Below are 72,089 nucleotides of genomic sequence, written 5' to 3' on the forward strand. Positions count from 1 at the left end.
CTTCTACAAGCTTCAAATCACACAAGATCACTCAAAAATGGCTCACACACTCACACAATTCTTTAGGGTTTCGTGGATTAGGGTTTGGGACTTGGAGGCAGGGAATGAGGCCATAAGGTGGGGATTAAGATGCTTAAATAGGGTGCAAAACCCTGAAATTAGGGTTTCACTCTGGCAGACCTACTCGCCGAGTTGACGACTCTCTACTCGTCGAGTAGATTACTTAAAACCCCGCGGCCAATCTCGTTCCTACTCGACGAGTCTGGGGCTTCCAAATCGTCGAGTAGCTCTATAAAAATGAATAAATTATAATTAAATGCGTACCACGAATCAGGCGTTACACCGCATGTGCAGACCTATGTTGGATCGGTTTGTGATTGTGATTATTGATGATATCCTGATATATTCCAAGACTCGGGAGCAACATGAGTAGCATCTGAGAGAGGTATTGGAGACTTTGAGGAGGGAGAAGTTGAATGCGAAGTTCTCCAAGTGTGAGTTCTGGTCGCGCGAGGTGCAGTTTATGGGGCACTTTGTCAACCAAGTTAAGGCGGTGATGAGGTGGGAGGTTCCGAGGTATCAATCCGAGATTTAGATTTTCCTTAGATTGGTTGGTTACTATCAGAGATTCATTAAGGATTTCTCTAAGATAGTGGTTCCTTTGACCCGATTGACAAAGAAGACCATCACCTTTCGTTGGGGGCCTGAGCAGCAGGAAACTTTTCAGACTCTAAGCCAGAGATTGTGTGAGGCACCAATTCTGACCCTGCATGAGGGTGTTTAGGATTTTGTGGTATACTGTGATGCGTCGATCACAGTTTTGGGTGTAGTATTGATGCAACAAGGTCATGTGATCGCTTATGCTTTGAGGTAGTTGAAGCCTCATGAGACAAACTACCCTATGTATGATGTGTAGTTGGGGGTTGTGGTTTTCGCCGTCAAGATTTGGCGTCATTACTTGTATGGGGTCCATTGTACTATCTACACGAATCATAAGAGTCTGAGGTATCTGATGGATCATCTGAATCTGAATACGAGGCCGCATAGGTGGTTGGATGTGGTGAAGAATTATAACTGTGAGATCCTTTATCACCCATGGAAGTCCAATGTGGTAGTCAATGCTCTCAACCGCAAGACGGCTATCGCCCCGATCAAGGATGTATGATTGAGGATGACCGTGATTACCCCACTCTTAGAGAAGATTTGAAAGGCTCAGGTTGAAGCTATGAAGGAGGAACACTGAAAGAGTGAGCACATAGTGGTTCGGGTGGCTTCTTTTGATTATGATAGCCGAGGATTGTTGACCATTCATCGGAGATCCTAGGTTCCATACTGCAGGGGCGTGTGGCAGATCTGGATGGAAGAACCACACAAGTCGAGGTTTTCTATTCATCCAGGTGCAACAAAGATGTACAGAGATCTCCGATCTGACTATTGGTGGCCCTACATGAAGCGGTACGTGGCCTGGTTTGTGGAGAGGTGCTTGACCTGCAGGAAAGTAAAGGGTCAAACATCAGCGACCTCACGGAAAAATGGAGCCGTTGGGTGTTTCCGTTTTTAAATGGGAAGAGATTACAATGGATTTTATCACGAAGTTGCCACGGATGGCACGAGGAGTGGATTCGATATGCGCATCATGGATCGATTGACCAAGAGCGTGCACTTCATCCCGATTCAGGAGAGTATCTATGCGAAGAAGCTATCAGACATCTACATGATGGGTTTTGAGCATTCTAACACTCTTAAGTGTACATGCAACCCTAGAAAACCTTGGATCTATGTTTGTCTAAAATACATGCAAAATACTTTTTCCAAGGTTCATAATCCTATCTAGCATACATGGGGAACTTTAAACATAAAAGATGGCTAGAATTACATACTTTGTAGTTGCTTTGATTCCTTGAAAACCTTGAGAGCCTAGCACCCCAAGTGTGATGCCTCAAATGTTTCACACAACACCAAATGCTCTTGGAATAAACTTTGAGAGAATGTAGAACACTTATAACTCGGCTTGCCCTCTTGTCTCACTAGTGTAGCCGATTTTGGTTGCTAGAGGTATGCTTATATAGTATGTTGCATTAGGGTTACACCATGTAAACCCTAATGTAACATGGCTCTTAATTTCCATGACCCATGAGTTTGTAACTCCCATGGAGCATCCTATGGACCTTAGCCCAACTAGATAATCCATGGAGCATCTAGCCCACTATACAAGTATGGATGATTTACACAATCAACCCATATATTTAATTAGTCTCCTTTTTGATCACTTAATTAATTTTAGATTAATTCTTGATCAATACTAATTAAATAATATTATTAATATATTAGAACTTAAAATATATTAATAACCCATAAGTGTTATTTCTCTCATTTTAGTCTATCCAATTGCGTGATGCCATGCAACCCAAATGGACCATGCTGGGTCGGGTCAAGTACATACTAGAAATAGTTATGGACTTAGACACCTTATCCAACACTACATTCGGGAGGTTGTAGCACGACATGGGGTGCTGGTTTCGATTGTTTCAGATAGGGATGTTCGGTTTACTTCCAGGTTCTGGAAGAGATTTCATGAGGAGTTAGGTACTCATATGCATTTCAACACGACTTTCCATTCGCAGACTAATGTTCAGAGTGATCGGACTATTTCAGACTTTGGAGGACATGCTTCGGGCATGCGTCCTGGATTTTGGTGGGAGTTGGGATATGTATCTCCCTTTGGCAGAGTTTTCGTATAACAACAATTATTACGCTAGCATTTATCGAACTCCTTTCGAGATGCTCTATGGTAGGAAGTGTAGGACCCCGATATGTTGGGGTGAGGTCGTTCAGCGGGTTATGGGGAGTACAGAGGTGGTACTCAAGATGACATAATTGATTCAGCAGGTTCGCGACAGATTTCCAATAGCACAAAGTCGACAGAATAGCTATATCGATAGGCGCCGGTCAGACTTAGAGTTCCAAGTTAGGGACATGGTACTCCTGAAGGTGTCACCTTGGAAAGCTGTCATCCGATCTAGGAAACGGGGTAAGCCGGGCCCTAGGTGTAACATCCCAAAATTAAAGGTCAAAAATTTCGTTTTTAGTTTAAAAATTCATAAACCAACAAGAAACATCTGTAATAATATCCCATGTCAAAACCAAAGTGTCAATAATCAAAACAAGTTATTGTAAAATAATATCAGAGTGTAATCCCAAATATCTCATGTGCGGAAATCGTAGTGTGATGCGCTGCGATCGAGCCGGCTCATTTCCTTTGAAAACGAAGTACCTGAAACCAAAACTGAAAACCGTAAGCATGAAGCTTAGTGAGTTCCCCCATCATACCACATACCATACAAATCATGTACTGCCAAGCATATCTGGGTGCCCGGCCTACCCTGTCAGGCATATCTGGGTGCCCGACCTACCCTGTCAAGCATATCTGGGTGCTCGACCTACCCTGCTGAGCATACCGGGGTGCTCAACCTAGCCCACAGTCAGGCATACCGGGGTGCCCGACCTACCCCATGTCAGGCATATCTGGGTGCCCGACCTACCCTCCGGTGTATCTCAACCAGTTACGAGGACTATTTCACCCCTACCACTACCACATAATAACATAACATAACATAAACATAATGTCAGGCATACCGGGGTGTCCGACCTACTCCTTTGGTCCTTTCGACCTGATACGAGGACTATTCCCCCTACTACCACTATCACATAATATCATACAATACTAGCACATAAAACATAATAGATAGTGGTATACCAGACAATTATCACAAAGACAATCATCTAACAAACAACTCCTACTAGTGGGTCGACATTGTGGCCTTAGACCCACTTCTACTGGAAGGTAAATCACCTCGCACTGCTGAAGTCCCGCAGACGAAAACCCGGTCTGCTGGATGACAGATTCCCGAACTGTCAACATCAAAACAATACCCAACTAATAATTGGGTTCCAACACATAACCATAAGTCCATGATTAGGGGTAAAAGACTAATTTACCCCCATCTTAGCTTGATTCAAGCTCAAGACCCAATCCAAAGGCCCAAACGTCAAACTTATAAATCAAAGCCCAACATATGGCCCAATTTTCCAAATTGGGCCCAAAACTCTTCATGGTATTACCCTAAGGCCCAACCATTTATTCTAGTCCAAACATGTGGCGTTACAATGGTCCAATATCTCATAATCATCAAGGCCCGGTTATGGCCCATATATGGCCTAATTTTCCAATTTGGGCCCAAACCCTCACATGGGCCTTACCCTAAAGCCCATCAAATTATTCTAGTCCATATGATTGTTCTTGAATGGACCATCAATAGCCCAATACAAAGGCCTAACTTAAGGCCCAAGTAAGATTAGGGTTTCACATAGAATGACAATTAGGGTTAAGTGTTTCTCACTTAACCCATTAAGGACTTAATCCATTAAGTCCATCAATCTACTAGGTCAATCATATAGTGTGGCTAGGCTTAATACATAATCCTAATCCGGTCATCCAAAATGCAGGTCCGGACAACCCATAACCCAAATAATCCAAAATTAGGGTTTTCTAACCCTAATTAGGGTTTCCAACCCAATAGGGAAAACATGCAAACATTCCACGGGCCCCGCCCCGCATCGGACCGAAATCCGAAAAACATGCAAACATTCCTCGGGAACTGCCCCGACATCGGACCATAATCCGGAAACATACAAATACATAAACATGCAAGAATCACAAAGACATTAATCATACTAACATTCTTCGGGTACCGTCCCGACATCGAATCGAAATCCAGAAAAACATATAAATCTACATCGGGCCTTGCCCGACATCGAACCTTAATCCGGAACATACTATCATACAAAAACGGGCCGGCCTTGGTGCCTTAGACCCGTTCCTACTAGAGGAAAACTCACCTCGTAAGCTAGCTGTGAAGTCTCTCGTGAGGAATCTCTAACGGCTGCTCTAACAACTCCCCGACTATCATTATCACAATAATCACTTAATAAAAAATTGAGAATCCTTCTAAGGGTAAAATGACCATTTTACTCCTGGTTAAAGTCAACATTCTGGTCAAAGTCAACATTCTGGGTTGACCCAACTCGCCGAGTTGCTCCATCAACTCGCCGAGTCCTAGAACCCTGAAATCGCGATCTAACTCGTCGAGTCACCCCATGACTCGCCCAGTTCCATGGCTACTCATAGTCGTGATTTGGTGAATCAACTTGTCGAGTCCCTTCACAGACTCGTCGAGTTCTACCTTAAGCTGAAACGGGACAACACGACTCAACTCGTCGAGTTCCTCTATGGACTCGAGGAGTTCCTCTGTCTGTTTGGGCCATCTTAACAGATTAATCCTCTACTCTCCATATACAAAGTCCATACTTCATCTACACACTGGAAATGCCATTTTAAGGGTAAAATTTCCAACTTTACCTGCTACTAATCCTTCTTAGTGGGTTTAGCTAAAACCCTAGTTCCTTAGGACATATGTAACATCCCCAATTTCACGGCCAGAAAAGACCGATTTTGTTTAAGCTTTGTTTAAAAATCAGAGTAACATTTTAAATAAAAGTGTTGCGAAATTTGTTCCCAAAATAAAATATGATAAAGATTTATCAAAGCATTTCCGTAGAAATGTATTTCATTAAAAACCTCAGGATGTCATGTTCGATGCAGATCAAAAACATAAACAGTGCAATATAAGCCTTACTACATTTATTCATATCTACAGGCCTATATCCGTAATCCCTCATCCAAAACATCACATCTATGCTCGAACGTCACTACCTGTAATACATGAAACTGAGTGGGTCAGGCTTGGGAGCCTGGTGAGCACATAGGGTTTTCAACCCACAATAAATAAGTTATTTAATTTCATCAACCAACAATAACCCGATTACCCATTCCCGTTATCCTCACTTTACGTCCCTAAACACCTATCATAAGGGACCTAACCTAAGGATCATCATCGGGATGGACACTACTGCTAAGGGGATTCCTCAGCAATAAATGTCCTTAAGGCAACCATGAGGGGGATGGAGTACACCAGTGAACACATCGTTCACAAACACCTACAGGTTGCGAGCCTGCTAGTGTTCCACTGGACTGTCTAGAAGAGTCTGTGGTCGTCATCCATACTCCGCTAGATGACAGAATGAACAACAACAACATCAAGGCCTCTCATCATTTTATCACACATCGTCTATTAGATCTACCCATGTTTTACCCCAACATTTTTGTAGATATAAAATACATATACAGTTTAAATCATTTAAAACATGTATAAAAATCGTTCATTCAACATAGATAGCAAGTATAAAGATAATATGCACACATAACACGTAATTTTTAATACTTCATATCTATGTGTAAGATGAAAGTGACTATGCACTCACCTGAAAAGGTGGTGATTCCGAACTCAGACAACGCTTCACTTCTTAAAAATATTTTCCTTTGACGAAACCTAGTATTATTACCACTAGATTTTAGTCTAATATTTACCGTGACTAATTATTAGTCTTATTATTATTATTATTATATAAGCGTTTAAACAATATTTTCCAACCACTATGTACAGACAGGGGTCAGACATAAAACACCGGAGGGCAGAACCATTTTGGCATATAGCACTTCTGAAATCCAACAACCCTATGTGGCCCTTTAAACCAGATTTCCCGTACCGCGAGTAGTTAAAATATATTATAACGACACTTATATAACTCATAATAATAGCCCAAATAATTATTATAAGGTCCTAATAACGTTACTATAATTAATTAAAAGCTATATTAAAAATAGCGTAGGCGTAGCTCGCTTACAGTGGGTTTTCTCGAAAACCGGGCTTCGCTTGGAGCAGCGTTCCCGAGCTGAAAAGCTCTTCTTCTCGGATCTGTCGAGCACTCCGGGGCTTTCTTCTAGCGCTAGGGGAGTTCCCTAGGGCTTAGGGGGGGGGTGGGAGGTTTAGAGAGAGAGAGAGTAGAGAGAAGAAAGAATGGGAAAGGTGTGAAGAAAATGAGGGTGGGAGAGGTTCTATTTATAGGGTGAAATATGGTTGAAATTGGTGCCACATGTCACCATCTTGTGGCAAGACTTGGGGAGAAAGCAATGGCCAAGATTGTGTTACGTCACCCATTTTCGAACAGCACACTTCCGACATCTAAAATCCGTAACTTTCACATACGAGCTTCGTTTTTGACGTTATTTATATCCACGCGTAGGTAAAAATAAGATCTACAACTTTTATTCTGACTCCGTCGGCTAATTCTCGACCGATCTTAAATTTAACAGTACGAGGAGACTATACTGTTAAAGGTCCGCGTAAAATTCATAACTTCTACATACGGACTCCGTTTTCGTCTGTCTTTTTACCGTTGAGTTCCTATTAATGAGATCTTCCATTCTTATTTAGGTCGCGTAGGCCAAAAACCGCTCTATCTAAAATTCGAGTTTCGGGTTGTGCACTGCTAAGCCAAATCTTAGAAAATTCATAACTTCCTCATACGAAGTCAGATTTGGGCGTTTTTTTTATGCACGCTCTCGGTTTAACGTATACACAACTTTGGTTTAGATTACTAAGGCCAAAAAGTCCTCTATCGTAAATTCACTATTTACTTCACACATCGTCGTGCCGGTTTTGTCGTGAAACTTCGACAGGTCATAACTTCTTCGTTATAACTTGGATTTCGGCGTTCTTTATATGTCCGGAATCCTTGTCACGACCAATACAACTTTCTTCATCGATATTGGGTTTATCTAACACTTTATTTTTGACGCTTATTTTTATCATTTATTTATCATATCATTATAAACAAGTAATAAGCACATAAATTCACATAATTCACGTATTACTCAAATAATTCATCTTTATTACTTCAAAATCGGTTACAATGGTTGACCTGACTATTACATCACTATACTAATGCTTAGCCCAGAAACACGGGCGTTACAACATAGATCTTTGTCCAAAAGCCTTATTACTCCAACCCAAACATGAAAACTGAGATCTAAGTCCTAGACACCAAATGAACACGTAAAGTCTCAGACTTTTCTTCCATGCATGGCCTTTTTGGGGCTTAAAAGGCCATAATAACGTCTATAAGCTTGCATGGGGCTTCCATGGTCATAAAGTTTGCACCTTTATGCCATGAACCCCCTTCTAGATCCCCAGATCTGGAAGGTAAGCCACTTGGGACGTCCATGCCCCAAATATCAAGATTCTTGGACCAAAACCCTCATAAAATGGAACTAAGGAGATTTAATGAACTAATAATCAAGTTAGAGACTTGATTACCAGAAAATGATGAGGATGGAAGGAAGTCTTTGTATCTACTATCTTCTCCTTGAACCTTCTAGCTCCTTCTTCTTCTTCAAGCTTCAATAACACACAAAGATTACTCAAGAATGGCTCACATACTCACAAAATGCTCTAGGGTTTCGTGGATTAGGGTTTGGGACTTGGAGGCTAGAAATGAGGCCATAAGGTGGGGATTAAGATGCTTAAATAGGGTGCAAAACCCTGAAATTAGGGTTTCACTATGGCAGACCTACTCGCCGAGTTGAGGGCTCTCAACTCGTCGATTAGATTGCTTAAAACCCCGCGTCCAATCTCGTTTCTACTCGACGAGTCTGGGGCTCCCAACTTGTCAAGTAGCTCTAAAAAATTAAAAAAGTTATAATTAAATGCGTACCAGGAGACATGCGTTACATACTCGACCATGATGCACAAAGTACAAACGCCTGATGCATAACCCAACATTACGTTGAGCATACCTCCTCTTACGCCCAACGTACTCGTCAGAATTCCAAAACCCACCTTTAGCTCTTAATGGGTTAAGACAAGATGTCTAAAACATAGATCTGGTCTCTAGACAAGGTCTTAACCAATAAATTTGCCAACTTACTCACATTCATGCCTTAATGGGACTCAACACTTAAAAAAGAACTTAATAAGGGTCTTAATACTTGCATGGACCAACAACTCCCATAAAGTTTCCATTTTTATGAACAAGGGACCTTATTGGAGCTTAGATCTAACATCCACTACTTCTGGAGTAGATCAAAAGCTCACCTTTACTTCAAGGGACTCAAAAATACCAAAGAAGCACCACAAAGTAGATCCAAACAAAATGATCATCAAGGTATAAGCTTTTTACCTTAGAAAGCTTGCAAATGGGAAGATACTCCAAGATCTACAAGCTCAATCCACTCCTCCAAGTGTTCCTTTTCTTCTTCTTCTTCTTCACCACAAACACCCACAAAGCACCTTCCAAGCACAAAATCACCAAAATGCACTTAGGGTTCAAATATAGGGTTTAAAAGGGATGGAGGCTGAAGGTATTAGGGTTTGGCAAAGAGATAATGAGCTTAAACAGGGTCCAACACCCTCATTTAGGGTTTGCATGAATCTGGAGTACGCCCAACGTACTCCAATTACGCTTAGCGTACTCCCATCAGGTGCCACGATCCAACTGATTAGTACGCCCAACGTACACCAATGTATGCCCCACGTACTAACCTTAGCACTAGTACACCCCGCGTACTCCCTATGTACACCCCGTGTACTAGGGTTAGCCTTAAACCCTACAATCTTCCGAAGGCCATAACTTCTTCGTTATAAGTCCGTTTCCGACGATCATTATATCCACGAAGAGGTAACGAGAAGCTCTACACTTCTACCAACTCATACTTGCCTTAAAACTTCCTCAACAAAAATCCAATTTCCATAAAAGCCTGAACTGACACTTTACCGAAATATCACTTGGTTCCAAAACACAAATCAAACTCTGGGATCATCCAAATTACATCACCCACACCCAAATGGGTCTAAATCTCATTCCCTCAAAGGCCCCAAGCCTGATCATACCCGATCTTCGGGTTACCGCCCCGTATTAGGAAACGATGCATAACAGGGTGTTACAAATATCACATAAAATTACATCATTAACTTAATAATTTTCTTAGATTCAAAGTTCATGAGATAAATTGATGTTTTCATGAAGCTAAGGTTTTGAACCACCTTTGAAGCTCCATGAACTCAAATTCAACTTTGAACCACCTTTTGAACCGCCATATAATTGGAATTACAACATTAGATTTATATTCAAACATGGAATCCAACTTAGAATATCAATAATAATAATCATCAATCAACCTTCGATTTTGAATTTGAAGATGGTTCTTCAAACAACATATTGCTAGAACAAGGAGAATAACTGTGTATGCTTATCTTTAACTATTTCCTTGATGATTTCAACACTAATTCTTCCAATTGTAACTGGAATTGACCATAATCATTCCTCGATTCAACAAACCTCTCTTAGAACTCTTGTTTCCTATGTAAATGGTTCCATCATAATAGGGAAACAACATTACATTTAAATTTTCAACCATGTTATATCATTTTATTTAACATATTTTGTTCAAATTTGATTTAAATGTTTCAGTTAAAGGTTAACTCTAATTTTCCCATTTTTATTCTCGTTAACCTTAATTTCTCAAATTAAGCTTCTAATAACTATTTAATATATAAAATTCATCCAAAACATACTATTAATATATATATATATATATATATATATATATATATATATATATATATATATATATATATTACATTTTTAATGTTTATTTTTCTTATTTATTTACTTTTCTTAAATTATTTCCAACATAAATAACTAAAATTTTTAGCCTTAAAAACAGATATTATAGCTCATAACTTGAAATCCTTTTCTTTAAATACTTACATCTTAACTTGCAAATTTTCATACGTATATAATATGCATATATTTTAGGGTCTTACAAGGATGGTGATGACATTCATGTTTTCTTGTTGGTGGTTTAATGTCTTTAAGCACTTAAAGTGATTGAGGTTTAGATAAGTATGAAAGAGGATTTATGATATGTTCGAATACAAGTTAGGAATGTGTGAAGTACATACTTATATAAGGTGGTTGTAACATCCCCATTTTTATCGCCCGGAAAGACCTTTTCTTTATGTTTATTTTAAAATAGAGTATTCTTTATATTGCGGAATTTGTCCCATAAAAAGTATTTATGAAGATATGTTTTTTACTGATTATTAAAAACTTTGGATGTCATAACTGATACAACAAACATAAGCATAAACATAGTTATTGCAGACCTTACTACATATTTTATACTAATGGCTTACATCTCCTCGAATCTCTCATCAAATCCAAACATCATGATCCATGTACCTTTGTATTGCTTCCTGTGATACAAGAAACTGAGTGGGCCAGGTTAGGAACCTGATGAGTATATAGGGTTTTCAACCCAACATAATATAATTAATTTGTTTAATTATCTATTTCACATCAAACATTAACCCGATTACTCATTCTCGTTTTCTTCTAAATTCATCTCCAAGGATCTATCCTAAGAATCATCACGCAACATTGAGTTAACAATATTGTTTAAGGGATTTCTTCGCAGTACATGTTAGTAAGGAGTAGAGTACATCATAAGAACACGTAGTTCATCACTTATAGGTTATGAACCTACCTGTGTCCCACGGGACTGTCTAGAATAGTCCGTGCTCATCATATATACTTTGTTAGATGACTACATCATTAGTACAATAGTATTATGAAGGTCTATTATCATCATTTTCATCACCCATCACCCTCATCATCTGTAATCTATCATCGCCCATCACCCCTCATCATCTATCATCTCTCATCACTCATAACTACCCAATATTACAAGTATATAAAATACATATACGGTAGAAATCATATAAATATCATCTTATATTATCTCATCTAACACAAAATATCTTAATTGAAGATAATAAGCACATATAACATTTAATTATCTAAATACTTCATATCTATGTGTAAGATGAAAGTAACTATGCACTCACTTGCTAAAAGTGGCGACTCAAAATTTGGGCAGCGCATCGCCTTAGTACTTAGGTTTTCCTTTGATGTGACCTAAGTATGAACATCGCTAAGTATTAGTCGAATATCCTACGTGAATAATGATAGTCTAAATTCCTCAACAATCCCAACGTCTACATCAATATTTATCAAGTAAGGATCAACCAGGTAAGATCATATCAGAGGTACGGTCCATTTGGTATACTGTGTATACTGTTTGGAAATCCCACTTTAAACGCATCACTAAATCTAGCCTAGACATCACCCCCATAAGTAGATCAATCAATAATATGACATGAAATTACTGATAAATCTTATTTATAAATTCATAACAACAACTATGAATATAAATATAAGTTACACTCTAGATAAAGTAAGTGTAGTTTAACTTACAGAGTTTCTAGCAAAAACCGGAAAATTACGCGGGCGAAAGCTCTATCTCTCAGATGCTCCAAGTCCTCGCTAAAGTAGCTAGAAATTAGAAAGTAAAGGGGCTAGGGGTACGAGAGAGTTCCAAAGGATTATGAGAGAAAGTGGTGAAGAAACGAGCTGAAAAAATGAAGTTTATATAGGGTTGGAAAGGGGGGAGTGTGACATCCCCAAAATCTCGGCCAGAAAAGACCGGTTTTATTTATGCTTTTAAAAATATTTTCAGAGTAAATCTTTTTCTTTTATTCAAAAGAGTTGCAGAATTTGTCCCAAAACAAAATATGATAAAATAAAGTTTATCAAAGCATTTTACCAAAGATGCATAATCATTTTATAACAATATTCGGGATGTCATGTTCCGATAAACAGACCAAAAGCATAAACAAATATTACAAGCAATACAACAGTTGAATTCATATAAAGGCTCATAAACAAAACAACTTGATGATTCATCCATCTTATGCCCTTGCGCCACTTCCTGTAATACAAATAAACTGAGTGGGTCAGGCTTGGGAGCCTGGTGAGCATATAGGGTTTTCAACCCGCAATAAATAATTATATTTAATTTTTACCGACCAACAATAACCCGATTACCCATTCCCGTTATCCTCACTTTACGTCCCTAAAATAACATCTATCTAAAGGGACCTAATCTAGGAAAGTTCATCGGGACGGACATTACTGCTAAGGGGTTTCCTCAACAATAGATGTCCTAAAGGCAACCATGTGGGGGAGTAGAGTACACCGGTGAACACGTCGTTCACAACACCTACAGGTTATGAGCCTGCTAGTGTTCCACTGGACTGCCTAGAAGAGTCTGTGGTCGTCATCCATACTCCGCTAGATGACTAGATCAACAACAACATCGAGGCCTCTCATCTGTTTATCACACATCAACTATCTACCCATGTTCTACCCAACATATTAGTAGATAAAAATATATATTTTTATGCATAGTTTTAAAACCTGTAAAGCATGTTCATTTAATATATATTCCACATAACAGATAAGGCACACACATATAACACATATTTCATAGATAATATATCATATATATGAGATAGAAGAAAGTGAATATACATTCACACATATAACAACCAAATATACACATCACACATATTTTATAATAAATACTTCATAATATGCGTTAGAAGAAAGTAACTACACACTCACCTGTTCAGAAGATAACCGGACAGCACTACGACTTGTAGAAGTAGTATTCCTCGGTAGTCCTGGAAGATCTTCACAAAAAAACGAGCTTCTCGCGAGCAGAGCTTCGGCTCGAGAGTTGCACTTCTCGGGATCCTCGGGGCTTCAAAACTTGCTTCGGGGCTCGGGAATAATATCGGGGCTTCGGGATATTATTGGCACGCAAACCAAGGCAAAATTTAGAGAGAAGGAATGAATATTGGTAAGGAAAATGGCTGAACTTCGGTTTCTATTTATAGTCGCTGGAACCTCGGTTTACGCGGGGCGTACTCCATGACTACGCTGGGCGTAGTCCGTACGCGGGGCGTACTCGCGAATTACGCTGGGCGTAAGCGCGCAGTACTCGAATAGTTGCCGGCTCCTTTTCCTTTTCTCCGGTGTAAAGTAGATTCCTCCGGTCGGTTGTAAAGAACGAATAATAAATAAATAGATAATTAAAAATAAATATTAATTATTTTAAAAACTTTGGAAATTTATATCTTCTTCATATGAACTCCGTTTTCGACGTTCTTTATATCCACACGTAGGCGGGAACGTAATCTACAACTTTCGTTTAGACTCCGTCGGCTAATTTTGATTTTATTTTAATTGTTTATTTTTAGTAGGCCGGGACAGGAAAACTCCGTTAGAAATTTATAACTTCTTCATCCGACGTCCGTTTTCGTCTGTCTTTTTACCGTTGCACTACTAATGACGAGATCTTCAATTCTCATTTAGATTGTTTTGGCTAAAAACCGCTCGATCTCAAATCGAGTATTTGGGCTGCATACCGCTAAGCTGAAACTTAGAAAAATCATAACTTCCTCATACGAAGTCAGATTTGGGCGTTCTTTTTATGGGCGCTCTCGGTTTAACGTTTTCTACGACTTTCGTTTAGATCTCTAAGGCTAAAACTCGCTTTATCGTAAATTCACTATTTACGCTTCTCGGTATCGTGTCGGTTCCGTCGTGAAACTTCGTCGGGTCATAACTTCTTCGTTATAACTCGGATTTTGGCATTCTTTATATATTCGGAAACCTCGTCACGACCACTACTACATCCTTCATAGATATCGGGTTTATCTAACATTTCATTTTGACGCTTATTTTTATTCTTTATTAATTATACATTTATAATTAAATAATAAGCACATACATTCACATAATTCACAAAATACTCAAATATTTCATCTTTATTACATCAAAAGAGTTACAATAGTTGACCTAGACTATTACATCGTCTAAAAAATGCTTAGCCCCGAAACCCGGGCGTTACAATTCTCTCCCCCTTAGGATGATTCCGTCCCGGAATCATGTGTCAGCAAACAGATGCGGATAGCGACTCATCATGTCATCCTCTGTTTCCCAAGTGAGATTCGGCCCATTCGAATGTTTCCATCGGACTAGCACTAAGTCGACCATCTTGCGTCGTAACTTCTTAATCTTACGGTCAACAATTGCCTCGGGCTCTTCGATTAGCCTCTTATTCTCATCCATTCTTAACTCCGAGATCGGAATTATGTCGGGAACTTCTCCCGTGAATTTCCTCAGATAACATACATGGAAGGTGTTATGAATACCATCGAGTTCTTCGGGCAATTCCAGCTTGTAAGCTTGGTTCCCAATCTTCTGAAGAACTTTGAACGGTCCAATAAACCTTGGACTCAGCTTTCCTCGTTTCCCGAATCGTATAAGTCCTTTCCACGGTGAGACTTTAAGCAAAACGGAATCCCCAACTTCGAAGGTCATCGGTCGTCTTTTCTTGTCAGCATAGCTCTTCTGACGATCCTGAGCTGCTAACATCCTTTCCCTGATCACCTTCAGCTTCTCAGCAGTCTCATGGACTATCTCGGGGCCCATAAACTGGTTTTCGCCAGCCTCAAGCCAACAAGAAGGCGTACGACACTTTTGTCCATACAAAGCTTGATAAGGTGCCATCTTGATGCTCGAGTGGAAACTGTTGTTGTAGGAAAATTCTACCAAAGGTAAGTGCTCATCCCAGTTACCTTGGAACTCGAGGGTACATGCTCTCAACATATCTTCAAGCGTTTGAATCGTTCTTTCACTCTGACCATCAGTCTGCGGATGGTAAGCTGTACTCAGACATAACTTCGTACCCAATTCCTCTTGTAGACTTCTCCAAAACCTTGACGTGAAACGACTATCACGATCCGATACAATTGTTAGAGGAACACCGTGAAGTCTCACAATTTCCTTCACGTAAGCATTTGCAAGCTTATCCATAGACCACCTTTCATTGGCAGCTATGAAGTGTGCACTCTTTGTGAAACGATCCACGACCACCCAAATCATGTCGTGACCGTTCTTCGTCCTGGGTAGTTTAGTCACAAAATCCATGGTGATGTCTTCCCATTTACCCATGGGTACAGGTAAGGGTTCTAAACTCCCATATGGTTTCTGATGTTGTGCCTTAACTCTTGCACAAGTTACACATTCGGCCACATATTTCGCAACGTCGAGCTTCATCGTCGGCCACCAGTAGTAGGGTTTTAGGTCCCTATACATTTTAGTGCTACCGGGATGAATCGAGTACATGGTCTTGTGAGCTTCTTCCATCAGAAGATCTCTTATTCCTCCAGTCTTAGGTACCCAAATCCGATCTTGGAATACCTTTAGTCCTTGACTGTTTGTACCAAACAATAATGTTTTTCCCAAACATTCTTCTTTTCGGTCACTCTTCTCTGAGGCTTCTTCTTGAGCTTCCCTGATACTTTCCACAATGGTCGAGACAACTTCTATTCTCAACGCTCTTGGCCTTTTTCTTTCAAGGTTGACTTTTCGACTGAGAGCATCAGCGACAACGTTTGCTTTACCGGGGTGGTAAAGTATCTCACAGTCATAGTCCTTGAGTAATTCTAGCCAGCGTCGTTGCCTCATGTTCAATTCTTTCTGATTAAAGAGATATTGGAGACTCTTATGATCGGTGAAAAGTTTGCACTTCGTGCCATAGAGGTAATGCCTCCATATTTTTAGAGCGAAAACTACCGCCGCCAACTCCAAGTCATGAGTCGGGTAGTTCTTTTCATGTTCCTTCAACTGTCGAGACGCATATGCGATCACCTTTTCTCTTTGGGTCAAAACACAACCCAACCCAACACCAGATGCATCACTATAAACAGCGAAGTCTTCAACTCCATTGGGTAGAGAAAGTATCGGTGCCTCGCATAGTTTCTTCTTTAGCTTCTCGAATGCTTCTTTATGCTTATCACTCCAAGCATAGGTAGCTCCTTTGTGGGTTAACGTTGTTAATGGACTAGCGATTGAAGAAAATCCTTGGATAAACCTTCTGTAATATCCGGCTAATCCCAAAAAGCTTCGGATCTCCGTGGGACTTTTTGGTTGTTCCCACTTCATTACCGCTTTAATCTTTGCTGGATCGACCATTATCCCTTCTTGGTTAACCACGTGACCCAAGAATTGGACTTCTCGAATCCAAAAATCACATTTGGAGAATTTAGCATACAGCTTCTCCTTCTTCAAGACTTCTAACACTTCCCGCAAGTGTCTACCATGCTCTTCTTGGCTTTTCGAGTAGATGAGAATGTCATCTATGAACACTATCACGGATTTATCGAGGAATGGTTTACAAACCATGTTCATCAGATCCATGAATGCTGCTGGAGCATTAGTTAGTCCAAACGACATAACCAAGAACTCGTAGTGTCCATATCTCGTTCTGAACGCAGTCTTCTCAATATCCTGATCTCTCACCTTCAGTTGATGATATCCTGACCTAAGATCGATCTTTGAGAAATAACTTGAACCTTGCAGTTGATCGAACAGGTCATCAATCCTTGGCAACGGATATCTATTCTTTATTGTTGCCTTGTTCAGCTCTCTATAATCAATACACATTCTCATACTTCCATCTTTCTTTTTCACGAATAACACCGGAGCTCCCCAGGGTGATGAACTAGGTCTAATGAAACCTTTGTCCAATAACTCTTGAAGTTGCATCATCAGTTCCTTCATCTCCGTCGGTGCTAATCGGTAAGGTGCTTTTGCTATTGGTGTCGTTCCTGGTAACAAGTCAATACGGAATTCTACTTGTCGATCAGGCGGTAATCCGGGAAGATCTTCGGGAAATACTTCCGGATAATCACACACGACAGGAATGCTCTGTATCACCTTCTTTTCCTTCTTAGCATCGATCACGAATGCTAAATATGATGTACATCCCTTGGTCAAACATTTTCTGGCTTTCATTAGAGAAATGATTCCAGAATTTACCCTGCGTTTGTCCCCATACACCATAAACGACTCTTTCCCAGGCGGGTTTACTTTTACAATCTTCTTTTTGCACAGTATTTCCGCATCATTGGTGCTAAGCCAATCCATTCCCAACACGATGTCGAAACCGTTAAGTTCGATAGGCAATAATTCCTCGTGAAACTTATTCCCGTTCAAATCAATTAAGATGTTTTTCATATGATGGTTAACAGGTACAAACTTGCCACTAGCAACTTCGACTAATAAGACATTATCTAGTCTATCGACAGGCAAAGCTAGCTTTCTACCAAATTCATGCGAAATAAAGGAGTAGTTGGCTCCAGAATCAAATAAAATTTGGGCAGGCAATTTGTTTACGAGAAAGGTACCTGAAGCGACACCAGCTTCTTCCTTAGCAGCTTCCAGTGTCATCTGGAAGGCTCTAGCCTTCGGCTTTGGTGGAATGTTGGGTCTTCCTGCTTCCTTCTTCTTTGGGCAGTCCCTCAAAATGTGCCCCTCCTCGTTGCACTCATAACAGACCTTCTTAGTGAATGTGCATTCATTGGCATAGTGCCCAGGCTTCCCACATTTGAAACAAGTGACCCCTCCGTCGCACTTCCCAGAGTGCTTCTTCTTGCACTTGTCACACCACTTCACTTCGCCTCCTCCACCTCCTTTCGAACTAGACTTTGAGAATTTACCCTTTTTGCTGGACCCCGAGGGTCCGTCAAACTTCCTCTTCTCACCAACCTCTGACCTTTCCAGACCTTTCTCCCTGATCTGGGTCTCAACATTTCTGGCAGCCCAGATGGCGGCTTTCAACGTGGTTGCTTGCTTAACCATTGGACCATAGTTCGCTGGTAGTCCAAAGGCAAACTTATTGACCTTTGAGAGTTCTGTTGGAACTAGGTATGGGATAAGCTTCATTTTCTCCGTGAAACTTGCAGCGTATTCAGCAACGCTCATCTTTCCCTTCTTCAAATTCTGAAACTCGTTATTGATTTCCAGTAGGTCCTGCTCTGAGCAGTATTGCAGTTTCAGTTGTTCCACAAAATCTTCCCAAGACAATTTACTCGATTCTCCCTTGGGCATAGAGTCAGCTAACAGCTTCCACCAACTCAACACGCCAGATTTCAACAACGGGATAGCAAGAGCGGTCTTCTGCCTGTTGCTGCATTCACAACTTTCAAACATTGTCTCCATTTCGGAGATCCAATCCATAATTTGCACCGGCGTCGGGCTTCCGGATAGACACGGTGGCTTAGACGCCATAAAATCCTTGTATTTACATCCTCTTCCATCATTTCCTCCATTACGATTGCCTTGTCTAACAATTTGTGGGTTGTCTTGACCAACGGTACCACTGAAGTTTCCACCTTCCGATGGCCCTCCATTCACTTCGGGCTCTTCAACTTGGATTGAAAGTTCTTCACGATTTTGTCGAAGCAGACGTCTAGTTTCTTCCATCTGATTATCCAACATCGCCTGAATCATCAATTGTACACCAGCCATCGTTACTGGCTCAGGTGCTGCAGCTACAACATGTATTTGCTCAATTACAGGTGGTCGATTCCTGTTTTCGTTTGCGTTTCCAGCTCCACTGCGGGTTCTTGCCATTTTGATCTATACCCCGAATAAGGTGAATTTAGATCTTTATTCAGGATAGACGTTTAAATCATCCTTATCTCTCCGAAACGTTTACAAGTTAGTTCTAATATCGTAGTCGTACGTTTAGAATCCTAAACACATAAGGTTTCCAGATCCGGTCGGCAACAGACCATAGATCCGAACAAATAACAGCATATAAAGCATAAATCATTTAGCACATAAAAGCATTTTAGGCACAATTCCTAAAATAAGCTAGTGCTCACACCTCACAATCATCGCTTAGCATTCTACGTTTAAGTCTAGAAATCCTACAAATTCCTAGTTCGCTTAAACTAATGCTCTGATACCAACTGTGACATCTCCAAAATCTCGGCCAGAAAAGACCGGTTTTATTTATGCTTTTAAAAATATTTTCAGAGTAAATCTTTTTCTTTTATTCAAAAGAGTTGCGGAATTTGTCCCAAAACAAAATATGATAAAATAAAGTTTATCAAAGCATTTTATCAAAGATGCATAATCATTTTATAACAATATTCGGGATGTCATGTTCCGATAAACAGACCAAAAGCATAAACAAATATTACAAGCAATACAACAGTTGAATTCATATAAAGGCTCATAAACAAAACAACTTGATGATTCATCCATCTTATGCCCTTGCGCCACTTCCTGTAATACAAATAAACTGAGTGGGTCAGGCTTGGGAGCCTGGTGAGCATATAGGGTTTTCAACCCGCAATAAATAATTATATTTAATTTTTACCGACCAACAATAACCCGATTACCCATTCCCGTTATCCTCACTTTACGTCCCTAAAATAACATCTATCTAAAGGGACCTAATCTAGGAAAGTTCATCGGGACGGACATTACTGCTAAGGGGTTTCCTCAACAATAGATGTCCTAAAGGCAACCATGTGGGGGAGTAGAGTACACCGGTGAACACGTCGTTCACAACACCTACAGGTTATGAGCCTGCTAGTGTTCCACTGGACTGCCTAGAAGAGTCTGTGGTCGTCATCCATACTCCGCTAGATGACTAGATCAACAATAACATCGAGGCCTCTCATCTGTTTATCACACATCAACTATCTACCCATGTTCTACCCAACATATTAGTAGATAAAAATATATATTTTTATGCATAGTTTTAAAACCTGTAAAGCATGTTCATTTAATATATATTCCACATAACAGATAAGGCACACACATATAACACATATTTCATAGATAATATATCATATATATGAGATAGAAGAAAGTGAATATACATTCACACATATAACAACCAAATATACACATCACACATATTTTATAATAAATACTTCATAATATGCGTTAGAAGAAAGTAACTACACACTCACCTGTTCAGAAGATAACCGGACAGCACTACGACTTGTAGAAGTAGTATTCCTCGGTAGTCCTGGAAGATCTTCACAAAAAAACGAGCTTCTCGCGAGCAGAGCTTCGGCTCGAGAGTTGCACTTCTCGGGATCCTCGGGGTTTCAAAACTTGCTTCGGGGCTCGGGAATAATATCGGGGCTTCGGGATATTATTGGCACGCAAACCAAGGCAAAATTTAGAGAGAAGGAATGAATATTGGTAAGGAAAATGGCTGAACTTCGGTTTCTATTTATAGTCGCTGGAACCTCGGTTTACGCGGGGCGTACTCCATGACTACGCTGGGCGTAGTCCGTACGCGGGGAGTACTCGCGAATTACGCTGGGCGTAAGCGCGCAGTACTCGAATAGTTGCCGGCTCCTTTTCCTTTTCTCCGGTGTAAAGTAGATTCCTCCGGTCGGTTGTAAAGAACGAATAATAAATAAATAGATAATTAAAAATAAATATTAATTATTTTAAAAACTTTGGAAATTTATATCTTCTTCATATGAACTCCGTTTTCGACGTTCTTTATATCCACGCGTAGGCGGGAACGTAATCTACAACTTTCGTTTAGACTCCGTTGGCTAATTTTGATTTTATTTTAATTGTTTATTTTTAGTAGGCCGGGACAGGAAAACTCCGTTAGAAATTTATAACTTCTTCATCCGACGTCCGTTTTCGTCTGTCTTTTTACCGTTGCACTACTAATGACGAGATCTTCAATTCTCATTTAGATTGTTTTGGCTAAAAACCGCTCGATCTCAAATCGAGTATTTGGGCTGCATACCGCTAAGCTGAAACTTAGAAAAATCATAACTTCCTCATACGAAGTCAGATTTGGGCGTTCTTTTTATAGGCGCTCTCGGTTTAACGTTTTCTACGACTTTCGTTTAGATCTCTAAGGCTAAAACTCGCTTTATCGTAAATTCACTATTTACGCTTCCCGGTATCGTGTCGGTTCCGTCGTGAAACTTCGTCGGGTCATAACTTCTTCGTTATAACTCGGATTTTGGCATTCTTTATATATTCGGAAACCTCGTCACGACCACTACCACATCCTTCATAGATATCGGGTTTATCTAACATTTCATTTTGACACTTATTTTTATTCTTTATTAATTATACATTTATAATTAAATAATAAGCACATAAATTCACATAATTCACAAAATACTCAAATATTTCATCTTTATTACATCAAAAGAGTTACAATAGTTGACATAGACTATTACATCGTCTAAAAAATGCTTAGCCCCGAAACCCGGGCGTTACAGGGAGGCACCGCGCTCCTTGTCTAGGCGCGAAACACCTCTGGTCGGGGTGTTGACGTGGCTTCATTCGGATGCTGACACATGGCAGATTTTGGGTGGGGCTGTGTCGGCTGTCTGAAGCGCGCCACGCTTCTTGTCTACGCACGTGAAACTTTTTTTTTTCAAAAAATCATATATTTTTCATACGAGCTCCGTTTTTAGTGTCCTTTATATCCACTCGACGAGTACAATAACTTTCATTTAGAATCCGTCGGCTAATTCTCACTTTATTTTTAAAGTTATATTTTTTACAGGCTTAGAATGTTAAAGTCCGTATAAACATCATAATTCTTCCATACAATATCCGTTCTCGACTGTCTTTATATTGATGGAATCATATTGACAAGATCTTCGACTCTAGTTTAGATTGTTTTTCCTAACAATCGATCGATTTGAATTTTGGTTTCCGTGTCGCACACTGTTAAGCTGAAACTTGAAAAATCATAACTTCTTCATATGAAGTCAGATTTGGATGTTCTCTATATGTCGAGTTCACTTTTACAATAACTATGACTATTGTTTAGATTACTTTAGTTAATAATCGACTTATCTCCAATTCACTATTTACGATGCGCATAACTGTGTCGGTTTAATTGCAAAACTACGAAGAAACATAACTTCTTTGTACGAATTCAGATTTAAGCATTCCTTATATGTATGTAATCCTCGTACGACGACTAATTATTACTTATTATATCTTAAATGTCTAGCCTAAATCTACGGACATTATAGTAGTTTGATCACGAAAACGATGAATAACATGGGTCGAGGGGACTATGCCCCTTGCCAGACTTGAGCGGTGTCGATGCAGGGTTTAAGGGCAATGCTTCTTCCATAACCACTAGACGATATTTTTATCAGTAATTTCATTCTCATAAATTTAGGACCAAAAAAGCCCTACACAAATGTAATGATTGACTTTCCACTGCACGTTACACTCGAAATTACATTAAATTTTATAATCTCCTATGTCAAAATAATGTCTAACAACTTTTGGCAGATACAAAAAGATTGATAAACAATTATCTTTCTCCCTTGTTCCATCTTTTTGGGTGTGATAGGAAATGTATTTCTTTTTATCTCATTGACATCACTCTCACATTAAACAACGCGTAACATGATTTCTCATACATAACAATAAAACATAAATGAGTAAGTATCCCTATCCTCGTTAGCCAAATGGACCAATTTGCTAGGTTTGCTGATAGGAGCCAAATTCGAGATTGGCAAATCTCCTTAGAAAGATAGATTGATAGACAAATCTAAAACAACTTTTTTTTGCTTAATTACCTCAAATGTGAACTTACAATTTAAAGATACAATCACCTAGTGCTAAGTTAGAATTAAGGAAACATGCATGCATAATGAAAAGTGGGTTCCTAATAAAATGCAATTACTCTTTGACTAAATAAAGAAACGTGGATACTAAGTAAAGGAGTTTGTATCAATACGTCCACCCTGAAAATGGCCTTGTTCTCAAGGCCGTTATCATATTGTTCTATGGAAATCCACGGTGGGTCGGTCTTCGATGGAAGAATGAGAAATTTTGGTGGGTTGCATTGGTGACCCGGTTGGTATTTTGCGGGACAGTTGTAGCAAAACCTTCAGCTCATCGTTTTTGCATCTCGGTGGGGCTTAACCACTTGATCGAAAGTGTTGGAGGAAATGGTGAAGGAGCGGACAATCAGGGCAGTTTCGTTTGTGGAGGTTCGATGGAACCATCAGAATGCGGAAGTTGAGCATAGAGTTTTTCTTCGACGAGCTTCACAAGTCTGTAAGCTTGATGAAGGGTGGTGGGTTTGTGGAGTACGATTTTGTTTTGAATGTCACCGCGAAGGCCGGATAAGAAGCAATTCAACAATGCTTCTGGGGTGAGCCTGGAAACACAATTGCTAGTCATCTCGAAATCGGCTTGGTAGGCAAAAACAGTGGAAGTTCGTGTAAGCTTGAAGAGTTTCGCTTGATGATTCACATACGTGGATGGGCCAAAAACACAATTCCAATGCTCGATAAAATTTTGGCTATGTAGCAAGCATTTGTTTGTGAGCCACATATTTGTACCAACTCAAAGCTTCTCCGGTAAAATAAAAAAAATGGAAGTGAGAGTTGTTATGGTGCATAGTACTCAAAATAGTTGGTCGCTTGGAACAACCAGTCAAGTGGCTTGGTACCATCAAAGTAGGGAAGATTTATTTTTGTCGGTCTTGGTTGTTGTTGTGGCGGTGGTGGCGACGACCCGGGGGGTGGTTGTTTTGTTGATTGGTGAGGAACCGGATGAGGTCGGCCATGTGCTTGGAGATGACATCCAGGCGGTTTGTAGTTGTTGTGGCGAGATGGACGAGAGCTTGGAGTTGATCTTGTATGGGGAGGGGTCCTTCGGGTTTGTTTTCTTGTTTAGGAGGCATGGTAAGAAAATGAAAGCACCAAATGATAGGAGCCAAATTCGAGATTGGCAAATCTTCTAGAAAGATAGATTAATAGACAAAACTGAAACAACTTTTCTACGTAATTACTTCAAAGATGAACTTACAATTTAAAGATGCATTCACCTAGTCCTAAACTAGAATTAAGGAAACATGCATGCATAATGAAAAGTGAGTTCCTAATAAAATGCAACTACTTTTTAACTAAATAAAAGAAACGTGGCTACTAAGTAAAGGAGTTTGTATCATTTTCCATCAACCAGAGATGGGAAAAAATAATTATAATATGAAACCGATTCGAAAATGAAACCGGTTTGAATGAAATCAAATATGTTTGAAACATATCTGACGGTTTGGACCGATTTGGCGCTCTAGCCATTGAAATCACTTTGGGAACGATTTGACATGAACCGGTCTATGAATCTAGTTTTGAAACCATTTTTTCGAGGTTTCCTAATGAAGCTATATATTATGGGGAGTCTTCAGAACACATACATTGTTTATTGCTTCTAGAGAAAATAAACAAGAAAGACAAAGTACATGGTCATAGAGACATGGTCTTAACAAAAGCATGGATGTATTCATATATTACAAGATGTTGTCATCAATGGCGGACCCAGAGAAAAATTATAGGGGTAGCACAATAGAATATACAAGCAGGTAAAAGAAACAAACAAAGAACAAACATATCAATGTACTTATGAAGCAAATCAGCAATCATCATAAAAGGCAACGAACTTTGCATGATGTGCCAATGAAGAGCAACCAACCCAAACACGACAATAGGAGCAAAACCACCATAGAAGAGTTGTGTTACAAGAGAGCAAACATCCAAGGAAACAAAGAGGCACCAGGGGCAAAAATGTCCAAACTAGCAAAAAAGAGGAGAAACCACCATAAAATAATAACATGAATCAATAGGGGCAAACTTGTCCATTCCATAAATTTAAGTTCAGTGAAGTTGCTAAAATTCACCTAAATTGTTACAGAATGACCTGGTTAAACATTAAATAGGTTTATGTAGATGTTGTCTGATCAAAACTAATAAAATAAGTTTCGTGAACAAGAGAAATAATCAAGTTGTAAAAGTTTGTGCAACTACTCTAATTTATTTCTGATCCATATTAGGCTTTCACTTGAACATTACTAGTTTTGTGTAATATGAAAGCATGGTGTATCTCATGTTTTGGAAAAAAAATAAATTAGAGAAAGAATAATCAAGTTATACAAATTTCATCATATATCCTTAGCTTAATTCTAATTTCACATATGCATCGATCTACACTTGAATCATATGAAAAAATAGATCACAAACCAATTCAAAGTAAGCAATATCTAGGAAACATTTAAGAAAAGCAATATTTGAGGATTCCAGTTGATGCAGATGTTATGTTTACATTCATCGGTTACAACATTGTTGATGGTTTTCATTGAAGAGTTTTATCAAACACTTGGTGTTCATAAAAAACAGAGACCACAGATTAAACGATCACATCCATATGAAAAATCCTTAAAACACAGTATAATCTATAAAGCTATTTAACTATTTCTACTAGAAGAAAATCAAAAATCATCATTGAATATGGTCACAATCAGAAAGCAAGGAAATCAACTACCGTGGATCTACAATTGAAAAGATGAGCAAGAAGAAGTCAGAAGTTTGAACTGTAAAATAGAGAAATCCGTGTGTGCCTTCACTACGTCTGCTCCTCTTTCTCATCTTCATTGTCCTTGGTCTTCAAGAATATGGGCTAAGGGGTAGCACAATATATTATCTAGGAATAGCGCCTCTTCTTCAATAAATTTTTTTACACTTCTAGGACAAACTTGAGGGGTAGCACGGGCTACCCCTGGCCACTAGTTGGTTCCGCCCCTGGTTGTCATGATTTTGTACCGATAAAGAAAAAAAAAGATAGTCTGGCCATGTATTTATACTGACAAATAAAATAATACACAAGACTATTGGTGGAGCTCAATTATTCTATAGGAAGCAACCTCCAAAAGTTGTTACCAAACTCTTGTACAAAGCAATCTCCAAAAATAGATGTTGAATTCTCATACTTTGGTGCACCTGAACCAACAAGAAAAGAACAATTGTACATTGATATTGTTGGTGATCTTCGTGAAGTAGCTCATGTATCGGTCCAAGTTCTCAGGTTTCTCAGACAACCAACAAACAACAAAATTCCTGCTTCATAACCTTCATTGTCTGACTTTTTGTTGTTTGTTTTTTCCAAACTGGTTTTTCTTAGTCCGATCTGATCCAATTCAACATATTTTCAATTCCTGTTTGAATTCGATCCAATTTCTGACTCAATCCGATTTTGACTTCATTGACCCAAACCGAACCAAAACCGATCCGGTTTCTTGAAAAACCCGTATTGTACACCTATACAATCAACTAATTTTTAACATTATGTTTTTTCTAAAGCTCAATCTAACAATATAACCCGTTGGTTCGGTCTCAATCTTTATAGATGAGGTTAATGGGTCGGGTTGGTTCGGATAATAAAATATTAGGATATTTTATTTTAATGAAAATTGAATTTAAAGAAAATCTAAAATCCCCTCATGTGAATGTGATGTGGCCACTAAGAGGGTGTTTGTTTTTTCTCTGCAGATCTGCGGGAGGTCTTCTGTCTGCGCGGCGCAGACCACGCGCAGACTTATAGGTTTGAAGTGCGTTTGTTTTTCTGAAGTGCGCAGACATAAAAACGTCTGCGCGAGGTCTTGACCACACAGATATGGGCCAACCTCTTCTAAAGTCTGCCAAGTTCCTTTGACCTAAAAAAACACGCGTTTCTTTTTGTTTCCGCCTCCATTCGTCCAAACCTCTCGTCTTCGTACACAGATAGCTCGACAACTCCATCTTCACTCCAGCAACCTTCGTCGACCGACCATCACCTCCGATCTGTCGCCGCACCGCCCGTCGCTACCCTCCTCTCCGGTCGCATCTCCGGTCATCGCCTCCGAACAGCAAGCTTCACTTCTCGATTGCAGCGAACAGGTATGTCGTCGCCTCCTGTCTCTTTCAATTCAATTTCAATTCAACTTCTTGTTTGATTTGTTAAGCGGATTTATCGTGAAGGGTGCGTGTGTTTTTCCTTGCACACTCCAGTATAGTTTTGTCAGCAGTGATAATGTATGCAGCAATGGATGCTGTTTCAATAATCAAATCACATCTACGAGAATCTTTATAAAATCATACTATATCTATATAAAATCAGTTGAAAAGTTAAAATTTTGGAGCATACCAGCAGATATAATGAGTGCTTGAGCAGTATAATTTAGGTTTGCTTTTGCCCAGGGGATTGTACGCACAACAATTAACTGAAAATTACAAATGTTTCAGTGGCTATAAATATAATAACATAACTTCATCAAATTCAAAGCTAAATCTGATGTTCCCTTTGTTGCAATTTATCTGATAGAAAGGATTTTAAAATGCAAAGGTTTAAGTGAAAGCATAAAAATATCAAGCTTTTTCTTGATGAAAATTCTTATTTGCTGAATATGATAGTGTATATGTTTATGATTGTTGATTTGTGGATCCTGAAAATTTGCCTAGAATGTGTTGAAATCAAGCTTTTTCTTGAAATAATGCTGTGAAATAATGATGTTAGTTGTTGAAATCAAGTTTTGTCTTGATGAAAATTCTTATTTGTTGAAATTGTTGTTTGATTGTTTTTTTTTTTTTTGCTAAAATTGCTGTTAGATTGTGCTGAATATGCTAAAAATTGTTTCAAATTGTTGAAATAAGAGGCTAAATTTTTTTTTTTGTTGAAATAGGAGGTTGAAAATACTTATTATTGTTTCAAATTGTTGTTGAATGTGCTAAAAGTTGTTGTTGAAAATCGTTAGTTGTTGATTGTTTATTGTGAATGCTATATTGGTTATTAGAAATGGGAGAGATAAACATCAATGGACCAATGAGCAATTAAAATGCTTAGTGGATACTTGTATTGAAGAAGTAGAGAGTGTTGGTAGAAAAGGATTGAGTTTGCAGAAAGATTCATGGATAAGGCTTGGAAGAGTTCTTAAGGAAAAATTTGGCATTGACTTGAGTCAAAAACAAATGAAAAATGCATATGACAATCTGAAAGCCAAATACACAAGATGGGTATATTTAAAAAACAAAACTGGTAATATATACAATTCCCAAACAAACACTTTTAACTTAACAGCCGAGGAGTGGGATGATTTTAAGAAGGTACAATCTCAAACAAACACTTTTAAACATTTACGTTTGAAGTTGCCAAATATTCTTACACTATTTTTTTGTTATATTTGGGTTTAGGGGCATCCGAAGGCTGCTTCGTTGAAAACAATGCCACTGCCTTTTCCAGATCTTTGTGCTCGTCTTTTTGATGGAAATAGTGCCACCGGTAATTTTAGGAGTTACTCAACCCAATCATCTTCAGTAGCTGGAGCATCCTCTTGTCGTCTTCCACCACTTCAGATTACCGCCACCCCTTTTCTTGCATTAGATGATGATGGTGATGACACTTCTCATCATGCTAGTGAGACTTTTCATGAGCCACCACCTTCTGCTGCTTCACCATCTGATGCTTCACCTTCTGCTGCTTCACCATCCGGTTACCCCAACAAAAGGGCTAAACCCTCAACTCCTAAAGCTCCTAGTACCTCACCGTCTGCTTCTTCACCTGATGGAACTTCTATTACTGCTGACGATTTAGCATTTGAAATGAAAAAAAGCTCTACAAAGTTTGACTAAAGGGTATACAATTCCTCAATGTTTCGAGAAATTAGAGGTGCTACAGTTAGGCCCTACAGATCCTTTACGCTTTGTTGCATATCATATTTTTAGAGGGACTATGAACATGAGAGAGATGTGGATGCATTTGCCCGATGTTCCCGAGATATTACGAGGATGGCTTGAGATGACTGGTACAAGTTTAGGAGTTTTGAAGGACGGAAAGATTGTCCGATGATTTTTATTGTGTTGAAACTATTTATTAGGTCCTTTTGCTTCTATTTGAACTATTTTGTTAAGTCTTTTTGCCTTTGTTGAAACTATTTTTTGTTATTTTGCTACTTGGAATATGTTTTATCTAATGTGTTTTTGCTACATGTAATATGTTTTATCTAATGTGTTTTTGCTACTTGAAATATGATTTATGTAACGTTTTTTTTGCTACTTGAAATATGATTAATGTAATGTTTTTTAAAGTTCTACTTTGTTGATTTTAGGTTCATAATGGATCACGATCAAAAGTTACTTCTCGTAATTCTTATGTACCTGTACATCCGTTATTTTTGGAAGAGGGGTGTGAAACGATTGCGGGATAATGATTCGGAAATGACGGGACATGAATACACATTGGAGTTATTACATCGTAATCGTTTACAATGTGTTGAAGTGTTACGCATGTCCCGCGACTCATTTGTACGACTATGTGCTCATTTTAGAGCACATTACTCATTAAAGGACAGCAAACATGTATCGGTTAAGGAAAAGATGGCTATGTTTTTGATGATGATCGGCCATAATCAACGTTACGTGATTATCAAGCGGAGATTTCAACACTCGAAGCAAACAATTCATAAATTTTTTTATGAAGTGTTGGAAAAAATGATGCTTTTCGCACAAGATGTTATAGTACCAACTTCTTTTAATCCGAATCCAAACATTCCAGGACATAATAGGAGGCTACGACGGGTTTTCAAAGGAGCGGTTGGTGCACTTGATGGCACTTTGATACATACTGTTGTCCCTGCTAAGAAACAAGACTTATATAGAAGTAGGGGAAATGGAGATTGCTACCAAAATGTATTGGCAATTTGTGACTTCAATATGATTTTTACATTTGTTGTGGCCGGGTGGGAAGGGGTAGCGCATGACTCTAGAATTTTATCAGAAGCAGTAGCTGATCCACAAGCTTCATTCCCGTTTCCACCACCAGGTAATTTTTTGTTTTTTTATAAATTTTTTTTATCTTAGTTTCAAAATTGATTAGTGTTTTGCATTTTTTACAGACAAATATTATCTTTGTGATGCCGTGTATGCACACACTCGAGGATTTATGGCTCCTTATTGTAATGTGAGGTATTGGCTTGGAGATTTTCGTAAAATACGTGCATTGACCAATAAAGAAAAATTTAACCATGGACATGCAAAACTTCGTAATGTCATTGAGCGTGCTTTTGGTGTTTTGAAAGCACGTTTCCCTATATTGAAGAGGATGGCACCATTCCCGTTTGTGACACAAAGAAACATTGCCATGACATGTTTCACGCTTCATAATTTTATAAGGAGAGAAGGACTGAGTGATGAGTATTTCGCACGATACGATGAACCCAATGTCTCGTTTCGAAATAACAATGTGACCTTTAATGATGATGAAGATGAGATTCCAACAAATGGTACTGCAGCAAACCGTGAATATATGACACGGTTACGAGATGAAATTGCTGATCAGTTGATGCACAATATAGATTGAATTGTTTTAAATGAAATTGTTATTGCAAAACCAAATTTTTACAATTGTGTGACTAATTTTAGTGCATGAATTTTATTTCCAATGTTATATGACTATTTTATTAACATTTTGGTGTTGAAAAATCTTTTTAAGTTTGTAAAATCATTTTATTTAAAATTCAGTTTATTTCAACAGCCTGCAGACGTTAAAAAAAGTTTGGTCCACCTCTTCTCTTCTGATGCAGAGGTTTGCAGATGTGATCTGCAGACGTTTTTGCTTCAGAAAAACAAACAGCACCGTTGAGAGAACATTTGTCGATGATGAATCAAATGGGCTTCCTTACTTCACTGGATTTGATTGAATGGTGCGATTTGGCGGTGGCAGGGGCAGCACATGTACAATGACTCCCCACGCTCTTTCTTCTTCATCTTAACCTTAACCTTAACCCACTCCTTCCTTTTCCTCTTCCTCTTCCTCTTCTTCTCCGTACGCTTTCTCCTCCCTTCCTCCCCGGTGGTCGCCGCTGTTGCCTACTTCGACCAGCCCTGCCTTCCCTTTTTCCCCAGCCCAGGAGCATCTGTCGACGACTTCTCCGCTTCATCCGTTCAACAGATCGTCGATCACTGCCTCTACGATACCATCAACCGCTCCAGACCTGTGAACAGCATGTCCAAATCTCGTGTCTACGCGGATGTCAACGTTGTTCGCCCTAGGGAATACTGGGATTACGAAGCACTTACTGTTCAGTGGGGGTAACCTAACTAAACCCTAGATTTTACTTTAATTGCTGTGATTTATCTCATGATTTGAATTAATAGACAAAATAATTTGATTCATGTGTAGCTACTTGGCTTAATTTGATATCGAATTCGTTTCAAATTGGGACTAGGGTTGAGATTTGCTTACAGTTACAACTTTGTTTTGCATTTTCTCAAAATCACACATGGATTAGTTTCTTTCAAAATGCATTTGCTACCGTTTTCCATATAGGCATACATGTTATTCGTTGAACATGGAGATGGACTCATTTGTTATAGGTGAACATGGTATCTTTCCCATGACTTCAATGGAGAATTCCTGATCATGTCTTGTATTGTTACATAATAAACAGCTTCACATATTTGGAATTGGAGGGCTTATGTACATTCAGGGACAGTGTCAGGGGTATAAATCAAATAGCCAAGTAACAAAGTTGAATAATGAAATGGGTAGTTCAATCATCAATGAGAACTACTTCTTGAACCCAAATACTGATACATCAACAAAGTGCCTGTTTGTTCCATTTGCTAAACTTTTGTAGACTAATTTCATACATATCACAGAAATTAGGGAATTTAGGTGATGATAGAAATTGAACTCAAATACTGATACTTTTATGTTGGTTTTCAGTGATCAGGATGACTATGAGGTTGTTCGAAAAGTCGGAAGGGGAAAATACAGTGAAGTGTTCGAGGGCATAAATGTCAACAGCAACGAGAAGTGTGTAATCAAGATTCTGAAACCCGTGAAAAAGAAGAAAGTAAGTTTTCTTTTCAATCTTCACACTCCCAAATGAAGTATTAAACTATTAACAAAGAAAGTGATAATCTTTATGTGCAACAGATAAAAAGGGAGATAAAAATACTTCAGAATCTTTGTGGAGGCCCAAATGTCATAAAACTCCTTGATATAGTGAGGGATCAACACTCAAAAACTCCAAGCTTGATATTTGAGTATGTCAACAGCACAGACTTCAAGGTTCTGTATCCAACATTAACAGACTATGATATTCGATATTACATTTATGAGCTTCTGAAGGTAACTTTATCTTTATCATGTGATTTGGTACCCAAGGGTAAAATGGTAAAAATTCTGAAGTTGGTACTAGTCTCTTATGTGGGATTGCAGGCATTGGATTATTGTCACTCACAAGGAATCATGCACAGAGATGTGAAGCCTCATAATGTGATGATTGATCATGAATTGAGAAAACTCAGATTGATTGATTGGGGGCTTGCAGAATTTTATCATCCTGGAAAAGAATACAATGTTCGTGTAGCTTCCAGGTATATAATTTATTTAATAATTTTACATTTTACATTTAATTATTTTGAAAATTTTTATTTTATGTTCATTACATAGATACTTTAAAGGGCCTGAGCTTCTGGTTGATCTGCAAGACTATGACTATTCGTTAGACATGTGGAGCCTCGGTTGCATGTTTGCTGGAATGGTATATTATACTGCTGACGTGGCATTTTTTTTAAAAATAAATCCAGCTCAACAATTTAACTTTTGATGCAGATATTTCGCAAGGAACCTTTCTTTTATGGGCATGACAATCAGGATCAGCTTGTCAAAATTGCTAGGGTAATGTTTTTTTTTTTTTTTTTTTTTTTTCTCTTTTAAATAAAAAAAAGTTAATGAAAGAATTTATTAGTAGTTTGATGATTTAAAATTTGTGAATATGTATAGGTGCTTGGGACTGATGAATTAAATGCATATTTGAACAAATATCAGTTAGAACTTGAACCTCAACTTGAAGCTCTTGTTGGAAGGTAATATTTAATCGTTACAAATTTTAAAATATATAATATTAAGATTTAATCGATATCTTATATACTAAAGTATTATCTTATTTTGTCATCAGGCATAGCAGGAAACCATGGTCAAAATTTATGAATGCAGATAATCAGCATTTAGTATCTCCAGAGGTAATTAATTTGATAATTTAATCTTATAAATTAATTATTGGTTACTAAAACTAAATATAATTTTTTTTTTATTTAAATTATTTCAGGCAATTGATTTTCTGGATAAACTCCTGCGCTATGATCATCAGGATAGGCTCACAGCAAAAGAAGCAATGGTAACGTTACTTTTATTTTTATTATATCAAGTGTTTATTTAAAAAACCTAATTTTATAAAATCAATGAGTAAATGTGACAAAGTATATATATTGTTTTATTGGAATAGGCGCACCCTTATTTCATGCAAGTGAGGGCTGCAGAAAACAGCAGGATGCGGACACAGTAAGTGTGTGTAGGTTGGGTTGAATCATGAATCAATGATTGTGTTTAAATGATTATTATTATTATTATTATTATTATGATTATGATCCTAAAAATAATAATACTGTTTTGGTTGTGTTGTTTTTTCACTAATTAATTTAAAACACATGACATGGTGATGAACTCAAGTCGTTTTTATGTATCTGTGTTTTGGCATTGTTCTTCTTATGGACATGTTGTGCTTATTTTGTTATTTTTTTTTCTTTTAGAAAATGAGGCATGAGGTTTTAATCATCAAAAACCCAAGTATTTTAAATGAATGGTTTTGATTCATGTAATCCTTATTTTGGAGCTTCTTTGTGCATTAACCTTGAAAATTGTTCATTTTGATATACTTTCTTTATGTTTATTTTACTTATGATAGATTTCCAATAAAGCTATATACGTAACAACTAAGAAAATTGGAATGGGTTTTAACCCGTTTAATCGGTACTGAAGCCTAAATGTCAACATGATATAATTTGTTCATTTATATCTGTGTAGTGCTATATAGGCTTTTTTGTTTATTTTTTTTATATAATTTTAAAGTGTTATATTTGTATTCTATTTTTTATAAACCCAATCACATAGTTATAGGTTTTGTAAGCAAGAAATTCAATGCACCTTTAATTTTGTCATGCATATTGTTGGAGCCAAAAATCATCACGTTATGCCAACATCAAAAATGAAACTCATTATCACAACATCCAAAGTGAGATTTTTTGTACTAGGAATGATCATAGTATAAATCCACGTACACAACTTGCTGACAAAAATACAACAACGAATAACAAGATCCACGAACTACCAATACTTGACCAAATTGTTCTGCTACATCTCAAGTAAAGAACAATTGATGCACATCCATAGTATGATTCTATACACATAATGTACTCTAGATCAATACCTTTATTGACGAAATTAGAATGGGTTGTAATTCGTTTAGTAAAACAAGAGTATTAATCTTTTTTGGAATAAATATAATTCCATTTAGTGCAGTCATTCCCCGCTCCCAAATAACCCTTATCAATATAAAAACTTCATAAATATCAAAATTCCAAACCTATTTCTATGTTTGATCTGAAGGCACAAATGGACGCAATAGTTGTGTCAAATCCAAGAATTGGGCACTCTCGTTCCCTTCACCAACCTTGGTTGGACCATCAACCTCCAAGTAAACATTTTTTTTGTTAATCTCAAGTAGATATAAGGCATGTTTGATTTGGGTTTGACTGGTCAGTTAGTCAACTTGGTCAACTTGTTTGATATCATCGTTTATGTAACGACCTGTAATTTTCATAAAACATTTAACATACATTTCTGGAAAATATTAGAGTATCTTACACATTTCATAAAACTAGAGTTCTAAAGTATTCGAAAACAATTTCAGAAAACATTACGGGTGTACCAATCCATATCCTAACCATAATTAAAGCAACAAGAAATAACGCATGAAACAAAAGTCCAGTCCATGTTATTGATGCCTATGTATCCACACTCTCTAGGGCTTGCTAACTGAACCTGAAATACATAAAAACAACATACACCAAACAACACGACCGAGGAGTTCTAAAATAACGTAACATACAGAAAAACAATATCTTATCTCGCATACTTCACATCTCTAACTAGTTACATAAGTGACTGTATTGATCCTCTTGAATGATCACGTATCTCTACTATTATCAGCACACAAGGAACCGGACTCTATCATCTACACAATTTACATGCAAACATCTAACAACAATCTTTCTCTGGATCCCTTGTGGGTCTCTTATCTTAGATTTCTCTTTCTCAATCTTATATTCTTATCTCTTAATTTTCAATATATATGCACATAATAACATAAAACAACAATTCATCAAATAATCTCAAGACTACACATAGAAATAGTAGATATATTTTGGGAAGCTACCGCTCGAGCTCTGGCTGATTGTACACACTGCTTCATCTAATTTTCTCCTTTGAAATTCTTGGTTTCTTTTGAAAAGTTTTTATGAAAATCCTCAGATCCTTAGTTTGAGTTTGGAATCCCAAGAGTGTTCATCCAAACCCATCAAACCAGGGCTCCGATACCAACTTGTAACATTCAAAATTTTCAACAAAAATTTTCATTTTTAATTTCATATAAAAACATTGTTCATAAAAACCATCACAAGAAAATCACAGTATTAAATACAAATCATCATCAAATTATCAGAGTGTCCTAAAATATTCGGTATCATAAACTGCAGACGAATGTGTACAACCAAGCATTCGTTTTCCCGCCATCCTCAGAAGTACCTGAAACACATTTAATCAACAACTGTAAGCACGAAGCTTAGTGAGTTCCCCAAAATACCACATACAATACAACACAAAATAAACAACTATGGATTATCAGTAACCCTGGAGACTACCGAAGTCTCCGTGGGCAAACAGCACGCCATGTGGGTTATCAGCAACCCTGGGGACTACCCGAAGTCTCAGCACATGTAAAGTAAACATATCACAATAATAACACATAGACCCAACTGGTCATCACATATATAATTCTATTCTACCACACAGGTAATAATAAGTGAGGAGACTCACCTCGCACAAATGACTGATAGAACTCACACCTGAACTGCCGGAACTGGACTTCGCCTAATAATTACACCAATTAACCCTATTAATAATTAAGGTAATTTTCATACTTCACTAATCCCAAGCCAAGTCTAATCCATAAATTGGGCAAAAGACCATTTTTCCTCTCCCAAGATCCAAGACCCTCACAAATTGCCAAAAAGGCACACTTGGTTAAAAGTTAACGAAAGTCAACGACGGCCGTACGTGCGGCGTACACATATCAACGAAAGTCAACGTCGGTTCGCAACTGGCTACGCCGGGCGTAGCCAGGATTACGCTCAACGTACGCGACCTTGATTCAAAATCCAATTTTTAATCTCTTAATTAGGGATGAGTAAAGGAACCGCGGAACCGGCCGGAACCCGATTGAACCGGTCGGGCCGGGACCGATACTATACAATTGTCAAATTTTGGAACCGGGAACCGGTAAGAACCGGTTATTGGAACCGGCCCAAAACCAGGAACCGACCCGGTAAAAAATCTTTGCTTCTGATCGATCATCCATCAAGCAAGTGCACATCATCGTTTGATCATCCTTCAATCAGAATAAGTGGACATCCTCTTTTTTGTTCATCAGGTATGTTATTTTTTGGTTCAAGCACGTACATCCTTGCATAAGAAGATGAACAACCACTAGCCTGTGTACCCTCAACAATGGCAGCAAGACAAACACAATTTTATTTGTAGCTGCAACATCTTCGGGTCGCATTATCATCAATGTTTCGTTTAGGGAAGCAATCGGGTTCTAATTTACAGCAATAACAATCAATTAAGGAGTCGTCTCTACGCTGGTATTGCATACTCTACGCTGCTTTACAGCAATAGCAATTCCAGTTTGATAAATAATCATACAAATACACAATCCTTATTTTAATAAATCAATAATAAAAAAATATAATGTTTACTTTATTCAATAACTTGTTTATATTTTGAAGTAACGTAGAGCATTATTTTTAGATTTTTAAACAATAGTAATTTACAGTTAATGAAAAAAAACATTTAAAGTTAATAACCATAAGCTAATTCTTACTTCTAGGAGACCTTCCAATTGTATTCAAATGTATAGAAGTACTAAATCGAAACCGAAACTGAAACATTTCTCAAAATACGTTGCTATTTCTCGAAGACGGGTTCCGAAATCGAAAAACCGGCAAAAACCGGATCCGGAACCGGAACCGGTAGAACCGCCGGGCCGGTTCGGTTCTTGATTTTGGTCGAAGTCGGTTCCCGGGTTCGGTCCGGGTCGGGCCGGTTCCGGCCGGTTCGGTTCCTTTGCTCATCCCTAGTCTTAATCATTAAGACATTTACTCCAACCTCATATCTGATCCTTAAAGGATGTCCTAATCCATAAAGTCTCTAACTTTATGTCTTTGCATGGCTAAAAAGAGCATAACCCCAAAACCATAACATTTCACTTCACCAAAATCTCCATAACTCATGCATGGAAGATAGTAACATTTTTATGACTCTATGCACCCTAAAATGTTTGAAAGGACAGAGCATATGCTATGGAGTGTTCCAGACTCACAAAGATCAAGGTTTTGGGACAATATGAACTTAAACCCAAGTCTAAACTAGATCTATCAAAACAAGCTTCAAGGTTTGAACTTTATACATTCAAAAGGTGAACAATGAGATGTAGATTCTGGATCCAAAGGCTAGAACGCACCACCACCTCTTGAATGATCTTCCTTCTCTATCAAGAATACTCAAGGATCACTCTCAAGCTTCAAATCTCACTCACAAGAGCTAGGGTTTTGATTTTAGGGTTTGGAGGAAATGGAGGTTGGTCGTAAGGAGGTCCAAGGGGATTAAGATGCTTAAATAGGGGACACAACCCTAAATTTTAGGGTTTTGGAAGCTGCACGAGTACGCCCGACGTACCCATATGTACGCCCATCGTACTCCACCACCTTGATCCTTATCCTGGTTTACGTCCGGCGTACAAGCAGGGCCGACTCTACCATTTGCAAAACTAAGCAAGGGCTTATGACCCCCAATTCTAAAGGGCCCCCATTTTTAAAGCTTATTTTGTTAATTATATATGTATATATACGTATTTCTTGGGTTACAAAGACAACTTGGAACTTGTCTTGGTGGTAAAAGCGTTGGTTTATCAAACTAAGGGTCTCAAGTTCGAATCTGTTTGCTTACCTTTCATTCATTTTATTTTTGAAGCTACTTAAACATATGACACATCGCTCATGGATGAAACTCAACCAACTCTCATATCTTATAGATCAAAACTTCAGAAAACTTCATGTTTATATAAATGATTAGATTAGATGCAGTAAGAAAGAGTTTAGGATGTGGTTTAAGTTATAAAACCGAAGGGCCCTAATTTTTTTGTTTGCTTAGAGCCTCCAAATTGGTTGAGCCGCCCCTGCATACAAGGCTAATACACTCGGCGTAAGGGGCTTAAATGCTAAAATTTTAAAATGCCAGGGTTCAAATGGAAATAACTGGAAACGAGTGCTACATAATTTTTATGTTATAATCATATCCATTTGATGTATTTTTTGATTGTTACAGACTCAATATATGCATCCTCTATTCTATGAACTCGCATGGTCGATAAGGATGCTTGTAAGTTCACTTTGTTTTTATTATATTGTAAGTGCACTTTGTTTCTAATTAAACCAATAAGTTTTTGAATGTTTGTGATGTATATTTAATTGATAAAGAAACAACGTTGTATTAATGAACCAGAATTTATGTTTTTTTGGTATGTATTATTATTTTAAACAGAAAGGTAAAATTTTGATTTTCACCATTCAGCACAGTCAGTCAGATGCATAATCAAACAACATGGTTCTAGTAAGAAGCAGACTCAGTTAGAGCTATGACTCAGTCATATCTGACTCAATCAGAAACTATTAAATAATCCCATAGTCTCAGAATCTATCACAAAAGGGAACTTCACAAATCCATGCATCCTTCCATACTAGAGTCGTTAAACAACAACTCTTTTACAGGATAAAAGTGAAGAATAATACCTTTATCATGAAGTTGATTAATCGTTCCAACTATCTTTTACCACATATTATTATCACTCGACTTGTCACCATCAGAACCAAAACCTCTGTAACATCCCAAAAATACAACCCAAAAATTTTCGTTTGAAAACTTTACTAAATCATCATATCAAATATTAAAAGATAAATCCATGGATCATGTGTCCCAAAATGTCATAATAAGTTTATCAAATCAAATGATGTCAAAACATATCAAAATATCTGAATAAAACTCCCAGGATAAACTGAAGCTGTGGTGTGTGCCATGCCATCATCCCGAGCTCTTCCCCTTACTAGCGGAAGTACATGAAACCAAAAACTGAAACTGTAAGCACAAAGCTTAGTGAGCTCCCCCAAACTACCGCATACCATACAATAACATATAAAGCAACTACTGGGCCTTGCCCACTGTATCGGACCGAAGTCCGGAATCTGCATCGGACCGAAGTCCGGAACTAACCAGGGCCTTGCCCTCTGCATCGGACCGAAGTCCGGAAACTACATCGGACCGAAGTCCGGAACTAACCAGGGCCTTGCCCTCTGCATCGGACCGAAGTCCGGAACTGACTGAACATAGCATAACATAATCATAACTACTAGCATAAACACACATACTGTATACTGCATCAGACCGAAGTCCGGAACACATAACACAAAGACATGCTCGAATCACAAAGACATCAAGCACACTAAACTACTGCATCAGACCGAAGTCCGGAACTACTGCTAACTAAACGGGTCGGCATTATGGCCGTAGACCCGTTCCTATTGGAAGGAAAACTCACCTCGTAACGCTGGCTGCTGAGATGCTAAATCTGAAACTGCCTGACTGCTGCTCCGGAACTCCCCGGCTACAAATCCCATAAACACTAAATCAAATACTGATAACTAATCTCAGGGTAAAATAACTATTTACCCCTGGTCAAGTCAACTTCCAGTTGACCGGACTCGCCGAGTTGGGCCACCAACTCGCCGAGTCCCTTTCATCCATTCTAGTCCTCTACTCGCTTCTACTCGTCGAGTTTGGCAAAGACTCGACGAGTTCTTCTTCGATACTAACATCGAGTCTAACTTCATCCGACTCGCCGAGTTGTATGAACAACTCGTCGAGTTCTCCTTCGTCATATGAACACGTCTAGTCTGTGGCTCGCCGAGTCGTATGAACAACTCGTCGAGTCTGAAGAACAACTTGCCGAGTTGAAGATCAACTCGCCGAGTCCCAAGCATGCTATTACTATACAGTCGATTCTAATCGACTTCAGTGCTTCCAAATCATAGATCTGAGCTTCTAGGATTGGTTTTACACGTAAAGTTTCCAACTTTACGTGCATGCACAAGAGTATAAGGCTAAAATACCCAAAATCATCAAATACTAAGCACTTAGGGTTTGGAACAAGGCCATGATTGCACAAAGGTGGCTATAATGAGTTCCTGGAGTTCAATAACGTCCAGATCTAAGGTTTCCATCCAAAGGAGAGTCCATATCTCAAGTTTTGAATCATATAAGGCTCCAAAAGAAGCATAACAAGCATAAAAGAGGGATTAATGGAGGAATACACAAGGTAATAACTTTATTACCTGAATGAGAAACAGATGGAAGCTAACTCTTGGATCTCCTTTCTCTTCTATGGACCTTCTTTCCTTCCTTATCTTCCAAAGCTTCCAAACTAGCACAAACACACTCAAGCTCAACAATGGGGGCTAGGGTTTACAGGGGAAATGCTCTAAAGGTGCTGGAGGCTGGGGTGGGAGGCTATAATGACGTTTAAATAGGGTACAAACCCTTGAAATTAGGGCTTCATCCAGACAGGCAGACTCGCCGAGTCCGAGGATATGGACTCGTCGAGTTGCCAACTTAAACCGCGTGCAAATCCCGTCTCTACTCGACGAGTCGGGCTACAGACTCGTCGAGTACCCCTTTAAGAAATGAAAATTACTTTAATTAAATCACATACCAGAAATGGGGCGTTACAACTCTCCCCCACTTAACTTAGACTTCGTCCTCGAAGTCTGCTACTACTGACTCTAAAAATATCTCTGGGTAATGCTCCCTCATTTCCTCCTCGGCCTCCCATGTCCACTCTGAACCCTTCTGGTGCTGCCGCTGCACCTTCACTAACTGAACCACCTTGTTCCTCAAGGTCTTCGTCCTCCGATCTAAGATCGCAACTGACCTCTCGATATAATTCAGGCTGATATCAACCTGAATATCCTCCAAGGGTACCACTGCTGACTCGTCCGCCAAACACTTCCTCAACTGAGAAACATGGAAAGTGTTGTGGATCTGGCTAAGCTCTGCTGGAAGATCCAACCGATAAGCAACTCGACCCACCCGGGCCAAAACCTTAAACGGACCAATGAACCTGGGGCCCAACTTGCCCCTCTTCCGGAACCTGATAACACCCTTCCAGGGTGATACCTTCAGGAGGACCATATCGCCCACCTGAAACTCCAAATCCGAACGCCTCCTGTCGGCGTAACTCTTCTGCCGACTCTGCGCAGTCTGCAATCTGCTACGGACCTGCTGGATCAACTCTGTGGTCTTGAGTACCACCTCTGTACTCCCCATGACTCGCTGACCGACCTCTCCCCAACATATTGGGGTCCTACACTTCCTCCCGTAAAGCATCTTGAAGGGAGGTCGGTCTATACTGGAATGATAGCTGTTGTTATACGAAAATTCCACTAACGGAAGATACGTATCCCAACTGCCACCGAAATCTAGTACACATGCCCGAAGCATGTCCTCGAGAGTCTGAATCGTTCTCTCGCTCTGTCCATCCGTCTGAGGGTGGAAAGCGGTGCTGAAGTGAAGACGAGTCCCCATCTCGTCATGAAACCGCTTCCAAAACCTGGAAGTGAACCGGACGTCTCGATCTGATACTACTGACACAGGCACTCCATGTCGTGCCACTACCTCGCGCACATAAATATCGGCTAGCTTCTCGGCCGATATGCTCTCCTGAATCGGTATGAAATGTGCGCTCTTGGTCAGCCGATCCACTATGACCCAAATCGAATCAACTCCACGTGTGGTCCTGGGAAGCTTAGTGACGAAATCCATAGTGATATCCTCCCATTTCCACACGGGAATGTCTAACGGCTGCATCTTGCCGTGGGGTCTCTGATGCTCCGCCTTGACCTTCCTGCAGGTCAGGCATCTCTCCACATACCAAGCTACGTCCCGCTTCATGCAGGGCCACCAATAATCGGGTCGAAGATCTCTATACATCTTCGTCGCCCCTGGATGGATGGAGAACCGGGACTTGTGGGCCTCATCCATCAACACCTGCCGTACTCCTCCCCAATACGGCACCCAGACTCTCCCATGAAGGGTCAACAATCCTCGACTGTCATAATCGAAAGAAGCTACCCGGCCCACAATCCTCTCACACTTCTGCCTCTCCTCCTTCAGGCCCTCAACCCGTGCCTCTCTCATCTGCTCCAACAATGGAGTAATCACTGTCATCCTCAGACATATATCCCTGATCGGGGCTGCTACACCCTTGCGGCTCAGGGCGTCGACCACTACGTTGGCCTTGCCCGGATGATAAAGGATCTCACAGTCGTAGTCCTTTACCACGTCCAGCCATCGGCGCTGCCTTATGTTCAGATTCGGCTGATCCATGAGGTACCTCAAAATCTTGTGATCAGTGTAAATGATACAGCGGACCCCATAGAGGTAATGCCTCCAAATCTTGAGGGCAAACACCACTGCCCCCAGCTCTAAATCGTGCGTCGGATAGTTAGCCTCGTGAAGCTTCAACTGTCTAGAGGCATAAGCTATCACATGCCCTCGCTGCATCAACACTGCTCCCATACCTGTGATCGAAGGATCACAGTAAACTACAAAATCCTCTACTCCCTCTGGCAGGGTAAGGATTGGCGCCTCGCACAATCTCTGTCTGAGGGTCTCAAATGCTGCCTGCTGCTCAGGCCCCCAGCGGAACACCACCGACTTCTTGGTCAGTCGGGTGAGTGGAACTGCTATCTTGGAGAAATCCTGAATGAATCTCCTGTAGTACCCTGCCAAACCTAGGAAGCTCCGAATCTCAGATGGAAACCTCGGGACCTCCCACTGCATCACAGCCTCTATCTTGGCCGGATCTACTAGTATACCCTTCTGGTTGATGAGGTGACCAAGGAACTGCACCTCGCGCAATCAGAACTCGCACTTGGAGAACTTCGCGAAAAAAGTCTCTCCCTCCTCAAAGTCTCTAGCACCTCCCTCAGGTGCTCCTCATGCTGCTCCTGAGTCTTGGAATAAACTAAGATGTCGTCGATGAACACTATCACAGATCGATCTAACATCGGCATGCATACGCGGTTCATGAGATCCATGAACGCGGCTGGAGCGTTGGTGAGCCCAAACAGCATCACCACAAACTCATAATGACCATAGCGGGTCCTAAAAGCGGTCTTCTGCACATCCTCATCCCTGACCCGCATCTGGTGATATCCTGACCGTAGATCGATCTTGGAGAACCAAGATGCTCCCTGAAGCTGGTCAAACAAATCATCTATCCTCGGAAGTGGGTAACGGTTCTTCACCGTTACCTTGTTCAGCTCCCGATAATCTATGCACATACGGTGCGACCCATCCTTCTTCCTCACGAACAAGATCGGGGCTCCCCATGGTGAACTACTCGGCCTGATGAAACCCTTGTCTAGCAGCTCCTGCAGCTGCGTAGACAACTCCTGCATCTCTGGAGGAGCCAACCGATACGGTGCTTTGGCTATCGGAGCCGCACCCGGGACCAGGTCAATCCGAAACTCAACCTGTCTCTCCGAAGGTATTCCAGGCAAATCCTCTGGGAATACGTCTGGGTACTCTCGTACTAGTGGCACATCGTCAACTGTCGCCTTACCCTTCTCCCGGGCATCTATGACATAGGCGTTGTACCCTGCGCAACCCTGCTGAACGTAGCGCCTCGCTCTCGCTGCTGAACACAGAATCGGTCGCCGTTATGGCCTCTCGCGCTGAATCACTAACTCTCCCCCACTGGGAGTGCGAACCCTCACTAATTGCAGCTCACAATCAATCACTGCCCCATTGGGGCTCAACCAATCCATACCCACTATAACCTTGTTCCCTCGCAGAGGACTAGGAACCAAGTCTACTGAAAACTGCTCATCGAATAACCGAAGCGAACACCCCTTATGCACTCTCGCGACCCTGACGGTCCTGTCGTCCGCTATTTCCACCTCGAGTGGACAATCCAGCTCCCCCGGAGCTCTGCTAAACCTCTTGCTAAGCGCAAGCAAAACAAATGATCGGGTAGCCCCCGAATCAAACAATATTGTAGCTGAAATGCCGTTCACTAGGAACGACTCTATATATACCAACATACACTCATAAGAAACAATCAATATCAATAAAGAGATAAGAGAAAAATACATACCCGTCACCACATCAGGAGTCGCTCGCGCCTCCTCTGATGTCATCTGAAAAGCTCTACTCTTCGCCACTGGCGTCTCACTCCGGCCCTGACGGCCGTCTGTAATCCTCAATGTTGCAGGGGCAGGTGCTGACACCTTCCCTGCTGCTGCCAAACTCGGACACTGGGACTTTTTATGTCCCCTCTGATTGCAATGGAAGCAAATCAGATCAGATGCTGTGGTGGTGGTGGTAGCTGTACAATCCTTGCTCATATGCCCAGTCCGGCCGCACTTATAGCAACCGGCACTACCTGCCTTGCACGCCCCATCGTGCAATCTCCCACACTTGCCACACCGACTGTGGCTCTGCTGTCCTATAGATCTGTGATCTGATACCTTGGGCTTTTTGCCCAAACTCCCTGTGCTAGATACCGCCTCCGGCTTCCTCTTCTTCTCCATCTCCAAATCTATCTCTCTCTCACGAGCCCTCGCAATCATATCATCCAGCGTTTTACAGCTGGACCGGCTCACAAACTGGCGGATATCACTCCGCAACATCTCATGATAACGGGCCTTCTTCATCTCCTCATCAGCTGCATACTGAGGTACAAGAAGAGCCCTCTCCCTGAACTTGGCGGTAATCTCTGCCACTGTCTCTGTAGTCTGGGTGAGATCCTGAAACTCCCTGGCTAACTGCTGCACCTCAATAACCGGTGCAAACTCGGCTCTGAACCTGGTAGTAAAATCAGCCCAATTCATCGCATCAAGCGCTGCTTCATCCCCGATGACATGCCCGATCTCTTCCCACCAATCTCGTGCCCTGTCCTTCAGAAGACAGGATGCTAGTCTGACCTTGTCCCCCTCGGGACATCTGTTGGTGCGGAATGCATTGGAGACATCCGCCAACCACCTGGTACTCGCAATGGGATCCCGCGCCCCATGGTAATCTGGAGCTCCACAAGCCCGGAACTCCCTGAAGGTGAGTGTGCGTGACCCCATCATGGCCGCCACCTCAGCACGGAAGGTGCTCAACCTCTCGTCCATCAGCTCTAAAATACCCTCCTTGATCGAACCGAAGATCACAGGAGTCTGCTCAAGTATGGTGCGAGTAACCTCTGAAGAGAGGAACTCCCTGGTCTACTCATCTAGATGCTCGGCCCCCGAGCCTGATCCTGATCCCTCGCCGGCTCCTGAACTGCCGACTGCTGGCCTAGGGCGTAAAACCACCATTCTGAAAACACATCATGACAACGTCAGAAACACTGATATATCTCGAGGGATCGCTACTACTACAAGTTTCCTGGTCTCATCTCAGCCTTCCTCGATTCAAGTACGAATCCACTGCTTTCAGTAGTACGGGCCCATACTACCTTCCACATCTATCCGTACTTTCCTCAAGTACTGCCTCGACTCCACCAAGTCACTTCTACTGCTACTGATCTCAGCTACTCTCATCCTAAGCTTGCCCTAGGGAAATCTCTGACTCCATCCAATCCAGTCCTCAGCTGCTGAAGGCCTCCTTGTAATGCCAATTAGCCATCACCTGAATACCATCACATGTGACGAGGCTCAGATAATCCTTCGAGTAAAAGACTCGTCCCTACAACGGTTAGACTCAGAAAAGAGCTGCGTAATAGGGCCAAATCCATCACTCTGAGATTATTCAACCCTGATCACATGTGACGTGACGTATTCACCTAATGGCTAACTCCCATCACTCTGAGTCCTACAAATCACGAAGCAAGCAGCATTCGGACACAGGAAACTACTCAAGCACTTCTATCCTCATAACGAGAAACTGTACTAGCATACAATGCTAAGCTCATACTATCAGGCATAACCTAAACAGGCTATCCTACTGCTGTCTACTCAATACTAACATGCAATTCTCAATATGCTGAAACACATATAACAGGCACATAAGGTATCCTCCTAGATCCTTAGTCCTATTCTAGCATGCTGTTCTACTGAAACTGGAACTGATAATTATAACATAAACTTGTATGGGTAATTTGGGAGTACTTACTTGAGCTCGGCTGATCGAATGCACCACACCCTTTTCCTTTTCTCAAAACTCTTTTCTTTTTAAGTTTCTTTTTCAAAAATTCTTTCAAAAACATTTTTCTTTTGAAAATCTTTCACCATTTCCTTAGTTTGAGTCCAGTGATACCCGAAAGTGTGGCTGAATCCCTCAAACCAAGGCTCTGATACCAACTTGTAACATCCCAAAAATACAACCCAAAAATTTTTGTTTGAAAACTTTACTAAATCATCATATCAAATATTAAAAGATAAATCCATGGATCATGTGTCCCAAAATGTCATAATAAGTTTATCAAATCAACTGATGTCAAAACATATCAAAATATCTGAATAAAACTCCCAGGATAAACTGAAGCTGTGGTGTGTGCCATACCATCATCCCAAGCTCTTCCCCTTACTAGCGGAAGTACATGAAACCAAAAACTGAAACTGTAAGCACAAAGCTTAGTGAGCTCCCCCAAACTACCGCATACCATACAATAACATATAAAGCAACTACTGGGCCTTGCCCACTGTATCGGACCGAAGTCCGGAATCTGCATCGAACCGAAGTCCGGAACTAACCAGGGCCTTGCCCTCTGCATCGGACCGAAGTCCGGAAACTACATCGGACCGAAGTCCGGAACTAACCAGGGCCTTGCCCTCTGCATCGGACCGAAGTCCGGAACTGACTGAACATAGCATAACATAATCATAACTACTAGCATAAACACACATACTGTATACTGCATCGGACCGAAGTCCGGAACACATAACACAAAAACATGCTCGAATCACAAAGACATCAAGCACACTAAACTACTGCATCAGACCGAAGTCCGGAACTACTGCTAACTAAACGGGTCGGCATTATAGCCGTAGACCCGTTCCTACTGGAAGGAAAACTCACCTTGTAACGCTGGCTGCCGAGATGCTAAATCTGAAACTGCCTGACTGCTGCTCCGGAACTCCCCGGCTACAAATCCCATAAACACTAAATCAAATACTGATAACTAATCTCAGGGTAAAATAACTATTTACCCCTGGTCAAGTCAACTTCCAGTTGACCGGACTCGCCGAGTTGGGCCACCAACTCGCCGAGTTCCTTTCATCCATTCTAGTCCTCTACTCGCTTCTACTCGTCGAGTTTGGCAAAGACTCGACGAGTTCTTCTTCGATACTAACATCGAGTCTAACTTCATCCGACTCGCCGAGTTGTATGAACAACTCGTCGAGTTCTCCTTCGTCATATGAACACGTCCAGTCTGTGGCTCGCCGAGTCGTATGAACAACTCGTCGAGTCTGAAGAACAACTTGCCGAGTTGAAGAACAACTCGCCGAGTCCCAAGCATGCTATTACTATACAGTCGATTCTAATCGACTTCAGTGCTTCCAAATCATAGATCTGAGCTTCTAGGATTGGTTTTACACGTAAAGTTTCCAACTTTACGTGCATGCACAAGAGTATAAGGCTAAAATACCCAAAATCATCAAATACTAAGCACTTAGGGTTTGGAACAAGGCCATGATTGCATAAAGGTGGCTATAATGAGTTCCTGGAGTTCAATAACGTCCAGATCTAAGGTTTCCATCCAAAGGAGAGTCCATATCTCAAGTTTTGAATCATATAAGGCTCCAAAAGAAGCATAACAAGCATAAAAGAGGGTTTAATGGAGGAATACACAAGGTAATAACTTTATTACCTGAATGAGAAACAGATGGAAGCTAACTCTTGGATCTCCTTTCTCTTCTATGGACCTTCTTTCCTTCCTTCTCTTCCAAAGCTTCCAAACTAGCACAAACACACTCAAGCTCAACAATGGGGGCTAGGGTTTACATGGGAAATGCTCTAAAGGTGCTGGAGGCTGGGGTGGGAGGCTATAATGACGTTTAAATAGGGTACAAACCCTTGAAATTAGGGCTTCATCCAGACAGGCAGACTCGCCGAGTCCGAGGATATGGACTCGTCGAGTTGCCAACTTAAACCGCGTGCAAATCCCGTCTCTACTCGACGAGTCGGGCTACAGACTCGTCGAGTACCCCTTTAAGAAATGAAAACTACTTTAATTAAATCACATACCAGAAATGGGGCGTTACAACCTCCCTCATCACCATGAATAAATATAACAACTTTAACCCATAAAGAATTTGAATCGTTAACAAAACGTCACATCAACTATGTAAAAGCGTAGTTGAACGTAAAAAAAGCTTCCAACACAGATACCACCATTTTCATTAGATTCCAAAACAATTTCCCATTTAACCCATGTAATATTTCTTTCATGAATTTCACATCCCTAGGAAAAAATAGATCTAACGCTCTCCAAAAAGTGACAAATGATTTATGGAAGAGTAAAAATGGACATATAATGTATAGCAAGACTATCAATGACAAACTTCAAAATGGTAGATCGACTCCTAATAGACAACATCTTCTCTTTCGGCTTTGACAACTTGCTCTTAATTATATCAAATATCATCATCCAAACTTTCTTTCATGTCATGTTAGAACCGATAGGAAGACCAATACACATAAATGAAAAAGACACCATGCAATAACCAGTGCTCTACGCAAGATGCTCAACTTTAATCGAATTAACACACATATTATACAAGTTCGGCTTATACAAGTTAATCCTCAAATCCGATGTAAAGTAAAAACAACATAATACATACAATGTTCTTGACATTCTCAATATCCCACTCAAACACCCCCATGCCTCCATTTCTTATAATTGCTCATATGTACAAATCATTGAATGCCACGTCTTAAATGGCAACATGCATGTTCTCCATCAACAAAAAAAAGAGAGACAATAAATCTCCTTGTTTCTAACCTCTATGAAGTTGAAACTTAGAGGTTGGGTTCCCATTCACCAAAACCGAAGATCGAGATGAAGCAAGACACACCCTCACCGCTCACGTCCAATGTTGTTGAATCCTATAAAAGTTATAATATGATCTTAATACTTCCGAGCCAATAAGTCATAAGTTTTCTTGAAGTCTACCTTGAAATGATTTTTCTTTTTGTTTTTTTCTTATACTAGTCTACCACTTCATTGGCCATCGTTGAAATAGTCTAGTGTGAATCTAAAAAAAAATTATTGGTCTATTAATATAATAATAAGATTGTTAGTGTATCCCACATCGGTGCGACACGATAATATAAGAGATTATATATGTTGGAGTCCCCTTCTCTCCACAACGACTTTTTTGAAGAGATAATCTTAGGCTCCATATATATTTACATGGTATCAGAGTCGGTGTCCCGCACCCCCATGGCTCAGCACATCCTTGTCTATCATCATTGAGCCTCTAAATCTGAGTGTGCCACGGTAATATAAGTGACTATATATGTTGTAGTCTCTATTCTCTCCACAAATGCTCTTTTGGAGAGATAATTTTGGGTTCCACATATATTTACAAAGATATATAACTTAAAACATAGAATTAAATCATTTTATGAAATTAACCCTAAAAAATTTATATGATTGATATTAATTACATATTATTTTAAAACATAAAGAGTCCTAAGTGAAAGGGAAGAATTCAAAGGCTTTGATTGAATCTTGGAAGGGGTCTTTGATATCGACACTCGTTTGACATGGGACGAGTATCTTTGCAGAATCCGTTTTGTACCTACAAACATACAAATATTAAAAGATTATGATTTTAGCAAGTTATATTATATATACCAATATTTTGTTTTAAAATAAAAATAAGTTCCACCACACATAATTCTGTCTTTTATTATATTTAATCATAAACCAAAAGGGAAGAGGAATAAGTAATTCGTAGACATTCATAAAAAGTTTTAACTACATAATCACAAACTTGCAAATGTATTAGGTTATTTAGACGAACCTTACAAATAATAACCGAAAGTGACTAAATTACCCCTATGATTCAAATATTATATACAATGAATCAATCCAGAGAGACAAGGCCAAAAATACATTTCATATTTCTCAAACCACATCAATCAAATTAATTTAATTTAACGAATTTAATCAAACTTTGAACACCCTAAACGTGACTTTTGTGGGATTTAATTTAAATGATGGAAAATGTAAATTAGTTTCGGGTTAATGACAAAAAGAAGGTTTTTCTACATGGGTCAACGTCAAAGCCGGCCCAACCGCTTGCGTTGAATTCCACGGATCAATTGTTTTTTGTCCCGTTAAACACGGGTCCAATTTTCAATTTCCCCCACTTATCACTCCACCTTCATTTTTTCTTTTCCTTTTTCTTCTTGAATATTTTAGTAAATTACATTTTTGTCCTAAGAAAAAGAGTTTTTATTATAATAATTGGTCTAGAAACATAACTGATTTTTATCTTTTTAGTCTTAAAAATATAATTATTTTATCAAACATGAACCACAAAGTACAAACGCTTTTGAAAAACCTTAGACAATCAAAAGGACTTTTTGGAATCAAAATTTTGACAAAAAATAGCCCATTGGAACATTCAAGGGCCAAAAATGTAATTTACTATGAATAGTTTATAATTATATAAAGAAAAAGACTAATAAAAAATTCCACTCGTTTTCTTCTCTCCAAGTTCACACTTTTCTTCTTTTAGGTCCTTTTACGTTGCAGAAAAAATAATAATCGAAATCCAACCAACAAACAACTACAACGACATTCGTCAATCTTCTCTCTCACTCTGCGGATTGCGTAAACGCGTGTTCAGTGCTTCAGAGAGAAGGCGAAAGGTGGTTGAGTTACGATGTTGGAGTCGTGTTACAAGCCGCTGGAACGGTGTTTCGGCGGTGGTGGTGGCGACGGACTTTTATGGAACATGGACTTGAAGCCACACGCATCCGGTGAATACTCCGTTGCAGTTGTTCAGGCCAATTCATTGCTCGAAGACCAAGGTCAAGTGTTAACTTCACCATCCGCGACTTACATCGGAGTCTACGATGGTCACGGTGGTCCCGAAGCCTCTAGATTCATCAACACTCACCTCTTCCGTTACCTCGAGAGTAAGTAGCATCCGAAAACCCTAATTTTCTTCCACTTTTCGTCGATAGAATGATTTTTGTATTGGAAAATTTTACTCAAAGCTGTAAATAAAAGTGAGAGATGTCACTAGAAAACAGCTGGATATGTTTAAGCTAAAAACTTCATCATTCTGAATCTGATCCGATTGCTTGAAATTGAACCAACTATCCGATAAGCAAAAATTGGTTCAGAAAACAAGCAAATCGAACACTTTCTAAGGTTTCAAATCAGCTCTTGTTCGTATCATTATTTGATTTGATCCATGTAAATATCTCAGAATTTGCTGATGAACGTGGAGGATTATCCAAGGATGTGATAGCCAAGGCATTTGATGCAACCGAAACTGAATTTTTGCATTTAGTGAAAGAATCGTGGCTTGATAGACCACAAATTGTCTCAGTAGGTTCATGCTGTCTTGTTGGTGTGATCTCAAATGGTACTCTTTTTGTGGCAAACCTTGGGGACTCCAGGGCTGTGCTTGGCCGGGAAGCTTCCGGTGGTGGCAGGATGGTTCATTCTTCAACTGTGGTGGCAGAAAGGCTATCAACCGACCATAATGTTGGGGTTGAAGAGGTCAGAAAAGAGGTCAAAGCCCTTCATCCTGATGATGCACACATTGTAGTGTACACTCATGGTGTCTGGAGGATAAAAGGCATTATCCAGGTGTACTATTTCACCCAATTGTATACCAAATTTTTATATCTTTACACATCTCTTACTCTATTATGATCAGGTGTCAAGATCAATCGGAGATGTATACCTGAAGAAACCAGAGTATAACAGAAACCCTCTCTTCCAGCAGTATGCATCCCCTTTCCCTTTAAAAAGAGCTGTAATGTCAGCAGAGCCATCGATAATAACTCGAAAGCTAAGGCCACAAGATCTGTTCTTGATTTTTGCTTCAGATGGTTTATGGGAACAACTCAGTGATGAAGATGCGGTTGAAATTGTTCATAAGAATCCCAGAAACGTAAATAATTTACTCTCTTCATCATGTTTTTTCTTGAATAGAGAATATTTATTTATATGAAGTAATGTTTTTGATTTTTGTTTCAGGGGATAGCAAAGAGATTAATAAGAGCTGCAATAGAGGTGGCAGCAAGGAAAAGAGAAATGAGATATGATGATATAAAGAGAATTGAAAAGGGTGTGAGGCGACATTTTCATGATGATATTACAGTGGTGGTGATTTACCTTGATGGAGGTAGGGGTAAATCTCATTCTCATGATGATATTACTGGTGACACTACTGCTCCTCTTGATATTTTCACTTTTAATTCAGATGATAATTCTCATCTTTCTCCATGATCAATATTTTGTTCATATGGTGGGTTTCTTTTAAAGAATATAGAGAAAAAGGGGTATTGTTGTACATAGTTTCTATCTTTTCTAGGAAATAGGAAACCCGTCTACCTGCCACCACTGGTGGGTGGTGGTGGTGGTTGTGATTAGTTGTGAACTGGCTTAAACCACCTTCCCTCTAGGGTTTCATGAAAATGGTGGTAAACTATAAATATAATATGGGTATATGTATAATGTATAATGTATAATGTATTTGTATAGGTGGTGGTAGTTTTTGTTTTTTCTGTTGTAAAACTGAAATATTGTGTTATTGTGTTGTTAGTATGTTTTTTTTTTTTTTTGGTTGAAATGGAAATAGAAATAGAAATATACATGTAGTTTTAATAATATATGAAAAGTCTTTAAGAATAATGGCATGAGTAACAAAGTAAATTTTGATTTCATCTACCTATGAACCTTTCAAGAGGTTGGACTTCTGCATTTTCCAGAAGGTGACACCTTCTGAAAAACTGCTCAGAAAAATGTCATTTTGGTTATTCTTATCTAAAAATATCTATATTCCTTTAACATACGTATGACTAACTAAATTGAGGAGACAAAATACACGGGTCAAAAAATCCGGTTATTAGGCCTGACTTGTTAATAATTTCTTCTAAGACAAGTATTGTTTTAATACCATAAATTAAACGTAATATAAAAATACGAGTCGATGTTTTATAACAGTTTATCACTATATGACACTAGACAATCATTATTTGGGATGTTCGTTTGGATTGATTGGTGTTTGGATGGATCGGTTCGATCCAATGAAATGAATTCAATTTGATTTTGATTTTCAAAACATGGATTTTAATAGTTCGAATCTGATCTAAACCAACCAAATTATAATGTAGTTGCATCAGTTTTTTCTAATTCGGCTTTTAAGAGACAAGTCGTCTAAAAAATATATAACTTGAATTTAACCAACTTTAAACCAAATGGAGTTTATAAACAATTATTAAGAAAAGTATTTTTTTTGGTATTATACATATAAACACATGTTTGAGAATGAGTACATATTAATGTTTTTATTGGGTGATATTTTAATTCGTTTAAAAAACAACTTAATAAATAAATAAATAATTAGAGATATGTATTGAAATTAAGATTATAAATAAATAATATTTGGTTATTTTGTGTTGTTCAATTTTTATTTATAAAACCAAAACTAATCCGAAATACAAAATAATAAATCGGTTTTATTTTAAACCAATTCAAAAATCTGAATATACCAACCATATATTATAATCTAATTCGAATTTTCCAAACAAGATAATTTGGTTTTATTAAAATCGTAAACATCCCTAATCAATAATAAATTAATCACCCATCTTATTGGGCCAAATGTTTCTTTATCAACCTCTTTGCTAAAAATGCTCTCCCCATGGTAAATGTTGCAACATGCAAATCAATGATGTTTTTAGTAGAAATATATTATTTGGTATAATGTATCTTTGTTTCTTACGACCATATTTTTGACAATCATCTTTACCAAGCTTTCAATTTCCTTCAAGATCTGACCTTGCATCTGCATGTAAATCTGTAATACAACTTTGAAGATTTGCTCCAAGTTCTTGAATATCATGTTTTGGAATTCATTAAGATAAAAATTAGCCATTTAAGTACTTCATCTGTTTTATATGTTTAATAAGACTTAATTGGATGTAAAAAAACATAGATATATAGAAGTATATTACTTTTTAAAATGATTGTTAAACTCTTGAAGTTATGTATCTTCAGCCCAATATAATACATCAACTTTGTAGTGGTGGTCTGGTAGACGTAGTTAATATTAGTTAATCTGCGTGTTAAAAAATAATAATTTGTAGCTAGTTATCTTATTCTTTAAAATTGTGTGTTCTTTTTTAAGTTTTGTTTATAATAAACAAAATGTGATGCGAGATATAATGAGGACATAGGAGAGTCCTTCATGGGTAAATAAGACAATGATAAAAAGGACAAAAAGTTATCCAAACGACCATGAATTTGAATTATGGATTCACCATTAATCCTAACGATCAAAACTACATTAAAAGTTCAATACATGGTTTAGAATATATCCCAATGTTGGAAATATGTCTATAGTCACCAACAAGTTAGTGACATTTCTATAATTAGTAGGGGCCTTTTAGATTACACCTAACATAAAATGACAAAAAAGAAATATGCGGGAATAGTTTATTAACTCATCATATATTAGAAGCTAATAAAATTCATGGTTTAATTTGAAATATCTTGAAATTCAAGTCATGGATAGGTATCCCATAAAAAATAGGGATAATATTCACCTAGTTTAAAATAAGAGGTTATAATAACCTTAGTCGATTACACAATCCTCGACTCTATCATTTATGATTTTTCCCTCTCTAGACAATCTCTCTCCCACTTTAGGGTTTGGGTTTTGGACTGTTAGCCACCAGGAAGTCAATTTTAGTTTCAATCATCACTTTGGGGTGCGACTACATTAGAAGGGTACTACTTTCGACTTTCCATCCATCCAAGTTACAACAAGAACTGTCAAAACAAATGTATTCTTTTAACTATACATCTAGAATTTAGTTTTACTGCAAGAAAAGAATGAACTTGTGATCTTGTAAGATTATGGTGTGGCTAATTTTGTTTTATGCTTCCGTTGCCATTTTGATGTTATAAGACTACTCTCATTCATAACCAAAACCAACTCAACTATCCATTAAAAAATAAATTTCTCTCTCTTCCACCTACACAATCCACTACACCCAACTTTTCACACCCATTAACAACCCAACTCAAACCAACTTTTTATTAAACAAATATACTTATGAAAATATTTTTATTTTACTAAAATTTATTAGAAAAAATAAAAATAATTTATTTATTTTGAAATACATAAATTATTTATTTTAAATATAAAATTGAATAAAAATATTTTACATTTATAGTATGGATACGAATTATACATTGAAAAAATATAAATTCAAAAGAGATTAAAAATAGAGAATTGGGATTGGACGTTGAAGTATGTCAATATTATACTCTATTTATAGAGAATTTTTTTTTATGAATTTTTATTAGATAAAATAATTATAAAATCTTATTAGATAATACTAGCATCTTTTATCTATAAAAATAAAAAAAATCTTGAAAAATTGATATACGGATGACATGTGGGTTACATATGCTCCCAACTAGTGGGTTGGTACACCCACACCCAACGTTGGGTTTAATTGATTTTTTTTCTTTTTTTTCTTCTGTCACACCTCCAAATCTGACGGCGGAAACGTTCGGGGGTGGATGACTTCATGTTTAAGTATCAAAACACATGCATCATAGTAATCAAAGTATAACAACCATTGCATTAATAAGTATAAGTTCTTACATGAGTATTCAAACATTGTATATTGACACCAAGAGTTATATAACCAAAAGATAGAAGACATGACTCTATACTGTTGCGTCTTCTCCAAAAACTCTGAGGATGTACCTGTCTACTGGTTCCCTGAGAATACAAGTATTTTGAAAATAAAAGTATCAACATAAAAGTTGAGTGAGTGCATAAGTATTTATGTTTAAAGTTTGTTTTCTGTTCCTTGAGTATGTTTACTGTTCCAGAAAATCCTATATTTTCTGATATAACTGAAAAGTAGTTTTAATTTCATAAAACCATTCGGTGTAAGTGTCATTGTACTTATAAAATAGTATAACATAGTTTTAGTTCACAATAAGACTATAAGAAGATTGTTTTATATATTGTTATGTTTTATTTGTTATAAACCGGTACTTTGTAGATGTACCATTTTTAATAAAACCCGGTACTTTACAGATGTACCCCGGTACTTTGTAATTGTACCCCATATATAACCCGATACTTTGTAGATGTATCCCGATACTTTGTAGATGTACCCCATATATAACCCGATACTTTGTAGATGTACCCCGGTACTTTGTATTTGTACCCCAATATTTTGTATTTGTACTCCTTTAATATATTATCCATATACTAAAAGTATTATTCATATCTTGTTGTAAATAAATGAATTGATAGTACGTTCCATTCTTAGTATACTTGGAATGTAAAGTATATGTACGTGAATCATACATGTGTGTTTAGTTTTGTATTGTATATTTGTCTGGATAAAGTAGTGTAACTTGTATATTTGACTTAGTAAAATAGCGTTCTTGAATCATAAATTATACCTATTATAATTTATATGTACGTTCTGTATTAGTACGAACTGTTCATGAATACACTCATTTGCTCGACATGTTACAAAGGGTGTTGAAACTGAATGAAACAACTTTTATATTTATATATATATATATATATATATATATATATATATATATATATATATATATATATATATATATAACTAAAATTTAAACAACATTCGAACAAATAACTATATCCCAAACCCACATCCAAACAAGGAAAAGAAAATAAAGCGAGTTATTAGTTCTAAACCCTTTAAATCTTATATATATACTACTTTATAATGTATATATAATAGGTAGACCAAAGGTTTTAAGACCAAAGTCTTAAAACAAGGAACTTAAATCTTAGCCTTTTATTTTACATCTAATGGTCTATAATCATAATCCTTGTGAACAAGAAATAACCAATCAAAAATAAATACACATATACTAATACCAATCACACAATATAAAAAGAGCACCGTACAGTTACTATAACTTACAAAACCATTTGGTTCTTTTCCTTTAAGCTCCTTCTTTTTTAACTCCTCCTTTTCTAGCAGTGCACCTCCGTCGAACAATATCACAATCAACCATTCCTCTCGGTCACTTCAACCATCGCACCAGCCCCACCTACGCTGCTGCACTACCGAGTTTGCCACCTCTGTCTTCACTACCGTTGTACTACCGACCCTGTCTTCCATGCTTCTTGCATCGCAGTGGAAATGACGAAGATCTATCTCTAGCTGTATGTATCCATGTATAGCTTTTTGTGTATCTGAACCTTTAAATGGTGAGCACATATCAATGTTTTGAGTTGCATTGCAGGTCCATGTTTGGAGTTATGTTTTGAGTTACAGGTCTTGTGTTTACGTGGATCTGGATCGAAACGCGTTAATGTGAGATTTGTTTTACTTTTCTTAAGCTTTCAATTCAACTTATTTGTTTTGTCTTCATGTTTTGTTTCTGCTTAACACCATTTTTTTTTCTTTTTTTGATTTCAACTACAATGTATCACAGTGGAAATGAAGAAGATAAAACGATAGGAGATGATTCGAATGTAGTGAGTTTTTTAAGATAAAACGAGGAGAGATGATTCCAAAGCATTCGGTATTTTTAGTGATAATATTGTAAATAGTTATATTGTAATTCAATTTAAGGTAGGTAATAATTTGGTTTAAGGTCTATGTGTATGCGTAGCTAAAACTGAAAGTGGGATGTAATAATATTCACCAATACACTATATTGTTACAGTTATATAGATCTTGCAAAGTACAAAATGATGGGTTTTTTCAAACGACATGAGACGTCATTGCATTTTTAGACATGTTACCCAAAAGCTTTGCATGTTGAGGTTTTCATTCAAACGCATGTTGTGTCGATTACTATAAAAATTTGGCATATTATTTACTTGATGTTCACATGGTCACCATAAAAACAGAAGATCAAAGCATCGCTTAAGAATCTTCGAGTGTGAAAACTGAAGCATAAGCCAAGTCTCATGTAGCCTATTAAAGTGTTTTCACACACTGGGAAGATAAAGTAGTATTAACGTTTTCGTATTAGAGAAGGTAAAACATCTTAAAACTATTATCATTCTATGTTGTTTTACTCGAGAGTAAGGATACTTTATCTTTTTGACATGCACATAAGCTAGGAGGGGGGCCTATTTAAAGGTTGTTAGGTGAAGTTTTTATTTATTTATTTATTTTTTTAATATGTGGAATGTTTAAACTGCATTTTTGTTCAAAATATTTTTGTAAGTTGATTCTGTATTTTTCGTCCAATCTAATATCCTAACTAAACTGGTCTCCACATTTCTTGAGTTTATAATTATATTCGTTTTATGGTACCAATAATTAAATATAATTAAGAATAATTAAATATATTAACAATAATTCATTTTTTGTAATAAATTAAGTTTCTTCATATACGTTAACTGCTTATAATTATATTAAAATTATTAATCAATCACAATTATTACCATAATTAAATGTTAAATACATTAATTATAAGAAATATTACCATAGTTAAATATAAAATTCATTAATAATCTACATAATTAATGGATTTCACATTTAATTATGATAATATTTTTCATAATTAATACTTCTTATATGTGCCCTTAGGGCACATATTAGAAAATCCTTTTTATCTATAACCAATGGTATACATTTACATAAATAAACCCAAAAACATATTTTTATCTAAAACCAAAACAACATAATACATAGTAGGTATATTTTAATGGTATACATTTACATTCCCAAACGGAAACATATTTTTATTTATATGCGAAAATAATATTTTATTTTTAACATCAAACAATTTAGCGAAAGAAATTTAATATATATAAAAAAAATTATAATTTTAGTTTTTTAGTAAAAGTATCCGCATTGAGAATCATGATGAATACGTAACTTTACGTAACTTTAGTATTATATAAGTCTTTTTTTTTTTGCTGAATATCTTAGTTAATAACAATTTGGTCGCATCTCATAAACATCAAATGTTTTAAACCGGTTTGAACCGATTGGTTGGACCGAGAACTGGAGGATTGAACAATTCAACTATCACCGGTTTTACGTTGATTTCTAAATCGGATTGAACCGGCCGGTTTTTAGAAAAATCCGGTTGAACCGGTCAAAATAAACGGGTTGAACCGATTAAACCGAAAAAAATAATACATAGAAAAGAATCATTTGCATAATAAACTTTGGTGATTTTTTTGTTAAAAATGTATGTAGTTTTTTCTAAATAAAAACATATGGTAAATGTTATAAAGTTTTTTGATATGTTTGTATTCATCTAAAACTATATTTTGTTTTGGTATTATATTTTATTTCCTTTTTGACTTATATGGATTGATGTAAAAACTTATGGTTATGTGTTATTTTAATATATTTGGACTGATCTACAACATATTTTTAATGTTTGAACTTCTAACGTAAAATTCATTATTTATATATTATGTATGTATGCGTACGAAAATAGAAAAAAAAAGATAAAAATTGTAGAAACGGTTGACCCGGCGGTCGAACCGGTTAACCGAGAACCGGTCACCATACCGGTTCGACTAAAAAACCGGTTTTTAAAGCATTGTCGACGTCTCTTTATTTCTAAGATGATACTTATTTTTTTTCCTTTTCCTTTCAAAGTTTAGTTTTTATGGTTTAATAGCCAAAGATATAAACTATTTATTTTAATAAAAAAAATTATTTATATGTATACATTTTTGCTGTATCTAGGCCAAATCTTATTTAAAAGACATATGACCCAATACAAAAAAGTTATGATGATAATTAAATAACCATTTCGTTATCACCCATCAAAAGGGAAACTAATCACCCGAAAGCAACTCATTGAACACCTATTTGAAAAACCAAAATACGATTTCAATAATGATTGTTATTTTCGACATGTACGAAGCATATTAGATAGAGAGAAATATATAAAGAATTGTCTAAAATCTAAATACTTTACATGGGATGCAACTAAATATTGTTGGAGTCAACGAAAGAAATGAGCTAAATGTCGATTGGTTTCTGCTAACTCGCTAAACGAGAGCGAGACCACCTACGAGATGAACAACATATTACACCCGACATTTGGTAAAACTGTAGTTGATAAAGGATTAATAGAGACCGACGATATCTGCCGTTGCATTATTTGTTTTTTAAATGTACTTTTATTTTTATCCTGAAACAACATGTTGAAAAAAGAAAACTTATTGTCGCCTAAACCTATCTACTAAACCAAATCAACCAAGAGAGTCGTGCTAATTTGACTTGACCTTTGTCCATGTTTATTTTTTTAGCATTTTGATATTTTAAGGACAAACATAACAAAATAAGAGAATTTTGACTTGATAATCTTGACTCGACATTTATTTTTACCCCAAAATAGTAACATAATCTTATTTTAACCGAAAATAGCAATACAATTTTATTATTATCCTAAAACAACAACATACTTTAAACTAACATTTTTAATAGAATTAAATAACCATGGAAATGAAATTATTCGGCAAAATCAACTACTCCCCACCGAATGTCGTCTGCTGCATCGCGCAGGTACCATACTAGTATATATATATATATATATATATATATATATATATATATATATATATATATATATATATATATATATATATATATATATATATATATATATGAGTTTTGGCAAATATAAGTTTAAAAAGAGTTTGTAAAACATTTTAAAAGAGGAGTAAGTTACTCGAATGGTCCCTATGGTTTAGGGTAATTTGCGCGTTTGGTCCCTAACTTTATTTTTTAACTCGGAAGGTCCTTACTGTTTGTTTTTGTTACGCGCTTGGTCTCTGTCTTACCTAAAAAAAACTATTTTTCCCTTGATTTTTTTAGTTTATTTAAATAAACACACCCCCAACCTCACCCCCTCATCTTACCTTACATACCCTATCATTTTTCTCTATTTAAATAATGGGTAAATTACACCAATCGTCCCTCGTGCATATGCCAGAAAGCGTGTTTAGTCCCTATTTTCAAAAATTAACTCGGACCGTCCCTGGTTTGATTTAACGTTGCACGTTTCATCCCTGAAAAACAATTTTGTTGCGAACTTAGTCCTTGCCAAAATTTAAATGACCATTATACCCTTGTGTTTTTATTTTTCAATTAATTTATTATCTATATTATCATTTTCAATTAAAAAATAATAATAAATGCCCCTATCCCCTTCACTTTCCCCAACTCGTTTACATTTCACTGTTACCGATCGGAGAGAAACATACAACCACACACATATATACAGTCACCGGCCACCCTCCGACGAACCTTCCCCACCCTTTCACTACGTTACTGTTCGAGAAAATAAAAACACAAAATACACAGACTCGATGAAAGGGAAGGAGGAGACCTACAACTCGTTGATGGTTTTGGGTGGGTGTCGAAGTGTATATCGTTGGTGAGTTAACGATGATCGGAAAAGAGTGAGCAGGAGAAGGAAGAAGGATTGGTTTGTTTGCCAGAGAAAGAAGAATGAGGAGGAGTGCCAATGAGGAATTGAAGAGGAAAGCCTACGACGACTAGGGTTTTGGGTGGTTGTTGGAGTGCAGATCCGTCTCCGACCTCCTTCACCTCCAAGAACATAAGGTTTGACGAACACGATCATCGCTATCGATTAGGGTTTCAAACCGACTGAGGTTGTCGATCTCCTTCTTCATCTGTACGCCGCCATCGATCTCCATCACATAGGGTATTGAGATCGATGATTTCTAACATATGTTTTGATCGATTTTCGACAGAAATTTAGATCGATCCGGGCCTCCATCGTCACCCGGACGATGTCATCCGAGATGGAGAGGGTAATAGAAGGTGGTAGCAGGTGGTGATTGTAATTTGATTCGATGTAGGTTTACAAAAGAGGTGAGAACGGGGGAGAAGGGAAAGGGTGTGTTGTGATTTAAGGGTGATAGAAAGAGGGTGTTGGCGGTTTCCGGCGATGCTTATGGGGATATTTGTTTTATTTATTTTTTTATGTATTTTTTTTATAATTTAAATTGATAAAGAAATGAAAGAAAATGAAAAAAGAAATTAATAAGGGTAAAATAGTCATTTCATGTCCATAGGGACTAAGCGTGCAAGAAAAAACAAACTCAGGGACGGTCCGAGTTAATATTTCAAAATAGGGACTAAACACGCTTTTTGGCATATGCACGAGGGACGATTGGTGTAATTTATCCTTAAATAATAGTCTTTTTAGGTAAGACGGGGACCAAGCGCTTAACAAAAACAAATAGTAGGGATTAAATGCGTAACAAAAACAAATAATAGGGACCTTCCGAGTTAAAAAAATAAGTTAGGGACCAAACTCGCAATTTACTCCAAACCGTGGGGACCATTCGTGTAATTTACTCTTAAAAGAGTTATCAATATTTAAAAGATTTTTTGTGACTTGATGTCATTTTTGAAGTATTTAGAAATCATTTGTTTGTAACACAATTTCTTTGTGTTAGACTTGTATTCCCCCCTTTAAAACTGTAAAAATAGTAAAAATGCAGGGGTATGAACTCACCTTTTGTGGGTGATTCGATTAAAGGTTCGATATATGATGTTATTTCCACGAGTGAAGTCTCGTAGCAAAGCCGAGTCAAATGGGGGTGTTAGAAGCAAATTGTGAGGTTGTTTGGGGTTTACGGCCAGAAGAGAGAGTTCACGGCTGCGAGGGTTCACGACTACGAAGGGTTCACGGTTGTGAACCGTTTGCGGCCCGAAGAGTGTTTGCGGTCCAAGGTGTGTTTGCGGTCCGAGGAGAAGAAGGAAAAGCGAGGCTTCTTGGTTTTTGGGTGATTTTAGCTTCTATTTTATACAACACTTTATCAAGTGTTTAAATGTATCAAACATATTTATTTTAACTTTATTAAAATAATAATTCACCAAGTTTGACTTTTATTTGATGGGTTTGACTTGAGTTAACCAAGGTTGACTTTTACAAGACTGAAAATAACGGGATGTTACATTTTTACTTTTTGCCCAACCAACTGATTAAATTGTCACCAATGGGAGTAGTCTAAGGACCCTAATCTGACACCCAGTTTGTTGGTTAAATTCAAAACCTACCATCGATCAATATATTTCTCAATTTTTCTCGACTCCTAGTTAATTTTTAAAGTTCTTAAGAGTCTGTATGAAAATGATATGGGTGAATATGAGTCAAATATGGGCAGTGACGAATCTATAACAAAAAATCACGTGGTTCCCAAATTAAGTGAAGTCGATAAAAAAAAGTAACAACATTTGTGGGGGTCGGGTCGAGGCGGGTCGTGTACCTTAAAACAACTGGACCAACCAGTTCAACCTGTTAAAACCGATCAGGCACCACTGATTAAAAATTTTAACAAACCGGATGAAATATACTGAAAAAAACATATGGTTTACTGAAAAACTAGTTGATTATTAGTGCATTGATACTTTATTGTTTGATAAAAACTATATATTATATTTAACCCTATATATTTCACAACACGTAAGAAGCTAATGGCCCTTAGTAACTTATTTTTTTCTCCTTTTAAAATGGTTTTTTAAAACAAACTCAAGATATGTCCTCTACTTTTTTTAAAGTAGTTCTTAATTTTTGTTTTATATATATTATAAATAAAATTGAAAATTTAGGTAGGTCCTAGGACCTACCTTCTTCCTTACCTTCTTCCTTAATAGATCCGCCTCTTCATATGGGATACAATCAAACCATAGATTAATGAGATTTCATAACCATTAGGTTTCCGTTATAGCCAGTTAATGAGTTTCGATTATCAGTTAACTGTTATGTTGAAAAATTGATGTTATTCTATAAATATATATAAATTACATTGTTATAAATGGATTAAATGATATATTGCTATTTCTTGATGATGATAGAACTTGGGACATAACTATGATGGCTTGATGATGACTCGATGATATAATTTGGGACAAACTAATATATCAGTTTAACATGTTTCGTGCTGATTTTATTAGTGATGACATCATGACCATATACTTATATCTATAACATAAAAGTCATATCCAAGGTTTTTGTAATACGTGTCCCTCTCTCAAAGATCATATGATAATATAATCATAAACTTATAACTTACTAGGCATCGGATAAAAATAAAATATAAATTTATTAAATATATGTTATAATTATTTTCATCTTTCTCAATGTAATTATATAACCCTTATAATTTGTAAAGTATTTCCAACGTTTGTCTGTATAAATTACATGTCAATTTTAACATGTAATCAATAGGCTCAACTATAAGACCATTTCTTTTCAACAGGGCGGTCCAAGCTGAATTGAGGCCCGAGACAAAAAAAAAATTAAGGGGCCCTCGACAACATCACAACTTTAGAAAAAATTATCTTGTTTTTATTCGAGTTTTTCTGGCTGATTTGGCAACAAGAAAACATGTTTTAAACACACACACACACTCTCTCTCTCTCTCTCTCTCTTTCTCTCTCTCTCTCTCTCTCTCTCTATATATATATATATATATATATATATATATATATATATATATATATATATATAATAGGTTATAACCCGTGGATACCACGGATGAGAAAGGAAAAAAAATATATAAATAAATCATAAGGTAATGATTGACCAATAATAAGAAATTTTTTTATTAACTTAAAAGCATATATGTTTTTAAATCATAATCTATAAAGAAAAATGCATTTCATAAATCTAAATCGTGTATGGCTATTCAAATATTTAGAAGTTGGGTTAGTAAAATTTGTAGTCGATGGACTTTGATTAATCGATGTTGTAGACAAATTAATGTTTTTGTTATTATGCAAATATAAATTATTTAATTTTATATTCTGTTTAGATATACAATAATATGATACACAATAAATAATCTGTATGAATCAAAGGAAAAAAAATAACATATAAAGATATGATCAATGTTTGATGATTTAACCGTGTAAATGTATTATGATTATTTTAAATTAATATGATTATGAAATAGAAAAGTTATATAAACCGAAAAAAAACTAAAACAAACAGTCATATAATTAACATTATTTTGTTTAAAAAGAAAAATAAATATGTACATTTAAATATATTTTTTTGAATAATTATTAACTTCAAATGTATTGTTTATTTGTTCTATTCAATCCATACATACTTTTCACCCTTTTAATATTAATAATAATATACTATAAAAGTTATTATTATTATTATTATTATTTTTAAAAAAAGTCTGCCTATCTTTTAATCAGTTCCAACATACCCACCAGGCCACCACCCTCTTGTCAGCAAAACCCCACTCCGTCTCCCCCAACTTTTTCTTCCTATTAATCGACATATGAAGGGTTTATTTTTTGCCCTAATTGAATTGGGGTTTTGTTTATCTATCATCACCGGCCTACTTTCCTTCGTGTTGATTTTTATGAACAAATTTATCTCCAAATCCGTCGATATAATCGTAGAAGCATCAGTTGCGATCGATTACATCATAATATTCAGTGAATCCCTTTTGGAAATAGATCCATGTCGATTAAAAGCAGAACGAAAATCTCAGATTGTGGTATTGAATTGGATTCAACCGTACAGTTGGAATCGGTAGATGCTGAATAAAGGTATGGTGTAAAGAAGGTTCCATTTGTAGTATGAAGATGGAGATAGAAGAAAATTAAATAAATATTTCTGCTTACCTGATGCAATCGGTCATTGGAGCTGTCAATTTAAAGCAACAAATGTACAACATAAAAGACGGTAAGATTCAACATAGAAGAAAAGCTTATATTCCTCATTCTTCATTATTTTTGACATAAGAAAATGAGTTTGCCTGTTTAATGTGCAGAAATTTGGTGGAGATGATAGCCAGTCGGATATGTAGAAAGCAATGAAATAGCAAATACTTGAGAGGGGAGGAAATTTGGCTAGTTAGACGTATTTACAGTAAGATAAGTTCAAATTTTAAAAATTTAAAATGCGATATTTTTTGGAATGTATTACTGTCAAATGTTTGGGTAATACATTGTTGTAAAAAAGGTTGATTTTTATTTATTTAACAGCATACATGATTATGTTGGTACACGGTTAGGATTTGTTTTGATTATTTACACACTCCAAAGAGTTTTAAAGAAAAATAATGTACATTTATGTTTTTGATGGATAATTAAACTATTATTTTGTTTTTCTTTATGTAAATATGATTTTGGGGGATATAAATTACCATGTGTAGGATGTTTTGTTGGATGCAATCACTAAACTATATATATATTTTTCACTGGTTCATAGATTGGAGGTGAAAATATTGTTGGAATGGATCTTGTTATGACTGTGGAAACTGGCTTTGGCGAGCAGAAGTTCATTCTAGATATGATGAATAAGGTGCCATTTAATGAACCGTGTGCTGTGTATGGGGAGTTTATTAAAAAAATTACATTTATTGGGTTTTTTAGTGATTTGTTTCTAATAAGACATTGCATGAGATGTTCATAGTAGTTACTGGTAGTGGATTTAAATTACTATGGAATACAGCAAAAGGGTTTCTTGATCCAAGAACAACAACAAAGATAAATGTATACTTTACCATACTCATCTTTTCAAACCATTTTACTTCATTTTCAATGCTTTGTAAGCTATTTTCAATTTTGAGGATGAGGGGGCATTAATGTCTTTTACAGGTTCTTGGCAATAAATATCAGGAAAAGATGTTGGAAGTTATAGACTCAAGGTATGTGTATACTTTTTATTTGCTCTAAATGCATTAAATTTACTAAAAAAATTTACGCATTTATTTCATGTAGCCAATTACCTGATTTAATTACAGATTTATCATAAACAACCAAATACAGGTAAAAAAATTGCACATTATTTCCTATTTTATTTTTGTTTAAAAGCATTCATTTGTATAAAGGTTACTTTGGTATGATGGAATGGAATCAGAAAAAGGAATGGAATGGTCTGTTATCATATTATGTTGGCTTAAAGGAATAAATGGATAGATTCATTTTGAAAATGAAATTAATTGAATAAATAAATGAATGGAATGGTCTGTTATCATTTTAGGTTTGTGATAATTTGTTGATGTACTGCAATGGCTAAAAAAGAAAAAACCAAAAATGAATGATTTAAAAAAAAATTTGGAAAAAAATTGATTTATACCAATTATAGCAATGTATTTTCAAAGCAGATTGTTACAATTGGGAAAATGTCTTACCGTATTTCTATACCACAATTCCTTAATAAGAAAAAAAATTGAAAATGAATTGATTCGTGTTTAATGCCTAATTTAATAGTAAAAAAATCAACTTCGAGTTAAATTTATAACAATGTGTTTTGAAAGTACTTTGCTATAATTGTCATAAATTGATTGTTTTCCAAAAAAAAAAATCATTTTTTGTTTTTTCTTATCAAGCCATTTTAGTACATAAATACATTAACACAAACATAATATAATAACAGATCATTCCATATCTTTTTCTAATTCCATTTCATCATACCAAATCAACCTTTTTACAGAAAAATAGAAAAACATAGATAAACATCACAGTTGAAAGTAACAGAAAAACACAAATAAACATCACAGTTGAAAGTAACAGAAAAACACAAATAAACATCATACAGGATCCGAAACACACACACATACACACACACACTATCGACTTTGGAAGAAAGTTGGTATAAAATGGAATTTTTATATTGTAATTTTCAGTCATAGTAGGTTGCTATACATGTAAATTGAAGTATAATAAGTTAATTCAAAAAATAACAATAAGTGATAAGATTTTCAGTCAAAGTAGGTTGTTATACGTGTAAAAAAATATCATAAGTTATGAGGAAATATATTAAGAACATAGATACAAACACAGTAACATATACACACAAACCGGAACAGAAATCGACCAAGACACACACTCAGACACAACAACTTTTAAAGTACAATGCTATAAAGGGGATGATTGTGAATGTAAGATGCTATAAAATAAAGTTTTCATTTTATTTTCATAAAAAAAGCAACATATCTAAACAGGAACAGAAATTTACCATCAAACATAATAAATTTTTTTTAGAAAAAAGCAACACACATAGTAACATAGGCATGCATAAACAGGAACATAAACACACACACACATACATTACAATATAGAAACTAATGTGAGAAAAAAAACACACATAGAAAAAGAACAACACAAGAAGAAACAAAACAAAAACAAATCATTTGAAAGTAGTTTTTTATAAACTTACCGGATTGATTGAACTCCTATGAATGAATATGATATTTTCCACTGGTGCAGACCGTGATTGGAATCAAAAGATAAAGACGCAAAAAGAAGATGAAATTCCAAACAAAATAAACTTGTTTTGGGGTTAGGCTTTTATAAATGATATCAAAAGGATGTATATTTGGTATAACATAAATAAATTCAAAAAATAAATGCAGATTTTAAGGGATAGAGTAAATATGTTTGAAAACTGAATTGCTGGTTTAAAGGATACTGTGATTGAATATAGGAAAGATTTAAAGGATATTTTCAGATTAAATGCGTTTGACTTATTTATAATTATTATTATGGTTTTGATTGTAGGTATTTTTGGATATAATATCAAATCCCTTCAAATAATGAAAACTGAAAAGCTGATTTCTAGGACATGATTGGTCGATTGAAGCAATGAGGTATGGGCGGGAAAATTAGGGAGTAAAATGTTGGAGGAGTGACACGTGGCAAGAATGTGGATTAAAAGAGTGACATGTGGCACCTTAGAGAGGTTTTTATTAGGAAGATATATATATATATATATATATATAAGCAATAACAATCAACGGATAAATTGCATCTTTTTTTTTATCAAAAGTTGGATGAAATATGAAACATCCATCAGATGCAAATTAATAAAATAGAAAGGAATGACATTCCTTCAGGAATTGTTTTCATTCTGTCTTGATAAACCAAATAGATTTTTCATTCCTATGCAACAAACACCATTCCATTCTTTTCCAAATTATGTCATACCAGATACTAAACACTTACACTGACTACTTAAATGACAAACATTATGTAGAGAGGATAGAAATTGGATAATTAACAAAATATATGCATTCCTATGAAACTTCATACATATGCATTTTCAACTAAATGAAGATTTCATATTAGGTAAAAACACACATCTGATTTGATATTACAACAAAAAGAAGCTCTAAAGTCGTATTTGGCAAAATTGAAATCTACGCTGCCAATGAGCTAAAGCATAAGGAACAAATATAAATAAAATATAATTCTTAACAAAACTAACATAAGGATACAAGCTCCAACATTCTTCTTTTAGTATAAATACTTCAATGTAATCTGTTTTTTCCTCATTGTCTTCGGCCCTTGATAAGAAACATTCATCAAGAAAATTGAAAATTGCCCTCGCTAAAACTTTCACAAAAAATACAAAAATCAGTTCCAAAATCAAGGAAAAAAAAAGCTAGAAATCGATAATTTCAAAAATCAGAAAAAAAAACTATAAGTTAAGAAATATATTTAGTAATCCAATTAGATAAACACATATATAGTTCAATACATATCGATGGAAGGCAAACGGGCAACAAGCTGCGCCGCTAGCCCTTTCTGGATGACAAAACTAATTCTTTTGAAAACAACATTTGTGGATCTAGAAGATATAACATTAGAATGCATGACCCGTTGGACTCTGTTGAGGAGCTCCACCGCCTCTGGTGCGAGAAAACCAAATATGTCAAATCCAAAAGGTACAAACACATGTTGATTTTCTATACATGCATTCTTGTGCTTTGCCACTTTGCACGCAGTGGCTTTCAAAGCGGCATGCCCTGCTGTGAAACCCCCGCTCCTCAAACCGACGAGAGGAGAGACCCTAGTAAGATCCACACAAGCGTGTTTCCCTCCTACCCATCCAAAGACCAAAATGTCAGCCGACCTGAGTGTGGATCTTCCATCCTGCGGGTCCGTCAAAAAGTTCACCGACGCTTCTTTCTTCACGGAAATACCAGCACGCCGACAAGCATCAAAGAGAACATCCCTAACCACATCATGTCGGTACTTGAAACCAGGGAGCTCTCTACAATGAAACACATGTTCCCCAAAAGTCTCCAAACATGCCTTGCGGCAAACTGGGCATATCTCGTCAATTGGGAATAGAGGAATCATGAGGCGGTAGTGAAGGATGGTTCGGTACTCCACATGAGACATATGCTGGCCGAGGCCATCAATAGGGATAGTTAGCAGAATATCCTGAGCACGAGGTGCCAAAATCGAGAAATCAGTGAAATCCAAAATCAAACTTAAGACCAATATCGAGAAATCAGTAAAACTTACTCAAACAATGATCAATGAACTTTAGCATTATCAACAACATTCATCAGAATTCCACCAGATTAGAGTCTTGACCATGGAAAATCGAAAAATTAGAAATCGATTAGTAAGGCTTGATAATCAACAATCAAGCTTTAGGAAATGAGTATAAGAAATAAGTCAGATTATCATAGACGTTTAAGAGAAATTAAAAATCTTGAACATATGAGTTTAATTGATAAAGAGAGAAAGAAATCACATTATCATTTCTTTTAATCGAGAAATTAGAAATCTTAAGTCTTGAGACAATCAACAATCGATGGCGTTTAAGAGACCGACGAGTCTTGAATTCCTAGTCAATTCTTGGAAATCTTAATCAACGTTTGATTAGGTTTTGAAGTCCCACTCCATCCTTTGGCACTTGGTGATTGGATTTTTGGCCCTTTTTCAACAGATCGATGCTAGAAAATATGAGCTTTCAACTCTTAACCTAATATAACAGCTCTAAAATGTGGGCCCTTAGACATTTGGGGGCTCGGGACGGTCACCCAGCTTGCCCAGACCCATGGACACGCCCTGCTCTTCAATAAGGAAATAAGAGTTTGATTCCTTATAATAATACATTTTTTAGATGTCGAGTAAAAAAACCAAGTATATTTGAACTCATCAACCATGTCGTTATGAGCATTACATCAATCATATGGTGCACATGCAAGTATATTTGAACTCAAAAACCAAGTTCCATAGCTAATTATTGATGGGTTATGAGCATTACATCAATCATATGGTGCACACGCAAACTCTAGAGCTTTGGATCTAGG

The 72,089-nt window shown here is 37.3% G+C and overlaps 3 protein-coding genes across 3 annotated transcripts; all 3 read left to right on the plus strand.

The window, feature by feature from the left end:
* The first annotated feature begins 29,774 nt into the window (after window positions 1-29,774).
* Window positions 29,775-31,255, plus strand: LOC145158248 (uncharacterized). The gene is made up of 3 exons (XM_079077170.1): window positions 29,775-30,378; window positions 30,452-30,838; window positions 31,077-31,255. The coding sequence occupies exons 1-3, from the start codon at window positions 29,775-29,777 to the stop codon at window positions 31,253-31,255; spliced, it is 1,170 nt and encodes a 389-aa protein (XP_078933296.1).
* Window positions 31,256-31,468: 213 nt separating this feature from the next.
* On the plus strand, window positions 31,469-34,068 carry LOC145160297 (casein kinase II subunit alpha-2). Its single transcript, XM_079079436.1, has 10 exons — window positions 31,469-31,646; window positions 32,284-32,413; window positions 32,497-32,691; window positions 32,782-32,939; window positions 33,016-33,106; window positions 33,178-33,243; window positions 33,349-33,431; window positions 33,524-33,587; window positions 33,674-33,742; window positions 33,851-34,068. Exons 1-10 carry the CDS (start codon window positions 31,561-31,563, stop codon window positions 33,908-33,910), a joined length of 1,002 nt encoding a protein of 333 aa, XP_078935562.1. The 5' UTR covers window positions 31,469-31,560; the 3' UTR covers window positions 33,911-34,068.
* A 17,442-nt stretch (window positions 34,069-51,510) lies between these two features.
* LOC145160298 (putative protein phosphatase 2C 63) lies at window positions 51,511-53,628 on the plus strand. The gene is made up of 4 exons (XM_079079437.1): window positions 51,511-51,936; window positions 52,233-52,618; window positions 52,689-52,925; window positions 53,012-53,628. The coding sequence occupies exons 1-4, from the start codon at window positions 51,681-51,683 to the stop codon at window positions 53,261-53,263; spliced, it is 1,131 nt and encodes a 376-aa protein (XP_078935563.1). The 5' UTR covers window positions 51,511-51,680; the 3' UTR covers window positions 53,264-53,628.
* Window positions 53,629-72,089: the final 18,461 nt, after the last annotated feature.

The sequence above is a fragment of the Lactuca virosa genome, chromosome 2, assembly GCF_052849685.1.
Source record: "Lactuca virosa cultivar CGN04683 chromosome 2, Lactuca_virosa_CGN04683_v6, whole genome shotgun sequence".
Taxonomy (NCBI): Eukaryota; Viridiplantae; Streptophyta; class Magnoliopsida; order Asterales; family Asteraceae; genus Lactuca; species Lactuca virosa.

Coding starts and splice junctions, on each gene's coding strand:
- LOC145160297 (XM_079079436.1), top strand. CDS start 31,561: ATGTCCAAATCTCGTGTCTACGCGGATGTCAACGTTGTTCGCCCTAGG. Junction 31,647..32,283: donor GCACTTACTGTTCAGTGGGG/GTAACCTAACTA, acceptor GTTGGTTTTCAG/TGATCAGGATGACTATGAGG. Junction 33,244..33,348: donor AGCTTGTCAAAATTGCTAGG/GTAATGTTTTTT, acceptor GAATATGTATAG/GTGCTTGGGACTGATGAATT.
- LOC145158248 (XM_079077170.1), top strand. CDS start 29,775: ATGACGGGACATGAATACACATTGGAGTTATTACATCGTAATCGTTTA. Junction 30,379..30,451: donor ATTCCCGTTTCCACCACCAG/GTAATTTTTTGT, acceptor CATTTTTTACAG/ACAAATATTATCTTTGTGAT. Junction 30,839..31,076: donor AGATGAGATTCCAACAAATG/GTACTGCAGCAA, acceptor TTTAAAATTCAG/TTTATTTCAACAGCCTGCAG.
- LOC145160298 (XM_079079437.1), top strand. CDS start 51,681: ATGTTGGAGTCGTGTTACAAGCCGCTGGAACGGTGTTTCGGCGGTGGT. Junction 51,937..52,232: donor CCTCTTCCGTTACCTCGAGA/GTAAGTAGCATC, acceptor TAAATATCTCAG/AATTTGCTGATGAACGTGGA. Junction 52,926..53,011: donor TTCATAAGAATCCCAGAAAC/GTAAATAATTTA, acceptor TTTTTGTTTCAG/GGGATAGCAAAGAGATTAAT.